This window comes from Ornithorhynchus anatinus, chromosome X3 (assembly GCF_004115215.2).
Source record: "Ornithorhynchus anatinus isolate Pmale09 chromosome X3, mOrnAna1.pri.v4, whole genome shotgun sequence".
NCBI classification, from domain to species: domain Eukaryota; kingdom Metazoa; phylum Chordata; class Mammalia; order Monotremata; family Ornithorhynchidae; genus Ornithorhynchus; species Ornithorhynchus anatinus.
The window spans coordinates 16,635,901-16,707,989 of record NC_041751.1 but is presented as its reverse complement, the minus strand read 5'-3'; the positions used below and the strand labels follow the sequence as shown (position 1 = coordinate 16,707,989).

Sequence of the window (72,089 nt, the reverse complement as noted above, 5' to 3'; positions counted from 1 at the left end):
GTGTCTATCAACTCTGCTACAGTGTACCCTCCCGAGTGCTCAGTACGGTGCTCTGCAACAGTAAGGGCTCAATAAACGCCACTGATGCTTCCCACTGACATAACAGGAGCAGGGTAACATGCTACGTCGAGGTGGGGAATCTATCCCGGTTGGCGTGGAAAGAAACCAGTGCAAATGTCCCCTTCAAAAACCTAAACCAAGTAGAATCCCCCAGCAGCAAAGTGGGTGGAGATGAAAGAAAGTGGATATGGGATGGGGTAGATCTGGATTCTAATCCCGGCTCTGCCCTTTGCCGGCTGTGTGACCCCGGGCAAGTTACTTAGCTTCTCTGGGCCTCAGTGCCCTCATCTGTAAAATGGGGATTAAGAGTGTGAGCCCCATGTGGGACAGGGACTGCGTCCCACCTGATTAACTCGTATCGGCCCCAGCGCTTAGAACGGTGCTCAGAGCATTGTAAGTGCTTAAAAAGTACCATCGTTGAGCTGAGGCAGCAGGCAGAGACACCGAAGATTGTAGAGCATTATGCAGATGGGTCAGAGAGCTAGGCTTCGTTGAGGCTGGGCCCACCTCGATAACGATGACGATAATGACGGTAATTATTCAGTGAAAGCAGTGCCAAGTGCTGCACTAAGCTCTGGGTTCATTCACTCATTCAGTCGCATTTACCGAGTGCTCACGGTGTGCGAAGCGCGGCACTAAGCTTCCGGAAGAGTACGACAGAACGGTAAACGTACGCATTTCCTGCCCACGAAGAGTTTACGGTCTAGAGGGGGAGCTAGGTGTTAATGTAAATAAATTCTAGATAATGTTGGCATCTGTTAAGCGCTTACTACGTGCAGAGCACTGTTCTCAGCACCGGGGTAGATACAGGGTCAGCGGGTCGTCCCACGTGGGGCTCACAGTCCTCATCCCCGTTTTACGGAGGAGGTAACGGAGGCCCAGAGAAGTCACGCGACTTGCCCACAGTCACCCAGCTGACAAGTGGCGGCCCCGGGATTCGAACCCATGACCCCCCGGCTCCCCAGCCCGGGCTCTTTCCACTGAGCCACGACGCTGTGGGACTGGGATGGGGGATGAAGAAAGGGAGCAAGCCAGGGCGATGCAGAAGAGAGTGGGAGAGGAAGAAAGGAGGGTTCAGTCAGGGAAGGCCTCTTGGAGTAGATGATGTGCCTTCAGTGAGGCCTCAGAGCCGGGGGAGACTCATCGTCCGTCGGGTTCGATTCAATTTAATCGGATGGGGCGACAGCGCACTAAAATGGTTTGACTTTGAATAGTTCCGGCTCCGAGTCCAAGCCCCTCACCCTCTCCTTTCCTCAGCAGTGGGGTTTTAGATCCCCCCGATTTTCATCATTCAGCTTTGCGTGCGGGGACCCGGCTGCCTCTGACGTAGATGATGACGGGATCATATACGTATCACAGTATTCCATCGGCACAACTCTCCTACCCCTCTCCTGAAGGAACTCCGCACGCTCCTGACCCTCACTTTTCTCCCCCAAATCCTAGGAAAAGGAATCTGGCACAGTTACAGTGCAGGACGTCGAACAAAAGTCAAGTCCCTGGCTCCCGACAAACTGCGATCTCGTGGCACTCATAGAACAATACAGGGCAATAACGTAGGCCAATGGAGCAGGACATTACGGACCGACGGAGTAGACGGACAAGAAGCTGTTGGCCGATGCGTACGGCAACTTGCTGGCACCCGCGTTTCTTTGTAAATAACGACGATTGCCCCTTGAAGCCCGTTAAATAAAGAGGACGAAGTCGAGGCGATAAGATACCTAAGAGGAGCTCTATTTTTTTGACCCATTAGAGAGAGAAAAATCAAATACAGTTACTTCGGACTGGCGGCGAGAGAAGAATGATTCTGAATGGGGAGCCTGGGTTTCGGCTAAATAGGTTACATGCGTGAGCGGATGTGTATGTGGTTTCTTTCAGCATTTCGATGCCAGATCCTCCAAACAGTTGGGAAAGAGGACGTGATTTCGAGCCCCGCAAAGGAGTAACATTTTATTTTAAAGATGGAAGACCCAGATCGTAAACCTGGGCGTATACGAGCGGCCGAATAGCGTAGCGGATAGAGCGCGGGCCTGGAAGTCAGAAGGTCGTGGCTTCTAACCCCGGCTCCGCCACCTGTCTGCCGTGTGACCCTGGGCAAGTCACTTCACTTCTCGGCGCCTCGATCACCTCATCTGTAAAACGGGGATTAAGGCTGGGAGCCCCGCCTGGGACGGGGACTGCGCCCAACTTGATTTGCTTGTATCCACCCCACTGCTTAGTACGGTGCCTGGAACACAGTAAGCGCTTAAGAAATACCGCCATTATTCGTGGGGCTCAGATCAATCATCATATGGCTTAGATGTGAGCGGCTGCTGTGCAGATCACCGTACTGAGCAGCCGGGAGCGTACAGCGTAACAGAGCTGGCCCACAGGCTCCCACGAAGAGCTCATAGTCTCCGATCTCCTCGGGCATCCAGGAGGACCCTTATAATGCCAGCAGAGCTAACCGTAGCAGGCAGTGAGATGATTAAAGAAAGAATAAATAAACGGTGGGCCTTACCAGCTAGCCCACCGTCGCTTAGCAGGGATATTGGCCACCAGGGCTGTCCCCCACCCGGTTCAGAAGGGGTAGGAGGTGCCAGGCTCAGAGTAGCCGGGGGTACGATGTGCCAGGGCCGTCCATCACCAGGCCCAGAGGGGGTATGATGATGATAACTGTGCCATCTGTTAAGTGCTTTCCATGTGCCCAGGCACTGTACTAAGCACTGGGGTGGATACAAACGAATGGGGGGGGGACACCGTCCCGTTCCCACGTGGGGGATCGCAATCTGAATCCCCGTTTTCCGGGTGAGGTAACGGAGGCCCAGAGAAGCGACCTCCTCAGGGGCGGACAGGCGGTAAAGGCGGGATTAGAACCCGCGACCACCGGACCGCCAGGACCGGGCCTCATCCACTCCGCCGAGCTGCTTCCCGGGGTATGTGATGCCACAGCTGGCCTCCGCCAGGCTCCATCCAAGGAAACGATGCAGAGGGTTACGCTTCCTTGAACGCTCCCCTGTGCACTGTACAACAATTAAGAAAAACCAGCTCCCTGGATCTTTCTACATCCAGTAAGCGGATCTGTAAGTGACTGTAAGTCTGACTGTAAGTCTGTAAGTAGGTTTTCAGTGATGAGTGGGTCTCTGATTCATTATTATACCTGTGCAGAGTTCTTTATCGTTAACAGAGCACCGTACCCTGAACGCCGCAAAAAGACTCTGGGCTCCGACTACAGGTAAGATCACAATCCTTGTTCTGGAGGAGTTTGTTGAGATTTACTAAAGGGTCGAGCCGTCCGTAATCTTTGTCTCTCTAAAGCTACTTCGGAAATCGTTCGACGCACGGTGCAAATTTATCAGCGTGGCTCGGTGGAAAGAGCCCGGGCTTGGGAGTCGGAGGCCATGGGTTCGAATCCCGGGGCCGCCACTTGTCAGCTGGGTGACCGTGGGCAAGTCGCTCGACTTCTCTGGGCCTCCGTTACCTCCTCCGTAAAACGGGGATGAGGACTGTGAGCCCCACGTGGGACGGCCCGACGACCCCGTGTCTACCCCGGCGCTGAGAACAGTGCTCTGCACGTAGTAAGCGTTTAACAGATGCCAACGTTATTATTATCATTATTATTATCTAGATCTGAAAGTTCTCAGGGCAGAATACGGTTGTGTTGTATTTAACTTACTAAAGTATCCAAAAATCGTGTAGGTTATCTAGGATTCACATCATTTCCAATGGGGTAGCGTATCGATTCGGATGGTATTTCGGCTTTGGCGAGGAAAACGTAACGAAATTAGTTTTTGGCTTTGGCAGGGAAAACGTAACGCGAATTAGCTTCGGAGAGATCGCAACCCCCTTTCCCCGCAGCAGCATCACTGGGTTTAGCGGTCCACGGCCCCAGCAAATAACACCGATGAGAATTCTGGCATTTGTCAAATCACTTATCCTACAGACGCTGTGCTAAGTCCTGGGGTGGTTATAAAACACAGTCTCTTTACCTCAGGGGACTCGCCATCTAAGATGAGGAGACGGAGGCACGGTGAAATGACTTCCCAAGATCGTACAGCAGGCAAGGGGCAAAGCTGGGATGAGGACTCAGGTCCCTCTGATAAATGATGATGGGGTTTGTATTGGTTAAGTGATTACTACGTGCCGAGCACTGTTCTAAGCTCTGGGGTGGGTGATGAGATTGCCTCACGTGGGGCTCACGGTCTTAATCCCCATTTTTGATGAGGAAACTAAGGCACGGAAGAGTTAAGTGACTTGCCCAAAGTCACCCAGCTGACAAGTGGAGTCAGGATTAGAACCCATGACCAGTGACTCCCAAGCCCAGGCTCTTGCCACTAAGTCACGCTTCTCACTCCCAGCTGAATCGTTCTGATTTGCTCCCACATTCACCCCCTTCCCAAATGACGCCTGACTCCACGGCACTTATAGTAATAATAATAATGTTCATGATGTTGGTATTTGTTAAGCGCTTACTACGTGCAGAGGGCTGTTCTCAGCGCCGGGGTAGATACGGGGCCATCGGGTCGTCCCGCGTGAGGCTCACAGCCGTCATTACAGATGAGGGAACTGAGGCCCAGAGAAGTGAAGTGACTCGCCCACGGTCACACAGCTGACGAGTGGCAGAGCAGGGATTCGGACCCGTGACCTCTGACTCCCAAGCCCGGGCTCTTTCCACTGAGCCACGCACCTGTAGTTTATTTATTGATGTGAACGTCTGTCTCCGCCTCTAGACTGTAAGCTTGCTCGGGGCAGGAACGGTGTCTGCTGCTGCGTTGTACTCTCCCAAGCACTTAATGCAGTGCTCACAAACAATAAATGCTTAATAAATGCAATTCCTTAAAATAACTGTGAATGCCCTGAAATGACGGCACTGAGCCCTCCACAACCTTATCTGTGTCACCGACGATCCTCATTTTCTCTTCAAATGAAGGGCCAGCATTCAAAAGACAGTTTATGCATTTCGCTTCACACGATGACAAGTGAACGGATGTGACCCGGTGACCTCATATGAACTCTCCGTAATCCCGTTTCTAGCCAAGGAAGACCTGACTTTCACTTGTGAAATGGGAAAAATTCTCGGGAAGCAGTTTAATGTCACAGTTCACCTCAATCATCGACCCCAATTGACCTGAAATGAACCCATGGCCGCTCCGTGACCCCGCGCGTGTCCTCGGATGACCCCGTGAACGCTCCGTGACCCCATTTGTGCCCTCAGATAACCCCACTTTCACTTCTGAAATGGGAAAAATGTTCAGAAAGCAGTTTCATGTGCCATTTCAGCTCAGGTGACCACCCCCCCCCCCATGACCTCGCCGTGACCCCGCCCGTGTCCTCGGATGACCCCGCGAACCCTCCGTGACCCCATTGGCGTCCCCGGATGACCTTTCGAAATCGGGAAATTTTTCGGAAAGCGGTTCAGTGTCCCAATTGACCTCAGATGACCCCATGACCTCGCCGTGACCCCGCGCGTGTCCTCGGATGACCCCGCGAACCCTCCGTGACCCCATTGGCGTCCCCGGATGACCTTTCGAAATGGGGAAAATTTTCGGAAAGCGGTTCAACGTCCCAATTGACCTCAGATGACCCCATGACCTCGCCGTGACCCCGCGCGTGTCCTCGGATGACCCCGCGAACCCTCCGTGACCCGATTGGCGTCCCGGGATGACCTTTCGAAATCGGGAAATTTTTCGGAAAGCGGTTCAGTGTCCCAATTGACCTCAGATGACCCCATGACCTCGCCGTGACCCCGCGCGTGTCCTCGGATGACCCCGCGAACTCTCCGTGACCCGACTTGCGTCCCCGGATGACCTTTCGAAATCGGGAAAATTTTCGGAAAGCGTTTAATGTCCCAATTGACCTCAGATGACCCCATGACCTCGCCGTGACCCCGCCCGTGTCCTCGGATGACCCCGCGAACCCTCCGTGACCCCATTTGCGTCCCCGGATGACCTTTCGAAATCGGGAAATTTTTCGGAAAGCGGTTCAGTGTCCCAATTGACCTCAGATGACCCCATGACCTCGCCGTGACCCCGCGCGTGTCCTCGGATGACCCCGCGAACCCTCCGTGACCCCATTGGCGTCCCCGGATGACCTTTCGAAATGGGGAAAATTTTCGGAAAGCGTTTAATGTCCCAATTGACCTCAGATGACCCCATGACCTCGCCGTGACCCCGCCCGTGTCCTCGGATGACCCCGCGACCTCTCCGTGACCCCATTGGCGTCCCCGGATGACCTTTCGAAGTGGGGAAAATTTTCGGAAAGCCTTTAATGTCCCAATTGACCTCAGATGACCCCATGACCTCGCCGTGACCCCGCCCGTGTCCTCGGATGACCCCGCGAACCCTCCGTGACCCCATTTGCGTCCCCGGATGACCTTTCGAAGTGGGGAAAATTTTCGGAAAGCCTTTAATGTCCCAATTGACCTCAGATGACCCCATGACCTCGCCGTGACCCCGCCCGTGTCCTCGGATGACCCCGCGAACCCTCCGTGACCCCATTTGCGTCCCCGGATGACCTTTCGAAATGGGGAAAATTTTCGGAAAGCGGTTCAATGTCCCAATTGACCTCAGATGACCCCATGACCTCGCCGTGACCCCGCCCGTGTCCTCGGATGACCCCGCGAACTCTCCGTGACCCCATTGGCGTCCCCGGATGACCTTTCGAAATGGGGAAAATTTTCGGAAAGCGTTTAAAATTCCCAATTGACCTCAGATGACCCCATGACCTCGCCGTGACCCCGCGCGTGTCCTCGGATGACCCCGTGAACTCTCCCTGACCCGATTTGCGTCCTCGGATGACCTTTCGAAATCGGGAAAATTTTCGGAAAGCATTTAAAATTCCCAATTGACCTCAGAAGACCCCCATGACCTCGCCGTGACCCCGCACGTGTCCTCGGATGACCCCGTGAACTCTCCGTGACCCCATTTGCGTCCCCGGATGACCTTTCGAAATGGGGAAAATTTTCGGAAAGCGGTTCAATGTCCCAATTGACCTCAGAGGACCCCGCTCGTGTCCTCGGATGACCCCGCGAACCCTCCGTGACCCCATTTGCGTCCCCGGATGACCTTTCGAAATTGGGGAAATTTTCGGAAAGCGTTTAAAATTCCCAATTGACCTCAGATGACCCCATGACCTCGCCGTGACCCCGCGCGTGTCCTCGGATGACCCCGCGAACCCTCCGTGACCCCATTGGCGTCCCCGGATGACCTTTCGAAATGGGGAAAATTTTCGGAAAGCGGTTCAACGTCCCAATTGACCTCAGATGACCCCATGACCTCGCCGTGACCCCGCGCGTGTCCTCGGATGACCCCGCGAACTCTCCGTGACCCCATTGGCGTCCCCGGATGACCTTTCGAAATGGGGAAAATTTTCGGAAAGCGTTTACTGTCCCAATTGACCTCAGATGACCCCATGACCTCGCCGTGACCCCGCGCGTGTCCTCGGATGACCCCGCGAACTCTCCGTGACCCCATTTGCGTCCCCGGATGACCTTTCGAAATCGGGAAAATTTTCGGAAAGCGTTTAATGTCCCAATTGACCTCAGATGACCCCATGACCTCGCCGTGACCCCGCGCGTGTCCTCGGATGACCCCGCGAACCCTCCGTGACCCGATTTGCGTCCCCGGATGACCTTTCGAAATGGGGAAAATTTTCGGAAAGCGTTTAATGTCCCAATTGACCTCAGATGACCCCATGACCTCGCCGTGACCCCGCGCGTGTCCTCGGATGACCCCGCGAACCCTCCGTGACCCCATTTGCGTCCCCGGATGACCTTTCGAAATGGGGAAAATTTTCGGAAAGCGTTTAATGTCCCAATTGACCTCAGATGACCCCATGACCTCGCCGTGACCCCGCCCGTGTCCTCGGATGACCCCGCGAACCCTCCGTGACCCGATTTGCGTCCCCGGATGACCTTTCGAAATGGGGAAAATTTTCGGAAAGCGTTTAATGTCCCAATTGACCTCAGATGACCCCATGACCTCGCCGTGACCCCGCCCGTGTCCTCGGATGACCCCGCGAACCCTCCGTGACCCGATTTGCGTCCCCGGATGACCTTTCGAAATGGGGAAAATTTTCGGAAAGCGTTTAATGTCCCAATTGACCTCAGATGACCCCATGATCTCGCCGTGACCCCGCCCGTGTCCTCGGATGACCCCGCGAACTCTCCGTGACCCGATTTGCGTCCCCGGATGACCTTTCGAAATCGGGAAAATTTTCGGAAAGCGTTTAATGTCCCAATTGACCTCAGATGACCCCATGACCTCGCCGTGACCCCGCCCGTGTCCTCGGATGACCCCGCGAACTCTCCGTGACCCCATTTGCGTCCCCGGATGACCTTTCGAAATGGGGAAAATTTTCGGAAAGCGTTTAATGTCCCAATTGACCTCAGATGACCCCATGACCTCGCCGTGACCCCGCGCGTGTCCTCGGATGACCCCGCGAACTCTCCGTGACCCCATTTGCGTCCCCGGATGACCTTTCGAAATGGGGAAAATTTTCGGAAAGCGTTTAATGTCCCAATTGACCTCAGATGACCCCATGACCTCGCCGTGACCCCGCGCGTGTCCTCGGATGACCCCGCGAACCCTCCGTGACCCCATTTGCGTCCCCGGATGACCTTTCGAAATGGGGAAAATTTTCGGAAAGCGTTTAATGTCCCAATTGACCTCAGATGACCCCATGACCTCGCCGTGACCCCGCGCGTGTCCTCGGATGACCCCGCGAACCCTCCGTGACCCCATTTGCGTCCCCGGATGACCTTTCGAAATGGGGAAAATTTTCGGAAAGCGGTTCAATGTCCCAATTGACCTCAGATGACCCCATGACCTCGCCGTGACCCCGCCCGTGTCCTCGGATGACCCCGCGAACTCTCCGTGACCCCACTGGCGTCCCCGGATGACCTTTCGAAATCGGGAAAATTTTCGGAAAGCGTTTAAAATTCCCAATTGACCTCAGATGACCCCATGACCTCGCCGTGACCCCGCCCGTGTCCTCGGATGGCCCCGCGAACCCTCCGTGACCCCATTGGCGTCCCCGGATGACCTTTCGAAATGGGGAAAATTTTCGGAAAGCGGTTCAACGTCCCAATTGACCTCAGATGACCCCATGACCTCGCCGTGACCCCGCGCGTGTCCTCGGATGACCCCGCGACCTCTCCGTGACCCCATTGGCGTCCCCGGATGACCTTTCGAAATGGGGAAAATTTTCGGAAAGCGGTTCAACGTCCCAATTGACCTCAGATGACCCCATGACCTCGCCGTGACCCCGCGCGTGTCCTCGCATGACCCCGCCACCTCGCCGTGACCCCATTGGCGTCCCCGGATGACCTTTCGAAATGGGGAAAATTTTCAGAAAGCGGTTCAATGTCCCAATTGACCTCGCCGTGACCCCGCGCGTGTCCTCGGATGACCCCCCACGAACTCTCCGTGACCCCCTTTGCGTCCCCGGATGACCTTTCGAAAGGGGGAAAATTTTCGGAAAGCGTTTAACATTCCCAATTCACCTCAGGAAAAAACTTTCAGAAAGCAGTTTAACGTCCCAGTTCACCTTAAAAGACCCCAATTGAGCGGAAATGACCCCGTGAACTCTCCTTGACCCATGAAGTCTCTGCGATCCCATCTGCGTCCTGGGATGACGCCACCGTCACTTTTGTTAATCTCATTTTCAGAAAGCATTTCAATGTCCCATTTCATCTCATAGGACCCCAATCGATCCGAAATGACCCGATAAACTCTCCGCGACCCCACTCGTGTTCTCGGGGGACCCTACTTTTTCTTCTGAAATGAGGGGCCGTTTTTGCAGAGGTGATAATTCCTGCATTTCACCTCAGGTAACTCCAAGAGTGGGAAGTGTCCGCACTGCATGTTCTCAGATCCACCATTCCATTTTATTTGACTCGATCGCATTTATTAAGCACACGATGTGTGCCAGCACTGTGCCGAGCACTTTAAGAGTCGACAGTATCACCGAGTTGGTAGATGTGTGCCCGGCCACAGCAATCTTACATTCGGATGACCCCGCTGCCTTCTGAAGGAAGGGGGCGGGGGGGGGGGGGGGGGGGGGGTCTTGGGAAGCGTGTCTTGAGTTGGACAACGACCCCATCTCCAGAGGTCACAGAGGAATCGTTCCGTCCATTCCACCTTCATTTTCGCTGCAGGACGGTATCGAATTCCGTCCGATCTACGTCCCCTTTCGACTTCCTCGTCCACCTCTATCCCACGGCTCCCTCGCTGTCACGGATTTCAGGGCCAGAGTCAGGCTGTGGGCCGGGCCTGGGACGCCGCTGCCGTCGGGTGATCTGCGCTCCATCCACCGGCGCGTTTGGCTGCTTGGAACCTGCCCGCTTCAAGGAATGAGAGATTTCGCAGCATTTAGACTCTCCCACATCGGTACTGCGAATACCATCGTTTCGATTACTGACTTCACTGAGACACTGGCGCAAGATCCTCATGGGACGAATGAGGATTAGCCATTTCGATAAGGTCAAAGCCCCACACTTCCATTCATTCACTCATTCGGTAGTATTTCTCGAGCGCTCACTATGCGCAGAGCACCGTACTAAGCGCTCGGAACGAACAAGTCGGCAACAGATAGAGACGACGGTCCCCGCCGTCTGACGGGCTCACGGTCTGATCGGGGGAGACGGACGGACGAGAACGACGGCGCTGAACAGAGTCGAGGGGAAGAACGTCTCGTGAGAACGACGGCCACTGAACAGAATCGAGGCGACGCACAATTCATTAACAAAATAAATAGGGTAACGGAAATACATACAGTCGAGCGGACGAGTACGGTGCCGTGGGGATGGGAAGGGAGAGGTGGAGGAGCAGAGGGAAGGGGGGCGGGGGGGGGGAGAGGGTTTAGCTGCGGAGAGGTGAAGGCGGGGGGGGGGCGGCAGAGGGAGTAGAGGGAGAAGGGGAGCTCGGTCCGGGAAGGCCTCTCGGAGGAGGTGAGTTTTAAGTAGGGGTTTCGAAGAGGGGAAGAGAATCAGTTTGGCGGAGGTGGGGAGGGAGGGCGTTCCGGGACCGCGGGAGGACGCGGCCCCGGGGTCGACGGCGGGACGGGCGAGACCGGGGGACGGCGAGGAGGCGGGCGGCGGAGGGGCGGAGCGTGCGGGGTGGGCGGTGGAAAGAGAGACGGGAGGAGAGGTAGGAAGGGGCGAGGTGACGGAGAGCCTCGAAGCCTAGAGTGAGGAGTTTCTGTTTGGAGCGGAGGTCGACGGGCGACCACTGGAGGTGTTTAAGAAGGGGAGTGGACAGGCCCAGATCGTTTCTGCGGGAAGATGAGCCGGGCGGCGGAGTGAAGAATAGGCCGGAGCGGGGCGAGAGAGGAGGAAGGGAGGTCAGGGAGAAGGCCGACACGGTAGTCTAGCCGGGATATAACGAGAGCCTGGAGTGTCTTTCGAGTAGGGGTGGGGTGGGGGGCAAACGGGACGAGATAATTCACACGATGAATGAAGCGCGCACAACGATCCCGCAAACAACAGCGGCGACAAACGCTCGCTCACCGTTCCGCCGTACTTCGACAGTCGCTCCCTGTCGCCTTTCTCCTGAGATTCCCACCTGGCCCGCGGGAGCGGGGACGCTCTGCTTTGCGGTGTAGCGGCACGATGCGGTGGGTAGAGCCCGGGCCCGGGAGGCGGAAGGTCCCGCGGGTTCCAACCCCCTCGCGGCCACGTGTCTGCCGGGTGACCTTGGGCGAGTCACTTCACTTCTCTGGCCCTCAGTTACCTCATCTGGAAAATGAAGATTAAGACCGTGAGACCCACGTGGGCAACCTGATTTGCTTGGATCCACCCCAGCACTTCGTACCGTGTCTGGCACATAGTAAGCGCTGAACAAATACCATATCATCATTATCATTATCACGCCAGAGTTTACCGCGCCCCACAGCTCAGGGCGTCCTCCTCGGCTTCTGCGGCCAGTGACCGTTCACCACTTGACAATAATAATAACCAAAACAACAAGGGTATTTGTTCAGAATTTACGACGTGTCCGGCACTGTTCTGAGCACCAGGGTAGGTGCAAGCCAATCAGGTTGGACACGATCCCTGTCCCATATGAGGCTCACGGACCTAATCCTCGCATTATAGATAAGAGAACGGCGGCACAGAGAATTTAAGTGACGACGGACGAGGGGCAGAGTTGGGATTAGAATCCGGGTCCTTCTGACACTCGGGAACACGAAACGAGCACACGGTCTAGAAGGGGAGACAGACATCAATACAAATGAATACTTGACAATCTGGAACGTGTAGCTCCTAAGTGAGGAGGGGCTGGGGGCGGGTCAAATATCAAACGTTCAGAGGTCACAGAGCCAGATGGGTAGACGACAAAGAAGGGGGAGGGAGGAGGGGAGAAGAGGGCTTAACGGGGGAAGAAAGGACCGTTTCGGGTGATCCGCTTAGTGAATTAAGCCAGCCGGAGCGACTGCCCAGTGAGACCTCCACTCTTCCCAATCGGACAACAGACCACAGGCCTAGAAAACTGGCAGGCTGGTTGGGCGGTCAAGGCTCGAGTCGTCCACCCCTCCATGACCCCCCGACATCCCTGCAGAATCCGAGCCCGTCCGTCTGACTCGATATTCGCTATCCGTGTGAATGTCACGCTGATGACACGATTCCGTGATAAGAAGGGGAATCTGCGATATCGGCCTCGCGGGGAGAACGCGGGCTTGAAAGTCAGAGGATCCGAGTTCTAAACCCGGCTCTGCCACGTGTCTGCTGTGTGATCTCGGGCAAGTCACTTCGCTTCTCCAAGGGGCAGCACGGCTCAGGGGAAAAGAGGCCGGGCCTGCGAGTCGGATGTCATGGGGTCGGATCCCGACTCCGCCACTTGTCGGCTGTGTGACTGTGGGCATGTCGCTTTTCCGTGCCTCAGTTTCCTCATCTGTAAAACGGGGACGAAGACTGTGAGCCTCAGGTGGGACAACCTGATCACCCTGAATCCCCCCCAGCGCTTAGAACAGCGCTCTGCACAGAGTAAGCGCTCAACAGATACCAACAGTATTATTCTCCACGGCTCAGTTCCCTCATCTGCAAAATGGGGATTCAATACCCGTCCTCCCTCCTACTCAGACTGGGAGGCCCATGCAGGACCTGATTATCCTGAATCTACCCGGCACTTTAATACGATGCCTGGCACACAGTAAGGACTCGATACCTACCGTTATCACTGTTGCTATTATTCCTATCGTTATCATTATTAATGTGAGAGGAGCAGCGTGGCACAGAGCACAGGCCTGGGGGTCAGAAGGTCACGGATTCTTGTCCTGGATCCACCGCTCGTCCGCTGTGCGACCTCGGGCAAATCGCTCCGCTTCCCTGCGCCTCAGTTGCCTCATCTGGAAAATGGGAATGGAGACTCTGAGCCCATGGTGGGCAGGGACCGCGTCCACCCCGATCCGCTCGGAGCCACCCCAGCGTTTAATGCAGTGCCCGGCACACGGTAAGCGCTTAACAGATACCACAGTTATCGATCATCATGATTATTACGGAAAGGACTTGGAGGTTTTCGAGAGGTGGGGAGACGTGTCCGCCCCTCCAGTGTACTGTCTGGGTTCCCCATCTCCAACACGTCGCTGTGGGACCTCTGCAGCGCTCACCGCACACGCTGATGTACCCCTGCTGGGTAATTTGGTAAAACGTACCTTTCCGAGGGATGCTGCACGTTTCCGTCCGCTTGGCCTCGTTCGTCCAACGGTGTCTGCCAAAGACAAACCAAGGAGGGAAAACGCATCCCATCTTTGCCGCCTGGCTCAGTCTACGAACGTCTTTAAGGAACGGGAAGATGTTTCCTTGATGTGCCGGTCCATCGATGGTCCTTAGTGACCCTCTACTGTGTGCGGAAGCACGTACTAAGCTCTTGGGGGAGTACAATATAACGGGGTCGGTTATACTGGTCCTTATTCAGTTCTGAAGGACCTATCACCCCGTTCCCGAGCTAAATCGGTGCCCTACGCAGGATCGAGCCGTCACGGGACGCCCCCCCCCCCCCACCCCCAAAGTGCAGACGCAGGTCAACCCGCTCTTACTTGCCGGGAACGCCATTTCTCCCACCTTAACGATTTGGAAGCAGTGCGGCCCACTGCAAAGAGCACGGGCCTGGGAGCCAGAGGACCTGCTAATCGCGGCCCCACCCCTTGCTCGCCGTGTAGTGCGGCTCGGTGGAAAGAACCCGGGCTCGGGAGTCAGGGGTCATGGCTTCGAATCCTGCCTCTGCTACTTGTCAGTCGTGTGACTGTGGGCAAGTCACTTCTCTGTGCCTCAGCGACCTCATCCGTAAAATGGGGATGAAGACTGTGAGCCTCAGGTGGGACAACCTGATCACCCCTTATCTCCCCCAGCGCTTAGAACAGTGCCCTGCACATAGTAAGCGCTTAACAGATACCAACGTCATCATCATCATTATTATTATTATTATCATTACCTCGGACAAGTCACTTAACTGTTCTGTGCCTTAGTTTGCTCCTCTATAAAACGATTCGTTTTCTCCCTCCTACTTAGACTTTGAGCCCCATGGGGGAGAGGGATTGCGTCTCACCTGATTTTCTTGAATCCACCCCAGGGCTTGGCACACAGTAAGCACTTAACGAGCACTGCTGTTATCGTTACCGCCGTCATCATCATCACTATAGCTGTCGTATGCTCTCTGCGTGAAAAGCACGGTGCTCGGTGCCGGGATGGAGACGAGAGAAGGAAACTCCCGGTCTAAGAAGGAGGAGAACCTTAGCCCCCAAATGAAAACCCCAGAGGACATTCCCCAGGGTCACATTCCAGACTTTTCCTCTTCCTGTGTGGGAAGCTGAAAATCTTCACGTTGGAAAGCGACTCTGCCCGTGACCCTTTCCTTTCGGCGGGTGGCCGCTTTCTTCTGGAAAACTCTTAAGGCTCTTTAAGTGGCTGGATTAATAAGAAGGTTAATGGAACCGGAGGAACTTTTTATAAGGCCGACCTCACCTTTTAAGTGAAGAAAGGGTTTTTACTGGAGAATCGTTAGCCGTTCTTCTCCTCTGCCAGCCACTCCCCGGGGGGCCATGAGGTGTTCCGTTCCCATGGAGATCCGTTTTCAGTCCCCGCCCTAGGGGAAACCTGAATCACTATCACACGCAGAGCCACGGCCTGCCAAACCTCCTTTTCTGGCTGTCTTTCAAGGGAGGACGGCCAGCAGAATTCCGTTCACCTTCCGAGCTTTTTAATTTCAACGAGGACACACTGTGATCGGGACTTTCTTCGTTCAGTGTGGGGTGACTGCAAAGTAGAGGGGGTGGAATTTAAGCCAAATGCCTCTGGAAAACCCTCTACGCAATATCTCCCAGTCGCAACTACAGCTGCGGCTCTGATTATGCATTCTCTGTCTGAAAAGAAAATGACGCTTTATACCTTGGATGTAAGCGGACTGTTTTCTAAACTATAAAGTGGGGGGTCTAGGGGGGCGTCGGCGAGTTTGTGCGTCCTAGTGGAAAGAACAGAGTAAAGGGCGTTCCGCCATAACCACGTTTCCACTGCCCCATTTGGATAAGGATCAATGGAGGGCATTTATCGAGCAGTTACCGGGTGTGGAGGACGGCCCTAAGAGCTGGGGAGAGTACAGTTCAACGGAGTTGGGACATGTGATCCCTGCTTACAAGGAGCTTCTAGGGGGAGACACATTAAAATGAATAACAGATGGGGGATGAGGATAAGGATAGGTTCATAAATGCCGTGAGGCTCGCGTAAATAACAAAACTCTTAAGGGATACCCAGCCAAAGGCATAATTCAGTGTGGAGCATAATGGAAGGTTTGGGGCACACTTTCCCCACTGCACAAGTCGGTTCTGAGCATAATACGCTCCACCAGTTGGCACCAGGAGACCGGGAGTCGGAAGAAGTGTTCGCGTGCACGTGCGTGGCGTCGGTCAAGCCCAACGTAACGCTACTCTGTCCAACTCTGTATTTCCGGGTGTTTGGGCTTCCTTTGTGTTTTTGCAACTTTCTACTATTTATACAGTCACATAACCTTAAGTGGGAAGGGGCATAACGATGATACAGGAATCTGAATAAAACCCATGTCAGTTAAGGGGCTATCCTAGAATCGTCTATCTCTTTAATCCGTGCATTCTCTTTAAAGTGATGTCACTCCAGGTCACTTTTCCCGTAAAATAAAACTGTTCAAGAACATAGCTACAACATTTTGGGGGAAATGATTAAACCGCTCTCCTCACATCTGAAGCCCTCCTAACAATCTCACCGATTAATTCCTTTCCAGGACCATAAGCCACAGAAAGCGATCGGTCACCTGTAGCGTCGATGAACTTAGTACGTACACTTACTCACCATTCTGGCGTACACATTTATTCAATTGTACATTCAATTCTTTATCTTTCTTAATACACAGTTTTACAGCTCCCTCCCCATTCAAGTGTCAGCTCCTGGGGGGTCCCCCATGAGACTTATAGTCTTAAACCCCATTTTACAGAAGAGGTGACTGAAGCACAGAGATGTTAAGTGCCCTGCCCACAGAGCAGACAGGTGGCAATGCCGGGATTGGAACACAGGTCCTTCTGATTCCCAGGCCCGTGCCCTGTCCACTAGGCTACACTGCTACTATGACAAAATGAGATGAAGGTGGACGAACGGTTTCGGGAAATATGAAAAGGAGACGTTTAACTGCGAGAAATCCACCAGAACAGGGGCATCTGAAGCCTTTCCCGGTTCGGCTGACTGGAGGATGTAGTGCCCGCGAGCTGACTACTGTTGGGAAGAACTCTGGGGTGGGCCGGTCGTGAGAATCCTTAGAGATGGACTTCCTTCCATTTTGGGGGATGGGGCTGAGTCCTGAGATCTCCCTTTCCCATTTTCCCTCACGTCCGACTCTAAGACCTGACACAGACCCAGCGCTGACCCAGCCCGTCCCACTCTCTAGGGCCCGGAGCGGGGATTTTCAGGTCAACACTGGGGTAACGGGGAGTACGTTAGCCCTTTTGTCTGGATTCCTGTCCTCCCTCTTCCTCTCCCGGGGGTGGAGGTGGGGTTGAGTAGAGGGGTGTGTGTGTGTGTGTGTGTGTGTGTGTGTGTGTGTGCGCATGTGGGCGTGGAGGCGAGGGCCACTCGTTCTATACGTGCCAGAACCTAGCCCGCCCACACCGGTGACAGATTTGGACCTCAGCAGCTCTCAGTAAGTTCCTTTCTTGTGCCAGGGGACTTCCTCAATGGTCAGAGGAGTTGGGCTTACCCCAGATCCACCTCCTGGAGGAGATCTGTGTAGCCGATTCGATTTACTTTTATCTGCCCGTGGAAAGAGATTAAGCGACAGTTCGAAAAACACGTGATTTGCAGCCGTTCGATATACTGGGAGACAGACCAATCTTTTAATTGGAAATCGCCAGCTTTGGCAAGTCTTTCGACTCTGCTTTTGCTTCTTCACTCGACTCTCTGTCTCTCTCTAGCCCCTTTCCTCAAGCTACGGCGAGTCATTAAAACACCACGGAGTGTTTCCCGGGGGGTAATCGGAGCCAGATTCCTGGCCCGTGGTAGGCTTAAGGAAACAGCTGGATGTTAATCTATTCATAAAGACAGTAGAAAGCAAGAGGCCCTAGTAGAGAGATGCTAGCTTGAGATGAATGCTACGTTCTAAAAACAACCGTAATGATGACGATAATATCAATGATAGTATCTGTATTCAGTACTGTTGCAGGATGATCAATTCAGACATAGTCCCTGTCCCACACAGGTCTCCCAGTCGAAGCAGGAGGGAGAACAGCTATTGAACCTCCATTTTACAGATGAGGTAACTGAGGCACGGAGACGTTAAACCCCCAAAGTCCCAACAGACACGTGGCTGAGCGCGGATTGGGACCCGGGTCCTTGACTCCCACGGCAGGGCTCTATCCACCAAGCCGCGCTCCTCCTTCAAAGGAAAGGTCCCAGGACTGGGAGCACTGGGAGGGCCCTGGATTCTAGTCCCACCTGGGCCGCTGGCCTGCTGTGAGACCTTGGGAAAGTCACTTACCCTCTCTGAACCTCATTTTCCTCATCAGTAAGATGGGGACGAGACAGACCGTGAGCCCCGCGAGGGTCAGGAACCACCTCCGGACCCATAAACTCATATCGTCCACAGTGCTTAACACGTAGCCAGGTAATAGATGTCCTAATTCTCTGAAGAGATATATGACTCGTTTGAAGAATGATTTGGATCAAATATTGCCTCCACTTAAACGATGACAATTATGAAATTGTGCTCAACTATGGCAACACCACCCTCAGGTGATTTTTTTTGAGGAGAAGTAGAAGACAAGGAGACCTGCCGAGGACAAGATAAGGACGGTACCATTTTTTTTTTTTTTTTAAATGGTATATGTCAAGTATTTACTATGGGCCGGGCACTGTACTGAGCGCGGGGGTAGATTCAAGCTGATCGGCTTGGACAGAGGCCACGTCTCACACGGGGCGCACAGTCTTAATCCCCATGTTACAAATGAGGGAACCGAGGCACAGAGAAGTGAAGCAACTGAAAGGTCACCGAGCACACAAGCGGCAGAGCTGGGATTAGAACCCGGCTCCTCCTGATTCACAGGCCCGGGCTCTACCCACTAGCCATGATAGTTTTCGTTCTTTCTACTCCTTCCCCTGATATTTTGTTTCCCCCTTCCAGCTGTCCTTCTGCCCATCTCGACTGCAAGCTCACCGTGGGCAGGGGACGTGTTTACCAGCTCTATTTTATTGTTCTTTCCCAAGTGCTTAGTGCAGTGCTCCGCACGCAGCGATCACTCAATGAATGCCATCGATTGATTGATAGGTAGAAGGAAATGGCAGGAAAGTGGACTGCCTCTGAGGTGATGCCCCCCAAACCCAGCCTCGTGTCTTTTCGGTGCTCACTCACTCTCATTTCTTCAGGCCCCGGGATCCCTCCTCCGGGAGTCTCTTGGGCCGTCCTCGCCGCTTTCCCAAATGTCTCTCTGCGTTCCTTCAGGTCTCCCACGTAGGTCTGCTCCTGTATGGGGGAATGAGGAGGGAAGGGTGAATGGAGCCAAGGGAAGCGAAGCAGACGGGACAGCCAGCCAGTCAGTTATGTAGACTGTAAGCTCATTATGGGCAGCAAATTCTCATTCATTCAATCGTATTTACTGAGCGCTTCTTATGTGCAGAGCACTGTACTAAGCACTTGGGAAGTACAATTCGGCAACAGACGGAGACAATCCCTCCCCAGAGACGGGCTCACAGTCTAAACGGGGGAGGCAGACAGGAAAGCAAAACAGAGCAAAAATAGGAAATACAAATGAGCACAGTGCTAAGGGGAGGGGAAGGGGGAACAGAGGGAAAGGGGGGCTGAGTCTGGGAAGGCCTCCTGGAGGAGGTGCAGATGCTCGATAGGAGAAGAACGTATTTCCCCGATGCTGGTATCCGGGCTCTCTACCCGCAGATAGAGCCGCAGATAGAGGAGCATCGCCCAATTCCCCGAAAATGGATTTAGGGGCCGTCTTCGATAGGGGTTGCCGGAGGCTGACAGCGCAGCTTGATGACTGGCCCACCAGGGCACCTCCTTCCAGGAGAGGAGTTGCGCATTGGCACCGTGCCCAGAACGGGATTTACTTGGCAGCATCCACCATCAGCCGTGAAGGGAAAGGAGGAAGGGCAGACCTGGGAGGGCGAGACGGTCCGACCGTGTGAGCAGGGTCACGGGCGCGCACTCAGAGATTCTGGTTTCCCTGGAATTGAACCGGCCTCCTAGGCGATAAAGTCTGGCTCTTTAAGGTTGGAGATGCTTTTATGAAACATCGCTAATCCGCCGCCCGTCTTGTACTCCTCCATCATGGAGTCCGCCGAAGCGCCTTTTCGACAATACTGATCGAATCTGTTGTTCTTCTAGGAGGCTTAACAGATAACGGCTGCAGAGGACCGAGAGAATTCTGATGAGAGGAACTATCCAACAGGAAAATATCGGTGCTGAAATCTTGCCAGTCTTTGTAATCATGCAATCACCTATTCACGGGCACTGCACAATTGGATTTGACTACCCAAGGCCCTGTGATGAGACCTGCTTGTTGAAACTGATTGAACAACTGATCGAGTCTTACCGCTACTGCTGGTTCATCCTGCCCACTATCTAGATTTTTATTCAATCTCCCTTCAGAGCACACCTTTCAAGCCCTGGAAAGGTCAGTCCTAAACCCTCAGAGGATGAAAAAAGATTGGCCCATGTATTAGAGTTCTAGTTCTGGGTCTGCTACCAGTGTGTGACCTTGGGAAAGGCTCTTCTGTTTGTCCATCTGTAAAATGGGGGATAGAAGAATACTCTCCCTCTCTCCCAGGGATGCCGAGCAGCGCAGTGAGATAGGAAAAGAATGAATTCACATTTTGCTCTCCGACAGAAACTAAGTCTCGAGCGGGATGTCATTTCCATTTTTGACAAGTATAGAAGGCAACTTGAGAGGAAGAGGGCTGTATTTTTGAGCTTCTGGGTGGACCGGGGCCAAAGAAAGCTTGGTGGGAGGGGAGTATGCTGTAATGAGAAGAGGCGGGCTTAGACATACGCACAGGCCATGAGCCACTGTGACTAGTTGGCCCCATAGGCTAGGGATCTGAGCCCCCGGAAAGAGAAGCAGTGTGGTCTAGTGGAAAGACCACTAGCCTGGGCGTCAGAGGACTGAGTTCGAATGCCAGCTCTACTTCTTGTCTGCCGTGTGAACTTGGATGAGCCAAAAATTCTCTGTGCCTCAGTTATCTCACCAGTAAAACGGGGATTCAGATCGGGAGTCCCACGTGAGACGTGGACTGTGTAAGTGCTTAGCAAATACCATTAAAAATAGAAAACAAGCAATGGGTGCTGAGAAGTGGAGTCCATCAGGTTGACACTACTGTCCAGACTGGTCACTCTTTCCGCATGACCTCATGACGTGACTGCTTGGATATCCAGTCAGAGTCTCAGAAGAGAAACTCAAACTGGCATATCCATTAATGTATATGCCAATCTACCTTCACCGCTTGCCTTTTCACTTAGTCATATGCTGCCTTTCCAAACTCCTGCTAATTCCAGTTACAGATTTTTTCTACTTCTTCCCGCAGAGGAGACTGGGAGTCAGGAGATTTGAGTTCTAATCTAGCCCTTCTTCCCTACCCTCTGTGTCAACTTGGGCAAGTTATTTAACTCTCTGTGCCTCAATGACCTCACTTACAAAATGAGGAAAAATATACCCCTTCTCCCTTTCCCTTACACTGTGAACCCCCTGTGAGACAGGGACTAGTTCAGTCAGATCTAACTGAATTGCATCTACACCAGTGCTTAATGATAATGATAATAACGTTGGTATTTGTTAAGCGCTTACTATGTGCAGAGCACTGTTCTAAGCGCTGGGGGAGACACAGGGGAAGCAGGTTGTCCCACGTGGGGCTCACAGTCTTAATCCTCATTTTACAGATGAGGTAACTGAGGCACAGAGAAGTGACTTGTCCACAGTTTGACACAGCTGACAAGTGGCAGAGCGGGATTCAAACCCATGACCTCTGACTCCAAAGCCCGGGCTCTTCCCACTGAGCCACGCTGCTTAGAACGGTGCTTGGACTATAGTGTAACTATATGTAACAACTATCACCATCATTGTTACTCTTAAATCATTTGTACCTACCCGTTTCCCTCATGAGATTGTAAACGCCTCAAGAGCTGGTAAAATATCTTTCGCTTTCACTGTACTCTCCCATGGACCTGTGTCCTGCCCTCGGGTTTGAGGCAGGGTAGAGCTGTTTGGACACTATAAAGGATTCTTTGCTGACCCCACAAGGAAAAGGAAGAAACAGCAGAGTAGAAAGAGCAGGGAAAATGGAAAGATTTAATCGGGAAGCACTGTGCATCTGAAACACTTAGCACAGCTCCCTGTCTGTCTCTGAGTTTGAGGGCGGCGGGGGTCAGCTCTTTGACAAGCAGCCATCTGGACACCAGAAATCCACACTCTGCCAGGAAGCTCCGGGCGACAGTGACGGGCCAGCTGAGCCAGAGGGCGGGGAGCCAGCGGAGTGGTGGAAGATATAGCTTTGGAAAGAAAGTGACACCGAGGGAGAAGCCCAAGGGATTGTGGGGGGAGGATGTGACCGGGCCCCATGGGAAAGTTTCGCCTGAACGCTTTGAGGAAGATATCATTGCCTATGGAATGGCTTCTGGCCCTCGCTTCAGTCCACAGATTCTTTAAAAAAAAAAAAAAAAAAAGATATCTTTTCTCTAGCACTTTCTTCTTCAGACCATCAACCCCAAAACAGCTGTGTGTGTGTGTGTGTGTGTGTGTGTGTATTTGTGTTTAGATGGGGAGAGGGTCTGAAGGTAATATCACCATTCCAGCTCGAAATCCCAGGCTATCCTCTTGCTAAGAGATCCATCTGCACAAAATGGTGGCCATCTTTCTCGGCTATTCCCACGGAGTCGGGACCGCCACCTGACAAACCACTGGGAGAAGGCCCTTTTTTGTAAACGGGCACCTAGCCTGTAAGCCCCTAATGGGTACGGAACATATCTGCTAATTCCATTCCATTGTACTCTCCCAAGTGCTCAGTGCGGCGTTCTGCACACGATAAGTGTCCAATAAATACCAGTGACTGATTGCTCCTCCTGAAGGTACTTCAGTGTAAGCTTGTCTCTAGACTGTAAGGTCTTCTGGGAATTTGTCTATCGTTATTCCGTACCCAATGCTAAGTACAGCGTTTCGCACACAGTTAGTTTCTTAATAAATACGACCGAACGAATGAATACATGAAAAGCAGCAGCAGGACACTATAATTCACATCTCCATCTCCTGACCTCCAACACGAAAATGGGAGTAATCTGATCCAATAAGGAAAGCACACATCCTCCAGTGCTTAGCGCAGTGGCTGTCACACGGAAGGCACGTAACAAATACCACACGTACTATTACCGGCCACTTGTCAGCCGTGTGACTGGGGCAAGTCGCTTCACTTCTCTGTGCCTCGGTTCCCTCATCTGTAAAATGGGGATTAGGACTGTGAGCCCCACGTGGGACAACCTGATTCCCCCTGTGTCTACCCCAGCGCTTCCAACAGTGCTCTGCACATAGTAAGCGCTTAACAAATACCAACGTTGTTATTATTATTACGATGGCCTTCTGAGCCCATGTCATTGGAAGGAGAACCCAACAGATCAACTGCTTTCTCAGGAGAGAATGTACCAGCTGCCCACAGTTACCGATTGGCTCGTCTATGAAACGTGGGAGAAAAATATTGAAGATTAATCGGCAGCGGGACTCAGGGGGCTGAGGTGGGGTCCCTTCGGCAGCTGCGGAGCCCCACGCACCGTGGAACTGCGTCTTCAGGAAGTCCGCAGCTAAGGACCAATGCACGGCTTCACCGCAGCCCGGGCAGAGAGAATGTGGGCGGGCCAGGAGGTGGACACAGTAGCAAGAATCCAGTGAAGAAGTCCACATTCAAGGCAGCAACCGAACAGGAAACTGACAAGCTGAGGTCAGATGCGGGCTCTGAATATCCTGAAGACAAAAGCTAGATCGACTCTGACCATTTCCTTTCACACGGAGAAGCAGCGCGGCTCAGTGGAAAGAGCCCGGGCTTGGGAGTCAGAGGTCGCGGGTTCGAATCCCAGCTCCGCCACGTGTCAGCTGGGTGACTGTGGGCAAGTCACTTAACTTCTCGGTGCCTCAGTTACCTCATCTGTAAAATGGGGATGAAGACTGTGAGCCCCACGTGGGATAACCTGATTACCCTGTATCGACGCCAGCGCTTAGAACAGTGCTCTGAACGTAGTAAGCGCTTAACAAATACCAACATTATCAGTATTATTATAGCCCGGCACAGCCTGCCTAACGGCAAAGGTACCCTCTGAGACGGAGAACGGCAACCCAGGATGTAGTCTGTAAATTACACTTTTGGAGAGAGTGACGGAAAGAGAGAGGCAAAGAGACCGGTGACTTTAAATTTTCTCCCTAACGTATGAGTGCTTCCTTTTGCAGAACTGTAATCTAGATATGATGCTGTCAACTTAATCGGGGGGTTTTAGTGACTGCGGAGCGAGCACAGATATATCAAAAGGGGTAAGTCACAACCCTTCCCAAATAGAGATAGCACGTCAAGCTTTTATCATCGATCCCAAATGCTCTCCTCTATCGTATCTCCCATCGTGACGGCTGTTTGCATCAAGAGGAAGAGGGTGGACTCTGGAGATGCTGTGAATAAAGAGCTGCCTGAATTTGCCGGCTGAAAGAGAGGAGTCAAGGATAATGCTGAAGTTGATAGTGGTTAACGGTGTTGGGAAGGTTATGGGGATGAGATAACTGGATGAGGAAGATGAAGATTACGGAAGGGATACCCAGTCTCGGTCACCTCCCCTTCCAGGCGGAGCCACGTAAAGTTAAATAGGTTCTGCTCAGACAGGCTTGGTGTTCAGAAAATGTGCTCCAGCCTCTACACGGACCATCTGACGTGAGATCCGGCCACCTGAATGCCAGAAAGCACGACAGGATGCGTCTCATTGTCGGCAGGCTACTCACTGGAGTTGTTTAGCTTAGAAGCGTTGATGGCTCGCTTAAAACCATCCACAATCTCGCCTTTGGTTTACCAGTCCCTTCTCAAGACCCCTTTTCCTAGTCCCAAAGGCATGGTTGAAGGCCCTAAGCCTGCACGCACATATTCACACAGTCCCTCTACGACACCCCGCCCGCCACACAGCACACCCTGAAAACATACCAAGCAATAACAAGACAAGATTCAGAACACCGTCCTACCACAGAGTGCGTAAGGGTGTTTCAGTTCAGTGAGAGAACCACTGGAATAGGCAACTGACTGCACTTCTCCTAACGAACCTTTCCCCGAGAAGGAGAGGTCAGAGATGTGGGGTTGGTAGAATGAACTTCGGTTTAAAAAGCCAGCAGTTAAAAACTTACACAACAGGTTTGCGGGTCACTGAAACAGAAAGAAGCCGGATTCGGGAAAATTCGCAGAAAAGTAGAGGCTCCTCGCCCTTAGGATACCTTATCGTAATTGAGGAAAGCCATCTGAAATCTATAATCTCCTGACAAAAAAGAAATGACCGCAATCGAACCCAATGACGAAAACAGAGTCAATAAAAATATAACGCTCGCTGCTTACATAACACTTTTCATCTTCAAAGTTCTTCGCAAACATTTATCCTCTCAAAGTCTGGCAGGGTAGAGCCCGTGCTATTATCCGAAGTCGGCACTTGGCTAATCCTAGTGGAACGGCACTCGGCTTTGGCGAGTCTCAGAAGTGCAGCCATTAATGGGACACTCCGCACCCAATGCACCGGAGTTTCGTGAGACCGAAGACAGACACAGACACACGCTGTCTTAAGAACAGCTTAAGAAACATGCTTAAGAAACTTTACCGTCACAGAAACAGACGTTCTGGGAAGTCATCAACGGTAAAGACGATTCCGGGCTCTAGCGGAGGGAATGACTCAAGCTTTTCCGGTCTAGCCCTAACTTCCCCGACTAGGCCCTCTCCTCTCTGTCTCGACTGGGCACTTGGCTTTGTCCTCCCTTAAGCATTTCGATACACCCCAGCCCCACGGTACTTATGTAAATATCCTTACACTCTACTATATTAATAATGTTGGTCTCTGTTAAGCGCTCACTATGCGCAGAGCCCTGTTCTAAGCGCTGCTGGGGCAGACACAGGGGAGTCAGACTGTCCCACGTGGGGCTCACAGTCTTAATCCCCCTTTGACAGATGAGGGAACTGAGGCACAGAGAAGTGAAGTGACTTGCCCACAGTCACACAACTGACAAGAGGCAGAGGCGGGATTCGAACCCATGACCTCGGACTCCAAAGCCCGTGCAATTTCCCACTGAGCCACGCCGCTTCTCATCTGCTGCTTCTATTTTCCCACCTGTATCTATGTTTGTCTCCCTGTAGGCCGTAAACTCCATCAGGGCCGAGAGTATGCCTACCAGCTCGACTGTACTGTACTTTTCCAAACATTAAATGCGGTAGCCTGCGCCGAGTAAGCGCTCACCAAATACCAGCGACTGACTGACGGATCAGTTTCTAAATCAGCGCCAACAGACTATGTGGTCTGGTTCTTGAATTCCGCAAGACTGTTCCCATTCTCAGGTTCATGGAACTTCCGTTTCCCATCAGTTAAGCATCTCATATTTACTAATCAATCATCTGGTGGCATTTAGCGAGTGCCTTCTCAATTCTAAGCGCTGTATGGAAGCTCTAGGGAGCACTATATCAGAAACAAGACATAGGTTGCCTGCCGGGAAGGAGCTTTCAATCTAGTGGGGGTGGCCCATTTCAAAATGATTCATTAATACAGGGAGGAGATGAACAGCGATACCGTAGGGGTTAGTACAAATAAAGTTAAATATAGAGAACGGCTATGCCTGACTTATTTTTTTTGGTCTGGTTTCAACAGTCCTCAGCAGCGGTGTGGCCTAGTGGAAAGAGCAGGGGACTGGAAATCGAGTACTAGGCCCAGCTCCACCCCTGGCCTGCTGTGTGACCTCAGGTGAAGCGCAACCTCTCTGGGCTCAGTTTCCTCATCCGTACACTGGGGATAAGATACCCGATCTGCCTCCGTCTTAGGTTGTTGAGCACTCTGTGTTTCCAATCTGACCATTCGGTATCTATCCCAGGGCTGAGCAGAGTGCTTGGCACCTAGTAGCTCCAGTTATCTGCTGTGTGACCCCGGGCAAATCACTTCGCTTGTCTGGGCCTCAGTTACTTCATTTGTAAAATGGGAATTGAGACCCCGAGCTTGCATCCGCTCCAGGGCTCAGTATGACGCTCGGCACATAGAAAGCGCTTAACAGATGCCACAGTTATTGGTAAGTGCCTAATAAATACCAGCATTATTATTATTATTTCCCAAGCCGTTGCTAGTGTTTCACGTCATGTTTTAAAAAAAGGTTGATCTCTATGTTTGGTCTGGCAGGAAAGAAGGGAAAAGGGACACGTCGATGGGACACCTGGCATCGGCCAATCGAAACATTTCCAAACACAGTGTCACTGTAGACACCCCTCAGGGCACTCACCCGGGCTAACCGACACCCGTACGGAGCTCCAGGCAAAGGTGAGACTTTCATGTCCATGGTTCATCCTCCGGGCCTCTGAAAGCATTCTGGCCCGCCAAGGGAAAACCACTGAAGCCACCTGGAAATGCCGGCGCAAAATGGTTTTGTAACTGTATCTTTAGGCACGCGGCAAAATTCACTGCGGAGAAATTAATGGCTCCCAGAACATTAAATTTTGTAGCGTTTATTAATTTTGAGAGAGGTTTTTAAACACGATAAAATGGCAAACGGCATACCACATCACTTGACACTAAAATGGCCCTGAATAGAAAATGATTCCATAAAATCTGGTGCTTAAGAACGAAAAAAAAAAAAGCGCCACATAATTTTCCTAGCGAGGTGTACTTTTATTGCTCAGGCCCTCGCTTTCTCTATTTCTGTCTCTTTTTTCTCAATCTCGATAGCTCTGGCTTGCTAAATTCCATCTCTGGTGGGTTTCTGACTGCTTGTCCACCTCTTTGTGTCGTGGCATTGTGTGGCTGGGTGACCTGCTGTTGCTGCTTTCTCTGAAAGTCGGTCAACCCAGGAGGCTGGCTGTTGTTTTTTTGTTCCGCTGATGGCTGGTCTGCCTGGGACAGATCACTGCAGTCACAATTCTTCCCGCTAGGCCACAAGAAGCCTAGCGTGGCCTAGTGGAAATGATTCGGTTCCGGAAATCAGGAGACCTGGGTTCTGATCCCAGTTCTGCCATTTGCCTGCTGGTTGATCTTGGGCAAGTCACTTCACATTTCTCAGCCTCAGTTTCCTTATCTGTATAGTGGGGATTCGATGCCTGTCGTCCTGCATAATCTCCCTAAAATCTCCCCCGCTCCTCTTGTCCCTCCCTCTTCCTGGCCCTTCTTTTACTCTCCAATTCTTCCCAGCAGTGTCTCAAGAAGAGATCTCCCACCTTCTCTCAAAATCCATCTCCTGCGACTGGGCATCCAACCCGCTCCCTTCACATTTTAGCAAAACACTTGTCCCCTCCCTGGCCACCATCTTCAACTGTCCGTGCTCCAGTGGCTTCTACCCCACTGCTTTCAAGCAGCCTAAAAATATCCTCCCTATATCCCATGGCTCCCTCCAGTTATCACTCCATCTCCCTATCATTCCTCTCCAATCTCCTTAACCGAGTTTTCTACACCCCGGTATCTCAAGTTCCTCTCTTCCCACTGTCTGCTTGACCTACTCCAATCTGGTTTCCTTCCCCTTCATTCCACAGAAACTCCCCTCTCAAAGGTCACAAAGGTCCTTTTTTCCCAAGCTAAAGGCCTCTATTCCACCCAGCACTTAGAACAGCGCTTGGCACATAGAAGCCCTTAACAAATACCATAATCATCACCCTTATCCTCCTCGACCTCTCAGCTGCCTTCGGCACTGTTGACCGCCCTCTTCTCCCGGAAATATCATCCAACCTCGGCTTCATGGGCACCGTCCTCCCGGTTCTCCTCCTATGTCTCTGGCTGCAAATGATCAGTCTCCTTCATGGGCTCCTCCTCTGCCTTCCACCCCTCAAGGTTCAGTTCTGGGTCCCCTTCTATTCTTCATTTTCACCCGCTGCCTTGGAGAACTCATTCGCTCCTGTGGCTTCAACTACTACTTCTATGTGGATGATTCCCAGAGCGACATCTCCAGCTCTGATCTCTCTCCCTGGCTGCAGTCTTGCATTTCCTCGTACCTTCAAGATATCTCTACGTGGATGTCCCACTGTCGCTTCAAATTTAACATGTCTAAAACGGGATTCCTTATCTTCCCACCCAAACCCTGTCCTCCGCCTGACTTTCCCATCACCGTAGATGGCACCACCATCCTTCCTGTCTCACAAGCCCGTAACCTCAGTGTTCTCCTTGACGCCTCTCTCTCATTTAACCCACACGTTCAATCCATCACTAAATCCTGTCAGTTCAACCTTCACGGCATCACTAAAACCCGCCCTCTGCTTTCCATCCAAACTGCTACCATGTTAATCCAATCACATAGCCTATCCGGCCTTGATTACTCTATCAACTCCCTGCTGACCTGCCAGCCTCCTGTCTCTCCCTCCTCCAGTCCACCCTTCACTGTTACGCTGTCATGTTGGACTCTCCCAAGTGCTCAGTACAGTGCCGTCCACACAGTAAGCACTCAATAAACAGTATTGATTAGACTGTGAGTCCCATGTGGGACAGGGACTCTGTCCTCACTGATGATCCTGCACCACATCCCAACCTTTGGTACGGTGCTGGGCATATAGTAAGTGTGAAATAAGTACCACAGAAATAATAATGATCGTTTTCACTTGCCCTCCGAACGTGTGTGCGGTCTCTTCAGAGGCAATCCTCCGGTATCCTCCGGGGGGCCCAAGGGTGGGCATGGTTAGTAATAATGATTATAATAATGATAATAAGCCACCCTGTGCACAGTGAGCACTTTAAAGGGAAGGGGGAGCATAGTCTGAGGGAACAGTGTGCGGGGACTTGCTGTGGGAACTTGGGCAGTTATTTACCCTCCTGGGCCTCAGTCTTTTCAACTATAAAATGGGGATAAGACCGATTGTGAGCTCCCTGTGGGATAGGGACAGTGTGCAGTCTCAAAATATTGTACCAACCCCAGCACTAAGCACACAGTGATTAATAAATACCATAACTACCTCAAAAACAAGGTCCACGGCAATTTGTTAACAGAAATCTGCTGCTCTGGGTTAAAAAAAAAAAACAAAAACCCATTTTGATAGAAAATGGTAATATTCAGGACATTTTATAGGAAGGGTTTTAGTTGAAACTACCCGGTATATGAGATACTAAATTGTGTTTGAATGAGTGCTATGAGCTGGAGGAGATAAATGGAATGAAGATACTTTAAAGCAATAAAGTATTTTTTTCTGTATTGTGGCTAATTTCTGATTAGTTATTTTTGAAAAAAATCAGTGTGGCTAATGAGGTATTCTTTATTAATGATTATAATTTCCTAAGGAGAGAAATGTAACGTTCACATGCAAATGGCTTGACTAGTTAATGAATAAAGCCAGAATATCAATCGCCCTTGCAAAGGCAAAAAATGATGAGTTGGAGATGGATTCTTTCATGCCTCCCTCTGTCCTCTAATTGCCGAAAATAGTCGATCCATTAATATCGGACTATTGTCCTCTAAAATACGAATTTGACTGCAGTACCCCAGATATCAGATATTAAGTGACCAAAAATAAACCTTAAGATGTATAAAGCATCCCTCACACCTGAGGCCAATGAAAAAAACAGAGACATTTCAGTATCAGTCTTAAAGATGCATCAAGGTAGAAAACCACACTCCGTGGTTTGGGGAATCCTCCAAAAAAGGAAAATCCAGAATTTCTCTGGGGATTGATTCCAGCAATTAGTTACTCTCTTACTATAGAAATCCAGGAATATCTACCAAGGTGAGCAATCATACTGCCATAACCCACAGGCTAAATTAGGATTTACGAGCTGGATACAGTTGAGCGGGACAACACAGTCGGGTAGGGCACTGAGGTCAATCTTTCTTAGTGACACCGACTGGTCCCGGCAGATAACCCGTGTCGAGCAAGAAATCCAGTACTAATATGGCACAAGGGACCAAACTCTACTCTTCTCTTTCTCTTCCGTCCGACTCTCTCTCTCTCTCTCTCTCTCTCTCTCTTTCTCTCTTATGAGCCACTGGAGAATGCTTCAGGATAGAAAATGTGAATACCCTGCTCAGCCCCTCTTTCTGTTCCATATTTACAAAAGCAACACTCAAAGCCACAGTAACGGTGGACAGTTAAAGCAAATCCTAACACCGCTACACCCAGGTTGGCCTCTTTCTTAATTCTGTGAAAAAATTAAGCAAAAGCACACTCAAAGGGAAAGCATCTAACTGCATTAATGTAATCCTACTATCTAAATTACCGACCAAAATAAAATACTCACTTTAAAAACTGTGATACAGAAGATAATGGTTATGTGATCCATTAGCAATGTAAAAATGGTCCAAAAAATTAGATCTGATTCTAAAGTTTGTCTTATTTGTACATACTCAAATTTTTAAAAGGGTGATTTTTTTTTTTTTCAACAAACACCTAACGATCACACTAAGAATCTGTCTTTGACTGGGCTAAATAGATCCGTCATTATGTACTGCTAAACTGAAATGGGCTATTCCTCTGACAGGGCCTTGGTGGGGTGAGACAAAAGGAGAGACTGAGAGTCCACAGCCTGGGATCCTTTCAACTTTTCTTGGAGAACAACGTCCATACCCAAAATAAATTGTCCATTTATTTCTGCAAATGTAAAAGAGTGGTCCAATAAGCTGATTCTGCTCCTTCTTATTTCTCTCTTGGGTTCGATGTGGTGGTTACCAATACTGACGTGACGGTGGCCCCTGAAGCCCTGATAACATCACAGCCCACCCTCTCTGGCCAATTCAGGGCCATTACATCAAACCAGTATGTCCCGGAAAGGGTTTCTCCACTTGCCTCTGGTTGGGCTGAACAATTGGGCAATGGGGAGGAGGCACAAAGGCTGAAATTGGGGCGCATCTTCCTCATCCCCACCCCTACAGTAGTAGTATCCCTTGGCTCACCCTTCAGATTTAGCGAGTTAACGGATCTCACCGCAACTGCCTCACAGTAAATCGTGCCGCCTGTTCTATTTAAAAATGCCATATAAGAAGCCAGTTAGTTGACGATAAAGTTAAAAAAAAACAACAGTTCCTTCCATATTTAAAGTGTTCAAAATAAACGATTTTGAAATTCTCCTCTTAGCTTGTAACGTTATTGTCTGAAGCTAATTTGAGACTTCCGTTGCTAAGGAAATTAAACCATTTTGTCTGGGGACATTCTTCAGTGAGTTTACACAGGAAATGATAACAATACTACAATACAACTTGGAATTTTGTAGAGCACTTTTTCCAAGTGCTCTCTCGTTACTAATGACACTCTCTTCTCCCAATCTTCCTGTGACATAGGGGAAATGCAGGCATCTCCTATCTACCTGGATGTGCTGCTGAAACCTCGAACTAAACATGTCCAGAACGGAACTCCTCAACTTCTCACCCCAACTCTGCCTCCCTTTGTCTTTCCCATCACTACAGACGGCACTACCATGCTCCATGTTTCACAAGCCCGCCAACCTCTTGGCATTATCCATAACTCATCTCTCTGATTCAACCCACAGATTCAGTCTGTCACCAATTCCTGTCCAATCTTCCTTCAAAACACTGCTAAAATCTGCCCTTTCCTCTCCATCCGAACTGCTTCTCTGCTGATCCAAGCACTTATGTCCTGCCTCGACTGCTGCTTCTGCCTTCTCGTTGACCTTCTTGCCTCCTGTCTCTACCTACTCCAGTCCATATTTCGATATGCTGAGCGGATCGGTTTTCTAAAAAAAAAAGTTCAGTTCACCTCTCCCAACTCCTCAAGAACTGCCAGCCCCTGGCAACCGTCCACCTCCGCATCAAACAGAACCTCCTTACTCTTGACTTTGAAGGCCTCAATCAGTTTGCCCCTTCCTACCTCACCTCGCTGATCTACTAGAGTCCAGCCTGCACATTTCACTCCTGTAGCACAGGCTTGCTCACAGCCCCGGATGCATCTATCTCACCGCTGACCCCCTTCCCACATTCTCCCTCTGACCCGGAACTTCCTCCCTACCAGATACGACAGACCAACGTTTCCCACCTTCAAAGGCTTATTAAAACCTCATCTCCTTCAAGAGGCCTTCCCTAAGTCCTTTTTTCCTCTCCTCACTCTCCTCACCTTTTATCTGTTCCCATTTAAGCCCTTGATATTCACCCATCCTTAGCCCCACGGCACATATGTACATATCCATAATTCATTTATTTCTATTAATGTCTATCTCCAGTAGAAGGACCGTAGGGCTGGGAGTCAGGATACCCTGGTTCGAGCTTCGGGTAAGTTACATCCTGCCCCGTAGCCTCAGACAAGCCACTTAAAGTCTCTGGCACTCAGTTTCCTCATCTGTAAAATGAGGATAATGATCTGCCAATTATATTTATTGAGCACTTAGTGTGCACAGAGCACTGTACTAGGTGCTTGGGGGAAAAGAGATGGTGGACACATTCCCTGCCCACAAGGAGCTTACAGTCCAGTGGGGGAAGCAGACTTACCGTCAGACAAGACAACTGGACTTCCTGCGAGCATAAAGAGAAATCGAGGGCCACAGCTACCCATCACCGTCTAGAGAAATCCACAAGATATCCCTTTCCTGACTCATTATGCATGTCTCAGTCTTGTGCCCTGAGCAAAACCCAAGGCCTTGGGAGCCTCGGTTAAAGACAGAAAAGGCAGCTTGAATTCAATTCAAGGCAAAGACTGACTTACAACAACTAAGTAACTACCTCTCAGCCTCATTCAAGAGACTGTTTGTGGCTTAGGAGACCTCAGGCTAGGCTTATGGGGAAGAAGCCCAGTGGACTTTGGAATTTCCTGGGATTTTTAAAGGAATTTTAGGGCTTCGGATAAAGCCAAGCCAAAGTAAATTCAGTATTGCATATCAGACGAATGGATCTAGTCAACTGTATTTATCGAGTGCTCGCCGGGTGCGATGCACTGTACTGACTGCTTGGGAGGATACAGTATAACGGAGCTGGTATAGACACGTTCCCTGCCCATAATGAGCTTACAGTCTAGACTTTGCAGTCTAGATTCTAGCCTGGTGTTGTGTCCAGGGTAGTGCTTCGAACGGGCCTTACCAGCTTAGAGTGCATCTCAAGTTTGCAACTCGAACCCCCAAAAGAGTTTCAGTAAAAGCTGAGATCAGTTCCTGCGCTCCATTCTTTACCAACTCCTAAAGATGAGCTTCTGAGATCCTTTTACTTCTGGGGTATCCTTCCAAGCACTTCAAATGCCTCACACCTAGTAGTTGTTCAGTAAATACTACTGAGTTACCGATAAGGAATAGACGGTGAGAGACAATTAGGCTGTTCACTCGCCTTGTATTTGAGGGGATGATTAAAGAGATTTAGTCCGTCATCAAATTTTCTTCTCCTTCGGGTCCTGGAATTTTCATCATCAAGAACAGAAAGATGACAGAAGACTCGGCAAACAATATTTCATATCACAAGGAGCAGAGGGGCCTAGCGGAAAGAGCCCGTGCTTAGGAGTCCGAAGATATGGGTTCTAATCCCTGCTCCTGCCGGCTGTATGACCTTGGGCAGGTCACTAAACTTCTCCGTGCCTCACCTTCCTCATCTGTAAAATGGGGATTCAATACCTGTTCTCCCTCCGACTTAGACTGTGAGCTCCATGTGGGACGGGGTCTGTGTCTGACCTGATTAACCTGTATCTACCCCCAGCTCTTAAAACCTGATACACAGTAAGCACTTAACAAATACAATATAATACTACTACTACTACTACTACTACTACTTAATATTTTTTACAGAATGAATGGGAAAAGACTAAAATGGAAACACCATGCTCTTTCAGGGAAGAGCGAGCTTTTTGAATTTGACCAACCCTCATCACTGAGGTTTTCTCCCCGCTACACATTTCCCTCCCGTTGCCCATTTAGTCAGGGCACAGGATTCGCCTCAAGCCCTGAACTTGGGATGACCTGTGTTCTTGTTTAGTCTTTTGTGAAATATTTAATAAGGCAGCAGTTGTGTAAAGACATCTTCCTCTGTCTTTCTACTTGGTTCCCACCTATCGATTTCCGGGTAGGAATTATCCACGTAAATTTTGTTCTCAGAAGTAGGTCACCCCGACTTTCAGTGACTTTAAAAAATCACTTTTACTTCAGGAGATACAAATCTCAATGAAGGGATCCCCAAATCCCTTACCCTTTCCCATCGGTGCACTACTGGTTTATCAGTTCATTATCCCCCTAATTTTCCCATTTATAAATCTCAAAAAATCTGATTAACTCTCGGGCTCGCCCGGTGGCATTGTCGGTGTGTGCCGTTGGCATCATTTTACTGGATTCAGGGAATACTACCAATGTGCTCGCTGCTCTGTTGGAGAGAAAAGACGATAAAATACAACCAACGAACCCTGAAGACGATAAAATACCGCCATCACTCCCCTGGTTCTCCTTCCTGCTAAGAAGTAAATTATCAGTAATCTGATTTCCGTTTTTCATTTATAGTTGCTTGAGTCAAATCACTAAGGCACTGACATTCGTTCTCGTGCATATAAAGGGCAAGCTTTGCAAGCACCTCACCCCACCTTCTGTGAAGCGCTTCCCGTTCGTGAGTCGTAGCTCGAAGTTGAAGCGGTTAATGACGAGGAGGGATCAGCTGACTCTTTCAACCATCGGTTCTAACTCCTTTTCATCTGCTTAAACTCCTTACCACTGGCTTTAAAAGCACTCACTCAACTTGACCCCTCAAATCTTACCTCGCTGATTTCCTACTACATCCCGACCTGCACACTTCACGCTTCCAACGCCAACCTTGATCTCACTGATCGCACCGCCGATCCCTCGCCCATATCCTCCTTCTGACCTGAAACTCCCTCCCCCTCCGTATGTGATAGACCACTGCTCACCCCACCTTAGTTAAACCTTATTAAAATCATCTCTTCTCCAAGAGGCCTTCCCCGGTTAAGCTACAGTAATAATAATGATGGTGATGATGATGAATAATATCTGTTAATTGCCTACGAGGTGTCAAGCACTGTACTAAGAGCTGGGGTTGATAGAAAATAATTAGCCACAGAGGGCTCACATTCTAAATAGGAGAGAGAAGAGCGACTGCATCCCCTTTTGGCAGATGAGGGAACGGAGGCAGAGAGAAGTTAAGTGACTTGCCCAAGATCACACAACGGACAAGCAGGAGAGCCAGGATCAGAACCCAGGGCCTTTCACTCCAGGCTCGTACTCTTTCCGCTAGGCCATGCTACTCTTCTTTTCCCCTACTCTTCTCTCCCTTCCGCATCGTCTATATACTTAGAGCCCTTATACTCACCCGACCCTCAGCCATACAGCACTGCTACACATATCTGTAATTCATTTCTATTCATATGTGACTCTCCCCCTAGACTGAAAGCTCCTTGTGGGGGGTGGGACGTAGTTACCAACTCAGTTGCACTGTACATTCTGGAGACGCAGCATGGCTCAGTGGAAAGAGCAGCACGGGCTTTGGAGTGAATCCCAGCTCTGCCACTTGTCAGCTGTGTGACCGTGGGCAGGCCACTTAACTTCTCTGGGCCTCAGTTCCCTCGTCTGTAAAATGGGGATTGAGACCGTGAGCCCCACGTGGGGACAACCTGATTCCCCTGTGTCTACCCCAGCGCTTAGAACAGTGCTCGGCACATAGTAAGCGCTTAACAAATACCAACATTATTACATTCTCAAACGCTTAGTACAGTGATCTGCAAACAGTAAGAGATCAATACCTACCATCGACTGATTGATTGTTGGCTCTGATCCTGTCTTGTGAAATGTGGTGGATGAAGAGAAGTAAAGATCACGGTAGGCCAATCAAACAAGAGTGCGAGACCACTCCCAGCCTTTACTTCTCATAAGGATGAGAGCTCTAACGTCATGCACTGGTGGAGTAACTCTGAAAATAACACCCTAAGTGAAATGGCAAAGCTTTGACTAGCTTTTACAGCAGAGCTGTGTGGGAAACAGTGGGGCCTGGTGGATAGAGCAGAGACCTGGGAGCCAGGGGACCTGGATTCTAATCCTGCCTCTGCCACTTGCCTGCTGGGTGACCTTGGGCAAGTCACTTAACGTCTCTGTGTCTCAGTTCTCACAACTGCAAAATGGGGATTCGGTGCCTGTTCTCTCTTCTGCTTAGGCTGTGAACCTCAGGTGGGACAGAGACTGTGTCCGTCCTGATTAACATATCTACCCCAGTGTTGAGCACAGTGCTTGAACCCAATAAGAGCTTGACAAATACCACGAAAAAAGCGTGGACCTCCCCAACAACCCAGAAAAGACAGAGCAAACAACCAACCATTGCATTTACCGAGGACCTACGGTGGGCAGACCGCTGTTCTGCGTGCTTGGGAGACTCCGCCGGAAGCAGAGGTTGTGGTCACTACCTTCAGTGGGTTTACAATCTAATTGGGGGGAAGGGCCGGAGGACAAAGTATTTACTAATATTGGGAGCCTTTGGGAGAATAAGGATATAACGAGGATGGAATAGCTAAAATAAATAATGGAATGTATACTTTTACATTCCTAAGTACTGGAGAGGGATATGAATACCCGGGTGCTGAGGTTGGCCGTTGGCTGGGGACGATATGGGCTTCAGGGAATTAATCAGGGACGGGTTCCCGGAGGAAGTAGGATTTAGGAGGTCTTGAAGATTTGTACTGTGAGCAAGGGGGTCAAAGACAGGAAAACAGAGTAGGGTTCAGTGAGATGATCAGTTTTGCAGTAGCAATGGTATTTATTGAGAACCTAATAAATTAAGTGCAAGGCACTGTGTTAGGCACTCTGAAAGCACAATACAGAGAGAACTGGGGAGAGAGCTGGAGGGGGAGAAAAACAGCTGACACAATACAGAAATCTTTTGGAGAACCTGTGAGACAAACATCGATGTCTTCCCGCTGAAGAGACAGCCGGGGACATTCCACGCTAGAGCCTTAACTGTCCCCTAAACCCTCTCCAGCCATGATCCAGTGGTGACTTTGCTCCCTGGGCAATTAGGGTGAGACAATGTGGAGGATTCAACATAATCCATCACCACTGATGGGAAAACAACTCAAGAGCATGTCCTGCTGATAATGGATAAACGATGCAAGAAGGAGGCGGAGTTGTCCGCCGCTTAATCACCGAAGGGGCATCGGCACTGTGAAGTATCCGCTTGGGAATCTGGGAATGTTGCTCTGGAGGGTCAGAAAAAGGCATCCCTTCAACTGTCTGTTTCATTCTACCCCAACTAGGTCCTCCAGAGGGTTTGGGTCATGAGACAAAGGGACTCTCTAGGCAACAAGAAGCAAGGCGCTGGATACTCTGAGAACAGAGCAGCTGACTTCTGTGTGAGAAGCAGCGTGGCCTAGCCTAGCGGCAAGAGCCTGGACCTGGAACCCATAAGGACGCGGGTCTAATCCCAGCCACGTCACATCCGCTGTGTAACCTTGGGCGGGTCATTTTTCTTCTCTGGGCCTCAGTTACCTTACCCGTAAAATGGGAATCCAGACTGTGTGTGCCCCATGTGGGACATGGACTGTGTCCAACCTCGCATCCACCTTAGTGCTTAGTAGTGTGCCTGGGACAGAGTAAGTGCTTAACAGATACCACTAAAAAACAAACCAAAAAAAGACATGGAATACTCATCTTTCCTGGACAGAAGTATCTGAATTAAAGGGTCACGAGCACAGGCCTCAGAATCATATGCCAAATCAGACTTCCAGAGATGTCGGTGAGTTTCTCCTGACCTTATACCGAGATACGATACAGGCTCGGTGCCACGATCCTCCATGCATCATCCCCTTGTAATGACGTACGACGCGGAGGAGATCGACCTAAGGTCCTCCTCTAGTCTGTAAGCTACTTGAGGGCAGGGACTTTCTCTACCAATTATGTTACAGGGTACTCGCTCAAGAGTTTAGCACAGTGCCCTGCACACAGGAAGCACTCAAAAAATACAACCGATTGATCATCACGCCTCACTTCATATCCGCTCAGCCGATTCTCAGGAGGGATTTCAGTGGCTTAGCGAGGCAAAACTGTCAAGGAAAGTCATCCAACACCATGGGATCGGTAGGTTGAGCAGCAATGAGCCATCTCTTCTCCGTGGATCTGCTAAGCATCACCTGGTACCGGCCGACATAGAAATCTTTTGCTTACTGAATGAGACGAAGACATCTTGGCTGCACCCAAGAGTTAAGCGGTGGTACCTGATCGATTGTATTGCCATCCACCGGCAAAATCTAGAGACTGCGCTCATCACTGTGTTCCCGAGCGATGGAGGGGTCATCGTCATCTGACGGGCCAGGAGGTTCCGCTATCAATAAGGTCAATGGATTTTGGAGTGGTATCCACAGTGGCCTGCGGCTCAGTGACGACACTTGGAGAGTGAAGGAACAGGCAACGCTGTGGGTAGCCAACAAAACTGTGCTGTGATGGCAACCTCCCCATACCTTCCAGAGAAGCGGCGTGGCTCAGTGGAAAGAGCCCGGGCTCAGGAGTCAGTGGTCATGGGTTCTAATCCCGGCTCCGCCACCTGTCCGCTGGGTGACTTTGGGCAAGTCACTTAACTCCTCGATGCCTCAGTTACCTCATCTGTAAAATGGGGATTAAGACTGTGAGCCCCCACGCGAGACAACCTGATTCCCTTGCGTCTACGCCAGCTCTTAGCACAGTGCTCTGCACATAGTAAGGCGCTTAACAAACACCAACATTATTATTATTATTATTCTTCTTCTTCTTCCAGGTGTAAGGGATATTAGATATGCCATTGCATGGGATGAAAACCTCACCACTAGTACATGCATGTACTCGCACCTGGAGAGTTTCCAGTTCTCTACCAGTCTCGGCTACGGGAGTCAAGCAGAGACCTACCCCTTCCATTCCTAGCTTAGGCAGTGGCTAGCAAGTGGAAGACAATCTGCTACCAGTCAAAACTCACCCATGTCGGCCAGCAGCGGCACGGACGAGAGGAGAGGGCGGAGACTCAAGTTTACTGTGTGGAAGGAGGCAACGGGAAACAACGTCTGTATTTTTTACCAAGAAAACTCTATTGCTACACTACCAGAAAGATTGCAGATGGAGAGCGGGGCTTTCTGGGAGAGATGTGTCTGTGGTGTCGCTATGGGCTGGAGACGACTCGACGGCATAAAACAAGTCAAGTACAAGCATTTCATTATCTGCCGAGACTAGCAAGATATAGATCTACAAAACTAGGTTGTATCTATCCATTAGGTTCAAACATGATTCATACCTAAATGGGTGTACCTGCATGGTATTTCATATATAATGTTCTTTTTATTATCATTAGGGTGTCCATTAAGCACTTTCTATGTGTCAAGAGCTGTTCTAAGCCCTGGGGTAGGAAAAGCAATCAGTTTGGACACGGTCCCTGTCCCACATGGGGTTCCCAGTCTACATAGGAGAGAAAATAGGTATTGAATCCCCAATTTACAGTTCAGAAAACTGAGACACAGAGAGGTAAAGTGACTTGTCCAAGGTTACAGAGCAAGCAGTTGGCGGAGCCGGGACTAGAACACAGGTCCTCTGACTCAAAGGCCCGTTTTCTTTCCATTAGGCCATGACGCTTCTATATACGTAGTCTATTGGTCTCTACATACACATAGTCTATTAAAATTATTGTCTTGACTATTCGGTGAAAAAGGTTAGAATTTTGGCCAACACTGCCACTACTCCAGCATGAATAATTGTTTTAAATGTCACTTTTATGTTTGAGGAAAAGCACTAGTTAAAAATGCATAAATAATACGTGGGCATAATTTGTGCTCCAATTACTTAAAATAAAATTTTCCTGACTGATACCTAATGCACTCCTAATGCATTTATGGTCAATAGTGCTTAAGGAGATGGCTTTATAATTTTATTTTATTTTTGGAAGGTCATATTTCCATCTTGCCTTCTTTCCATATTTACTAATGAAAAGAATGAGGAGTTATTAAGTAATGTTGACAGGCTGCCTCCAAATATTTTGTATTAAAATGTCCGTGACCAAAATTGATCTAAAATGAATTTTAAGCAGGGATTTGAGTTCATTTATTTTAAACCAGATGTTCAAACAAAGCTAATTTGATTTTGTAGATTGATGTGGAATGACTCCCGGGGCCTGGGACCCGTGGATTTCAGAGGATCCTGGAGTAGGTTAGATATCAACTAGCTTTTCCCAAAGGGATAATCCTTCTGTGTCCACCTATTTCTGATGATAGAAGCCATCTCGCTAACAAGTGAAAGCCAAGGGACAGACGGGCTTCTCTCACCTCTACGGTAGTCGTATCGTCCTCTCCCGAGCACTCAGTTCAGTGCCCTGCACACAGTAAGCGCTCAGGAAATACAGTTGAATGAATGAATGACAGGAAGAATCTGTTCATTTCCGGGTAATCTTAATCAGTGGAGACAAAATGATTTGAAATGGAATGAAGCAATTCCTGATTACATCAAGAGGGAGAACGAGGGCAATCAACAGGAATCTCATAGGTGTCAAGGTCTTGCCAGGGAAAATCTGAGGAAAAGTGAATAGTAACCTCTGCGCCTCAGTTTCTGCTGCCTGATGACAAGGTAATCCATATAATATAGTATAAGGTACCTCCGCTTAGGTCTTGGGTGCAACCAAGATGTCTTTCTCTCATTCGCTGATTGAGTTTAGACTGGGGAGACAGCCATTAACATTAACAACATAAACAATTACAGATCTGCACATCAGGGAGGGTGGGTGACAATCAAGTACTTGAAGTGCTTGCTATTCGCATGACTTTCGCTCTGTTTTTAATTCGTTCTTGTGGCTACATTTACTGAGTGGCATTTAGCTTCACAAAGTACACACAGGTTCAGAGGGGGTGAGCTTGGTCTCACAAGAAAACACATGTCCAAGGCCAGAATGCAGGTCAGAGACTTTGGCTTCTTTCTGGAGCCGGGGCAAGTAGGAGGTGAAAATGACGGTATTGGTTAAGCGCTTACTATGTGTCAAGCAATGTTCTAAGTGCTGGGGTAGATACAGGGTAATCAGATAATCAGGTTGGACACGGTCCCTGTCCCGCCCGGGCCTCACAGTCTCTATCCCCATTTTATACATGAGGGAACTGAGGCACGGGGGAAGTTAAGTGACTTGCCCAAGGTCACGCGGCAGACAAGTGACCAAACTGGGATTAGAGCCCACCTTCTGCAACTCCCAATCCCCTGCTTTTGCGACTAGGCCACGCTGATTCACCGGTGCTTAATCAGTCAATCAGTGGTATTTAGTGAGTGCTTTCTGTGTGCAGGGCACAGTACTGAGCACTTATAAGATAAAGGCTCTCTGAATAAAACACCTGCCTGTACTCTGATACTCTCCATGCACTATAGTTTATCATAATAGCACAGAAACATGCTGAGACACAGACACACATGTGGAGAGAATGGAAGGGGGTCTACAGAGAGAATGCTCCATTTCGTCTCATTTCAGGAAAAAAGGGGGCAATTAGCATATTTAGCACCACTGAGAAGACTATAATCCAATATATTTAAGATGCGAAAACTGCACCGCCGAAAGGGGCGTAAAGATTTGCTTTAGTTGATTGGCTAAGGCGATTAAACAAGTGAGCTCTGGTTAGGAGAACCGGCAAAGTCAATTTCCTTTTTAACTAGTACCTGGTATTTTGGAAGGAAGGAAGGAGGGGGGAGCAGCATAGCCTAGTAGAATAAGCATGGCCCTGGGAGTCAAGGGACTTTAGTTCCAATCCTGGCTCTCCCACTTGCCTGCTGGGTGACCCGAGGCAAGTCACGTAACTTCTCTGTGCCCCAGTTTCCTCATCTGTAAAATGTGGTTCAATACCTGGTTTCCCTCCCTCTTCAACTGTGAGCCCCATGTGGGACAGGAACGGTGTCTGACCTGCTTTTATTGTGTCTGCATCCTAGCACTCAGTAAGGACTAAGTGGGTAACAAACACCATTATTATTAAGGAGGAAAAGTGCTTTCTCATCGAGCAACGTCAGCTGTCTCCGAGTGAGAGTCAGGTGATTCCTCCCCCACCTTCTTAAACCATGATTAACTATACACATAGTTTCTAACTACCTCACTTCCCGGGGATTTTACTTAGGCAGTGATAAAAACTTTGTAAGAGAAGTCTTTTACGACCCGAACACTGAATTGTTCGAGAGGCTGAACAGCATGTCACAGAAGTGTCAATTCAGGGCAGAGCTCAAGAGAATCAAAATCACTTGCAATAGTGGGCTGATCTGAGCCATCTAGACTATGAGAACAGTGTCATCCACTGCATAAAGTTTCAGTCCTGCACTTTCGTAACTTTAATTTGCTCTTATTACAGTCAGAAACTCAACGGTATAAAATACATTATTATCTGTAAAAGATTACATCAAATTGGCTCAGTTTCCCTGCTCCGGTGGGCTTAGCAGATCTAGTGTTTCAAAGATGTGCTCTGAAGTCTCAGCTTTCTGCATTCGTTTCTTGAGCAAATTAAATTGCTGAAAGAGGATATTAGAAATGCTTTGGGTTTCTCCTTAGTGCATTCTTCCTTGACTTGTTACAATTATGCTTGTCTCTCCCTCGTTCTATTACTGTCTTGCCTACAAACGAAACGCTGCAGTTGTTTTAAGGGCTAAAAAATAAAGAAGAAATTTTATTTCATTTTATTTGCTTTTGGCTCAGTATGACTTATAGGATGGGAGATTTATAGGATGGTCCATAATTTGGGGAAGGATATCAAAAAGCATGCATCTGGGCCTTTCCCTAGAAATATCTGAATATTTATTAAGTCTTTGAAGGTCCACAATTTGAGTGATTCTGCTGCAAGTTACATTGAAAGAGTCATAGAATTATTAAAAATGTAAAAAAAAAAAATACTATCCCACTTTGATATTTAACTATCAGGTGTTTACGTATCTAGTCTGGTTAAAAAAAAACAAAAACAAAAACCAACAGTGCTTGAGCACAGACTGTGCACTGTACTAAGTGTTTGGGAGAGTAAAACGGAGTGTAAGGGCACAAACTCTATCCGCAAGGAGCTTACCCATAGGAACGGTGTAGTAAATAAGGATCGGTTCTTTAGTAAAGAGGCTACCTCCGCATATTGCCACTGAGTCAAGAGGGATTCCATGATCAGCACCCATTTTTTTTGTCTAAATGGTATTTTGTCAAGTCCTTACTACGTGGCAGGCACCGAACTAAGTGCTGGGGTAGGGATAAACTAATCAGGTCGGACAAGTCTATGTCTCACTTGGGGCTCCCGGTCTTAATCCCCATTTTAACAGATGTTGTAACTGAAGCCCAGAGAGGTGAAGTGACTTGCCCAAGGTCACCCAGCAGACACGGGACGGAGGCGGGATTAGAACCCACCCCCTTCGCGGCGGCAGGCAAGTGTGAGTTGGGGTGACGGACTCGCCCCGCTCTTTTCCAGCCTGCTCCTCCTGGCTCACGATGAGCCATCTGTGGCGCTTAACCTCCTGGGAACTCCCTTCTCCATCCACTGGCAGAAAAACCCCGTGCCACTCAGAGGATTCCCTCAGCTATAGGGCAGGGAAGGTTTGAAGCCTTATTTAACTGTCAGCTTGACTGCCCAAGAGTATAGGTGAAAGAGCATAAGTAAAGGACTTAGGTGGGGGTGAGATTTTATGCTTTCATTCCACATTCACTGCGTTTCCCTCGAGTCCAGGCCAGGAGGAAATGCAGGTCCTCTAACACCTTAGTCTGGACACTGCTAAGAGGGACTTCCTGAGTACCGGAAAAGCAGCGTGGCCTAGTGGAAAGAGCATGGCCTGGAATCCGGCTCTGCCACTTGTCCGCTGCGTGACCTTGGGCGAGTCACTTAACTTCCCCAGATCGCAGTTTCCTCATGTGTAAAGTGGAGAGTCAGTAACATCTGTTCGCCCTGTGAGCCCCACGTGGGACAAGGAATGTGTCCGACTTGGGCATCTCTTACCTACCCCGCAGCTTAATACAATACTCGGCACAGAGTAAGCACTTGGAAAATACCATTATCAGCATCACAATTCCATCAAGCTCCTCTGAGGAGTCGGGGACCACAGTGTAGTCTCCCAAGCGCTCAGTACAGAGCTCTGCACACAAAAGTTCTCGATTGATATTCCTGATCGACTGAGTTTCCTACGTGACCGCATGGTCTAGCTTCACACTTCCTTTGATGACATTTCCTCGGGAAAAGTATGTCATCACGGGAGAGTTTCGCTTTACTCCAAGCCATATGAGGGAAATAAAACCTTAAGAGTCTCTACATCAAATCCTGAAATGCAACAAAAAGTTAAAATGAAATATCACTACATTCCTCCCAAGTTACTGTCCTAGGGATATGGTGTCTAACGATATCAGACAGGATTATAAATCGTGGCACAGCGATTAATAAAGGTTCACCAATCATTCACCGCTTTAGAACATTTGCTTGCTTGTGGATAAGATCCTCGAAGTACCGAGACTTACTGGAATGTACGGATGGGAAGGCTGCATTAGGTAAGGTAGATGTAAACTGTTATACATAATGACATTAATGCTGCAAAATCCATATCAGCCTAGCACGTATCTAAAACTCCATTACTGTATTATTGATTAATCACTCCAACTTTAAATTCACTTGAGGACTTGAATGATTTGCCAACTTTATCCATTTATTCAAAAATATCCTCCCTGCCAAAGTGAAGACATCTGATAGTTTTTTTGTTTTTCGAGTGGTGGGAAAAAAACTTGTTTGTTTTTTTTCCCCGAGTTGACCTTGAAAACACCAGGATATGCAAATCGAAGTCTCGTTCCCCTAATGAAAGGGAAGTCACTGACATTAAAGCTCGCAGCCAATTTGCAAGAACAAAGCATGTCATCGAGAGGCAGTGTGCCCCAGTAGAAAGGGCAAGGTTCTGGGAGACGGGAAATCCAGGTCCCAGGTCCAGCTGTGAGATCAGTCTGCTGATCTCAGGAGAAGAGCAATGAGAGGACGAGAAACCTTCCCTGGGAGGAGAGAGTGCAAAGACCGGGACCTTTCAGTCTGGAAAGAAAAAGGTGGATATGGAACACGACTGAATTTTAAAAACACATCACAGAAAGTGTGAACAGGGTGACCGGTGGCATTGTTGGTGGACAGTCATCCCGGCTCACCAGATTCTCCATTTTAGGAGAATCTTAGGGGCAAAGGTGGGAGGTAGAAAGAGTTTGTAGCCAACACGAGGAGGGGGGGGGGGGGGGGAACCAACACAAAACGAGTGGCAAGCATACAACAGCCCTCGAATCAGGAAGTGGCGTAGCAGAAAATAAGAATGGCTCAAGAAGGATTTCGATAAACTCACAGAGGAGAGGCAGATGGGTTTTTGTTCATTAAGGCTGTTACAATATTTGAGAAGGGTGAATTGGATTAAGGCATTCGTGGGGAAGGGATGTGGTAGGAAAAGTTGGCAATGCTAGCTTGGGGACAGTCTTTAACACTCAGCCCTCCTATTAAAAATGTCCAAACAGGCTGCTACCGAAATGAAACCCTGGTCAAATGTTTCGGGATCAAATGGATTTTCCTCTGATGATACCGTGGAATTAAAGACACAAGGAGTAGCAATGGAGAGTACTAAGGATAAAACATGATGGGAAATAGGAAAGAGTCACTTGTTTGGCTAATTATGTAAAAACAAATTGGATTTTTGATTGCTTAGATCTACCAAGCTGAGGTTAAAATAACAGTCTAAAAGAAAAAAAAATGGGATTTTTAAGGTAAAATTCCAGGTGTCTGGATGTTATAAATGGAAAACCATCAATATGAAAATACATATGCGAAATAAAAAGTTTACAGCAGAATAAACAGAGGATAAATCAATATTATATTTATGCACCACAGAGAGTCTAATTCCGGCCCTCAAGTTCATTGTAATTCAGAGCATTGGATCCTAGCAAAGCCTAGTTTCAATCCGTGAAGTCGGAGAGAAATTTATGCTTGCTTGATGCAACTCTGGGGTTCAGCAGATTTTGAATTTTGTGCAAAAACAATCAGAGGTGAGTTTCAGTGACTCCCACAATACTTCTTTAGGGGGTATTCCTCTCAAAAAGGCTGATGATCAATAAAAGGAGGACTTTACTGTATAAGGTCCTGGAGGGCAGGGATCAGATTGACTTAAACCATCCTACTCTTCTAAGTGCTTAGTACAGTGCTCTGCACAGAGTAGGCACTTAATAAATACCACTGCTGGATTGAGACAGAGGACTATATATGGTCTACATAGCGGTGAGAGTTCAGTCCATTGGCCACTGAACCACTACTACTGTCATTGCCATTTGAATACCATCATCATCATCATCATCATCCTCCTCACATCGATATTTATGAAGTGCTTACTATGTGTCAAGCTCTGTACTAAGCTCTGGGGCAGATACACCTTCATCGGGTCCCACATGAGGCTCACGGTCTAAGTAGGAGGGAGAACAAGCATGGCAACCCCATTTTGCAGTAGAGGGAGTCGAGGCAGTGACTTGCCCAAGGTCACACAGCGGGCACATGGCCGAGAGGGAATTAGAAACCAGGTCCCCTGACTTCCAGGCCCTTGCTCTTTCCATTAGACCACGCTGCTGATCACGTAACTACATTTGGTTCCAAGAAAGGAGCAGCTCTCTTTATCTTAAGGCTTGAGAGAGGAGTACACAAATGTGAAAATGTCAGGCACTCCAAAAATCCAACATGACAGCATATACTCACTGTATTCTTAATCACTGTTTCATACACATTTACATTGCATTGGCTCATTTTTTTTCTGTCTTGAGAATGCGTAATGCACCTTACCTCATTTCTCTCGGGAAACTAAACTCTGTTCAGTACTCTCTGGCTTCCACTATTTTCATGGAGCCAAGAGAGAATATGGTTGGTGTTCCAATTAGACTTAGCTTAGCTCCAACAAGCCTAACTCCACTACATCCAGCCTTGCTCAAATCTCCAACCAGTATCGGGTTGGGAGTGGCGAAAGAACGGTCAAGTTGTTGGTGATTTCACAGTCCCGCGAGAGGGTAAGATGCTAGCTACGGACCTTAATTCTGAAATCTTGGTGAATGAGTTCTGCTGCTTGGTACCTGAACAAGCTTCTGTCCGCTGCTGTTCTGAAAAGAAGCAGCAGCTGCACCACAGCTTATTCCTGAAAGATCTGGACATGATCTATCTGGGTTGGTGATATTTAGACAGCACCAATCTTCATCAATTTGTATTGTGACATACCCCGTATTGGATGGTCATTAATAATAATAATGACGGCATTTGTTAAGCGCTATGACTCTCTTAAGGTGACCAAATGCCTCGTCATCTAATTAGTGACATGAACGAATGGATGAACAAAATTCCCACTGTCCCTACCTACTATCTAGCGAAACCACAGCCAAGGGAATGGGTTTGGTGGAATGGGTGGGGAAAGAATACCCTGTTGAGCTTAACTCTAGTCTGTCACGGTGAAGAGACATGAGAGGTGTGGAATCAGTGGGAGGCCTCCGGGGTCCCCTGTTCCCCCTCCCCCCCCCCCCCCCCCCCCCCCCCCGCCAACTCCCTTCCGTGAGGTGGGGTGGTGGGGCGGGGTGGGGGTTGGTAGACATGTTCTCTGCCCACGAGGAGCTTACAGACTATATTAGTACAGTGTTCCGCCCTTAGCAAGCCCTCAAAAAATACAACTGATTATTGATTCATTACATATGGAGGATTGATGCTTCAGCTATTTTCACACTTCAGGTCAGCAACAGGTCACATTACAGCAGATCTGGTTGTATACTTCTGTTCGACAGGCAGCATGTGGAGGCAACTGGCTTGCCCCGATGCTGAATGGCATCATCGCTCCAATTGGGGGCAGGAAGTGTGACCTACCTGATGATGCACTCCAACTGAGATCTCCAGCTAAGGTGGGTAGGTGATGATTAGTCTGAACACAGGTTCTTTCTTAGACGGAATCCTGAAGAAATGTCAAGGGATTTCACCACCTTCAAGAGAAAAGGAGAAAGTAGACTGGGAAATCCCCATGGAAGTTCCCTGCACTGCTGGTAACACCTGTAGCCAATACAACAAATGATACTGTAACTAAAGCAAGCGTGTAACCATCATGGTTAACCCCAGATAGCCCTCTGTCCTGGAACCCAGGAGGTCACTAAGAAGAAAGGAGTTTCCTGAGAAAGGAAGCTAACGATTTGGTAGAGAGAAGTTTAGCTAGCCTTATATCAATACCAGAAGAGACAGAATGAAACAGGGGAACAAGCTTAAACCACGTGACAGACGGGCAAGACTCCAGGAATGATCTTGTTTACTAGGGTTAGCTCTCTCAGGCAAATCCTGTTTGCAGAGGAAGCTATTGGTAGCACCCCAACTCCCAACATGGATGTTAATTAGCAAGGAGTGGCAACCATTTAATAATACTAATAATGTTGGTATTTGTTAAGCGCTTACTATGTGCCGAGCACTGTTCTGAGCGCTGGGGTGGATACAGGGTCATCAGATTGTCCCACGTGAGGCTCACAGTTAATCCCCATTTGACAGACGAGGTGACTGAGGCACAGAGAAGGTAAGTTACTTCACCTGAAGTATCAAGGGAAGAGCCAATCAGAGAATGGCTTGGGGAGGAAGCGGCGTGTGTAAACTAAGGGGAAGAAGCGGCTTAGCCAAGTCCTTAAAGAAGAGAATGGGGTGGTGATTTTCAGTCAGATAAGTAGGAGTGGGATCTGTTGTTGCTACTCCTGAGGGTGATCCAGTGGGCTGGTTGGAGGTACTAGACACTGCCGGTGATGCTACGGGGATACTATTCCAGAAGAGACCGTGTAAGGGCAGTATCTTGGTCTGCAAGAAGAAAAAGAGAATGGCGACTTCGGAATTGTCTGGCCTTGGTACTGATGTAGGCTATCCTTAACTACTCTCTGCTCAAGAAGTGTTCTATGTTGAGTTTACTACGTGAGGAAAGGGTGAATCAATCAGTATTTACTGAGGGCTTACTATGTGCAGAGCACTGTACAAAGTGCTCGGGAGAATACCACGTAACAGAACTGATAGTCACCTTTCCTGCTCTGACTCCTCTGAAATGGTGATGACTTAGCTCTCTAGAAACCGAATCACTGTCAGCACAATGACAGCGTGACAACGGTGTGGTAATGAAATCAAGCGGTGGAGGAAACTGAGGGGTAGTATTGGGAGTGTGTCTTAAGAAGGGACACCTTCAGTTGTTGGAACCTTCTTTCCAGGTACTCTAGAAACTCTTTCATCGGGAGAAGGGAGAGGACCCCAAAGACCTCACTACTACAAAAGAACTGCATTTTTTTTTTTTTTTATGTCTTTAGTTGACTCGCCATCTGCTTCACTGAGTTGAATAAAGTACATTCCTATTGCCTGTTCATGACCTGGTTCCTCTTGAAATGTAACCAAAGTCTGCCTAAATCCATTTCTGAAGCTGTAATAGTGCTAAACTGGCTTCAGGCTAATCTTTGACTCCTGAGGTTTCAAAAAAAAAAAAAAAAGCAAGGCATCCGTTGCTGTAAAACTAGATGGAAAACATTATAAATATATCCACCCCGGATCTTCTCCTCTCGTCTGCTACACGAATGGAAGCTCTGGGGCCAAGAGGAGCTCCAGAAAGGCGTCAACTCTGTGAACTAGTTGGCCATTCCTGGAAATGACAGATAATGGTGGATATTAAGTAGCAACTGTGGAATGAACACCAGGGAGGAAAACAGTGCATGAGCCATAGTCTCCTTGGGACTCCTAATGTTAAGTACGAGGGAGGGAGAACGAGTGACACACACTGGGTCAGTGATTTGTAAAGCGAACATAAAGGGTAATAGGACAGTGTAACCACAGGAGCAGAGTTCTAGGCTCCTCGGGGCCCAGAATCCAGCAGACTCAGTAACTGTTCCTCCTCTAGCAGTCCCGATGGTCTTCTAAAGAGTCTCAATTTTTGTGGAGGCTGCCGTTTTTCCACCCTACCGGGCCTGAGCAGGTTGAGAAGGGTCCAGATGCAAATTGCAGGTAGGGTACTATGGACTTGGACAGGGCCTCGGGCAAGGCTGAGAGAAGGGTAAGTCAGCTGTGGCAGAACAGCACCGCACACTGCAATCAAGAAAAGCGGGGCTTGGTTGGAACCAGATGGAGGTCCAGCAGTCTAAATCATCACATAGGAAATACCTTAACTCCAAACTTTCTCCATCAAGGAAAACCACACAATGGTCTTGAAACTGTAAGCTCGTTATGGGCGGGGAACGTGTCTGCTAATTTTGTTGTACTGTAGTCTCCCAAGCGCTCAGTACGGTGTTCTCTACATAATACGCACTCAATAAATACCACTGATTGTTTAAAGAAGGACACATATGACCCATGAAAACCCATACATGCAACACTGTCTCAGGTAGATATTGCCTACAATACCAGGAAATGCAGTTGTGAACACTTAGGGATCTTACTTTTAAAATCCCTGCCATTCCTTGCTGGACTGGACAAATCCCGCAAGTTACAACGATGGTTATGTGTCTCCTAAAAGCACCAGATGTGCCGTGGTCGGCAATTTGAAAATGTTTATGCTTAGCTGTTGAGCTGACAGTGATAAGATCTCTTTTTTATCCATCTTGTTCTGCCATTGGTTGGCGCTCTGAAAGGGCTCCGGGAGTTGGATGGAGCTTGTACAGCAGATTCTGGCCTCATGGCCATAATAATAATGTAATGTAATTAAGGGCCTCATGTGCCAGGCAAGTGTTGGGGTGGATAAAGCGAGTCAGATTAGACACAGTCCCTGTCCCACATGGGGCTTACAGCCTTCATCTCCATCTGACAGACGACAGTTGAGACAAATTGAAATGACTTGTCCAAGGTCACACAGCAGACAAATGATGGAGAGGAGATGTAGAATCCAGGTCCTTCTGACTCCCAGGCTCATGCTCTAACTGGTCACCAGAAGGTTTGTAAACTTTCAACTTAATGTGAAGATTGATATCCTGTTTAAGTCAGCCCAAAGCCATGCTGGTCTACTGGGGGCCGGGAGGTGGGGGGGGGGGGGGGTGGGGAACTCTCACTGGATCACCGAAGAATTATCATCCTGGATAGCAGACTGCAATGGCTGCTTCAAGTTCTGTCAATGAATGGGTAGTACTCATAGAACCAGTAGGTCGTAACCGATTCTTCCTTTAATATTTAATGAACTCTAGAAAAGGCAGCTAATGTAATCAAGCGCAAGGCCAAAGAGAAGGAAGCACTTAGGAAGCACTTTTTTTTCCTTTAATCTCAGTGGTTATCTGATTTGATTGCACTATTTTTATACCCGCTATCCTTAGATGCCATTTGAACAGAAAAATCCCATTGTCACTGCGCAGCTGCACAGTAAGCACTCAATGGAGCCAGCTCTACTGCACTGACCAAGTTGAAAGGCCCATCATAAATACGCCCCAGGTCACTGAACTCTTTGAAGAGGTCACACCCCCAGATATCACAAACCTGAAATGAGATTTCTCACACCTCTAGTTCCAGTGGTAAATGTGTTGAATTAATAATTAGATCCTCCTGTAGTTCCATCCCCTTGACCCATCTGCTCCATCTCACTCACTCATATATATATATATATATATATATATACACGCGCAGACACACACACACACACACACACACACACCGCATTAAAGTAAGGACATAGATTCTTTTCAAGTAAAATGCTTATTATCTTTTTTTCTGGGCTTTAAGGCAAAAGAACTCAGCAGACAAACACCCTGCTAAAGAAAACTCTCCGGGGCATAGGGGAACCCAAAGATTAATAGGATAGAAAGGCTCGACTCTGCTACTGATACTGTGGAAAAATCTCTTCCAAAGGCTGAAGTCTAGGGGAGGAAAACCAAAGCCCAATCTCAAATTCTCTTGTTTCCTAATGGTGCTGACATCGTATAACATGTTTCCCAACTACATCAGACTGAAATTGGGTGATTTTTGTTTCTGATGACATACTTCTCAGTTGGTTGCAACCCAGGGCTTTTTTTAGCCATATAAACTAGGCTCTTTGCCCCTCGCTCCGAGATTACCTGGCTTCTAATTGGCCCAGAAGCCAACCCCACTGACTCTTCATGTCTCTCACTCAAACTCCAAAGGCTCGTTTTGCTATTTTATACTAAACAGCACTGTAACTACCTTATTACACGTGAGACTCTACATCCAAATGTATTAGCAGGATGAAGTAATCTCCCACGGAACAGATGAGCCTCAGCCCTGAGAGTTCAGGACCAAGGACTGTGTGAAGAAATGGGCCATATGATGGTAGCTTGGGGCTTCACGGACCAACGAATTTTAGCGTAAAGCAGAGATGAAGGGAAAACGTAATTTTTCACCATCCAAGTAGTTTAGGTGTTTTTCAAATTGCCTGTTCACCCAACTCAGTGTGCCGAACAAACTGAATGAAGCCACACCTGGGACTATTGGCTCCATATTTTGGAAGCCTGGGAGAAAGGTGGGGTGGAGGTGTTGGCGGGGGAGGGGATTTGGAGGGCAGGAAAAACTGAAAAGGAGGAGAGCAACCCAAAATGAGTGCTTTGGACAAGGTAGAAATGAGTGAAGGTATTCTTTAACCCAATAGGCTCACCAACACTCAGGGAAAGGTTAGGCGGGGTGGGGAAGCACATCCCCTGGGGTACCAACTTTCCATCAAGCAACAACACAGTGAGGAAAAAAAGCTGGGTGTGGATGCATAAGTCCTCAGTCACAAGAGAACATTCAACACAAAAGTATGGCCTCCACAGCTAAAGAGAGTTAGGCCACTGCAAGGTGAATGTGGTTCATGGAGATGGCCGTTTCAGGCGGTAATACTTGGGGTGACAGCAAGTGGCTTCAATTAGCTGTCAATCTCCTGGTTCTGGATTAAGTGTTGCCATGGGTCGCCAAAGACCATGTAGAGATCTATCTTCCTTCTCTGTAGAATAATTCACTTGTTTATTCTGATCCTGACTGCCAGTGAGACATGGCCTTCAGCTCAAAAGCCCATCCGATCTTAGGATTCCTCACTGCAGAAAAATTTCTCTCTCCACCTGAAGCATGCGTGGGGCTGTTCCGCACCAGAATCCCAAACTATTTTCAGCTCGACCTGGTCAGGGCTCTGGAATAAATAGCCTTCTATTGGCTAAATTAAGCAGCAGCACAAAGGCAATAATCTCCACAGAAAATTTAGATCACTGGAGTGAAATATCCAGTGTGAGGCTTGATCCCCACTGCAAATGTGTGTCCATAATCCACAATGATTTCTCACTAGTGTCACTCAGATCCTGTCAAACCAGGGATCATAGATTAATAAATCACTGCAACACACAGGGGGCAGGAAATGATGTTAAATTCTCTGGAATCTGGGCTCTTGAAGAACTTGTCTCGTGTGTGTGTGCGCGTGTGTGTGTGTGAGACTGCCTTCTACACATCACTATTCTTTCCTCTGAGTGTCACTGCGGCGATTCTCTAAATTAGCAATGATGTGGAGTACCAAATTTCCCACTTCCTAGTGATTTTTACCCCTTTTCCTCATCAATCAGTATCCATTGTAGACCTATGTGTTCAAAGCGCTATACTCAGCACTTTAGATGCAGAAAGTTCAGTTCTGTAAGACATGATCCCTGCCTTCAAGGAATCTACATTTTAACGTGGGGAAGACGTATAGAAAAATAATTCACAGACGAGAAGGTATATATAAATTCCTGCCTGAGTCCGTAGATAGGAGCCTACAAGCTGAGGGAGAAGAAATCCGGCTACCTAATCTGCAGCCCTGGAGAATCTGTTGACGGCACCACTGAACTGATCAGCTGTAAGGTAAGAGCCTGACCTCAGTGTTCGACATGAAAAATAGGAGAGCTGGTACATAAACAGGATCATGTTGGAAAGCGACAACTGCTTTGGGACAAGTGACACACTAGAATGTCACAAAACAACTCACGGAACCATGCCCACCCTATTTCTGATCCGGCATAAAGGAGGCCTGCCCATTTTTAATGTTTTCATTTCTATATGTTCATGCTATACCTCAATGCTGTCTCAACTCTTCCATCAATATGCCCCCCCCCAAAACACACGAGGTCATCTGAAGACTGTAGCCCAGGATCACGAGACTGGTTCCTGCCTTCACTCGAGACTGTAACCTCCTTCTGGACAGGGAATGTATTTACCGACTCTATTATGGTGTACTCTACCAAGTGCTTAGTACAACATAGGGGAAGCAGCCCGGCCTAGGGGAAAGAGCAGGGGTTTCGGAGTCGGAAGACCGGGGTTCTAAACCCGGTTCTGTCACATACGTGCTATGAGACTTTGGGCAAGTCACTTCTCCGTGTCTGTTTCTTCATGTGCAAAATGGGGATTGAAGATCTGTTCTCCTCCTTACACTGTGAGCCCCATGGGGAACTTCATTATCTTGTAAATTACCCCATTGTATGGCACAGAGGGCGTCTGCAACAGCAAGGAAACTGGTGTCCATTCGATGTGATAGTGTTACAACTGTAGAGGGCCAAAATATAAAAAGGCTACTTAGCCTGCCTTTAGATTGAAAACGGAAATGAGAACCAATCATCCACAGAGCATGGGCCTGGGAGTCAGAGGTTCCTGGGTTTTAATCCCAACTCTGCCACTTGGCTGCTGTGTGACCTTGGGCAAATCATTTCACTTCTCTGTGCCTCAGTTCTCTCATCTGCAAAATGGGGATTGAGACTGTGAGCCCCATGTGAGACAGGGACTATGTCCAAGCCGATTTCCTTGCATCTACTCCAGTGCTTAGAACGGTGCTTGTAATAATGATAATTGTTACTAATGTCATGAATTACCTACAAACCCCAAAGTAGCACCGCGACACTTAATAATTGCCCTAATCCCCTGTTGAACACACTTGGGCTTTTAAAGTCTCTGAAAAGTTGAAGAACAAAGTGGAAAGCACTGTGTGCCATGTGGAGGTTTAATTCAATGTCTTCATTCATCTCTGGCCATGCTGTCACTTTGTGAGATCAACTCCTTCCCTTCATGTCCTGAGTGAAATCTGGGTAATGGATCTCTGCAGAGGCCTGCTTCAATTTGTGGGCAATAATTTATGGCAGCTCGATGCCACTGGTGTTCCTTCCCAAGGCTCCGCAAAAGCACTTAGGAAAATTAAACTAGAGCTTGGCTCTGTGCTGCCCTGCCTCTATCTTACTGTAAAAGGGGACCTTTCAAATGCAATCATTTTCTTTTGTGGCCATTAGGAATCGAATGAATCAAAATAGATGGACATGCCCAATTGAGAAGAGGGGTAAAGGGGTGCTTAAAACAGATATTTCCCCTAGGTGACTGGGGGAATGACACAAAACATTCATCACAGCTTTATCCTACATAAAATGACATAGTAGAGGTGCCTATGATTAACAATCTGATTCTTATCTGTGGCTGCCTTTAGTTTATCAGACGGGTAGCGAGGCAGACCAAACTGAGATACTTAACTTTTTTATAACCGGGAATTAACCAAAAATCTGAAGCGATCCCAGAAGTCGTGCATTCCAGATCTCTCTGGGACATCTCTGGGAGTATTAGGGTGGGGTTGTGGGTACACAAGAAAATGTTCCTCCACAGTGTTGGCTCTAAAGGCAAATCCTGGGGGGACGACTGATGGTAGCAGACTCCCTTTCACTAATTTACATAGACACAGCCACCCTTAGCACATAACTAGATTTTCAGTACTCACTTATCCAAGTATCATTCACTTTTACAGATCTGTTTTTCCTCCTGCTCCCAGTCAAAAATAGAGGTTGTCTTCACATTGGGCTACAGAGTCCCTGAGGAAAGAGATGGCTTACTTTTAACCCTGTGTTCAATTGACACTTTCTCCCTCACCAAAGATGCTGAAGCACATTTAAAAATGTATTATTTGCAGAATGGAAGCTGTTGTCAGCATTCTTGAATTTCCCCTTCAACCAACACTTGCATTGCCAAAACCCAGGAGTACCGTAATATGGCTCAATCGCGACGATGAAGCTAGCACAGAAGATCTGTACATTTAGATTAAGAAAACTCTCCACTCAAAAAAGGCATTCGTCTGAAAGCCGGCTGTGGCAGATGAACTTAGCATTAGTGAGATTATTACAGTATCCACCTGGACACAAAATAACACCTGCAGCGTTCGCTTGAACTGAGTTTGACTAAACAGGAGACTGACCAAGAGGTAAAATTAAGGAAATCATTTCCTACTCCTCTCATAAGATTTTTTTCATATGAAAAGAAGGTGGCAAAAGCTGTAACATTCCTCTTGATGTTCCAAACTCAGCTCTAGACCTTTCAGAGAGAGACTACTAGACCAGCCTACTTGCTAGTCATCTCTGTTGGGTCCACACTTTCCAACAGAGGTACGGCCTATCCTCTTGGGTGTGTTTTAGAGCAAACTTATCGACTGTCAATATTCTCCACTGGCTTTCCACATTCCTCCAACTCAAAGGCCATGTCACTCTCAAAGCTCTTAACCAACTCTCACTGTAATCACAGCTACTCTTTTCTCCTGGTACTGTCTGTATTATGCTCTTCATTCTTTTTGTGAATATAACCGTACCTTGTTCTTGCCCAAACTTTACTCCCTCATCCACCACAAATCCAAGACTACAGTGCTTCCCTTAGTCAAAGAATCCTAAAATCCTGCCTACTCCAATAAACAGTTCCTTCCTGGTGAGCAACATCCCAGATCATGCAAAAACAGCAACAAGCTCCATCAATTCCTTTGATTACTTTATTTGTAAATATTTTAATGTCTATTTGGGCCTGGTTTTCATGTGCCTACCAACCACTTTGTACAGTCCATTGTACTCAGTTGGGTGCTCAGATGCTATTAATACCAAAAAACCATTCCATGAGCCCAGACACTTGTCCAAGAAGTTGCTCACAAACTAAACCAAATGATATCACATTGTTATTTTTAGTGACTGAGAGCATCTATTAATGATACAGTAATCATTTCAAAGAGCATTGTTTCGATAAAATGGTGGCCAACTGCTAAAAAAAAACTCCACATATTTGAATTGCTTGGGCTCAAAAGTTATTTTCCTAATTAAAACTGGGAGAAAATGTAAACCTCTCATAAGGTTCTCATAATGAGAACCCTGACAGTCCTTTAAGGATAGAATGGTGCTGTAACAGTATTATTTTGAATAATCATGATGAGTTTGGCATAGAGAGGGAAGGAACTGTGACTAAATCAACATATTTCTACCGACTGAATTCACTGCCAGCTACTTAAACCATACATAAGGAACTTATTTTGTCAAACAACATCTTGATATATTTAGCCAGAAAAACACATTTTGTCACAAAAATAATCATAATCAATCATGAAATATATATTGCCAAAATCCTGTTCTGCTCAGCTGACAAAACTGTCGCCGAATTCACCGAGTTCCAGTCAACGAACCTGATTATCTGGAGTGCCCGGATTTTGTGAAAAGATGCATCCGCTGGCTGGCAGGCCTTCATGCTTATTAATTGACAAGGGTATGGTGTTCAGGTGTGTTCAACTGTCCGAGCTGTAAAAGACATTATACCAGCATGGCTTACTGCTAACGGAGGCAATTTAAGATATTTCAAATGTTTGTACCACTGAATTTTAAATGTGGAATGTTAAATGTGGAAGCGAAAAGAAAATGGGAGAAGCTAATGATGCTGCCAAGTGCCCACACTGGTAGGTAATTCTTCTGCATTCATTGAACACAATCATAAATACACACACACACGACTACACCCATTTGACCAACTGTGAAAACACATTCCACCCCACTGTTTGGGGCAGGTGATGAGAAGGCTGCGATCACTTGAAAAGATGGAAAATGCTCAGAGAAGGGTAATCTGGGGCCAGAAGAGCGAACAGCTGAAGGTGTCTGAGTCACTGTGGGAAGACTCATTCATTCTTTCATTCAATCGTACTTACTGAGGGCTCACTGTGTGCAGAGCACTGTACTAAGCACTTGGAAAGTACAATTCGGCAACAGATGGAGACAATCCCTACCCAACAACGGGGTCACAGTCTTAAATCCCCATTTTCCAGATGAGGTAACCGCGGCCCAAGGAAGTGAAGTGGCTTGCCCAAGGTCACACAACGGACATGTGGCAGAGCTGGGATTAGAACCCAGGTCTTTATGACTCCTAGGCCTGTGCTCTATCCACTTGGACCCACTGCTCCTACTGATATACTCTCAAGCCTTTTGGACCCCGATAGCACAGGATATGGGAGCACTCAAGCTTATTCTGTTTCTCCTCAAAGCTACAACTCTCGATAAAAAAGTTCCTCGGAGGAAATATCAAGCACGGCGAGGGGGTCTCAATGCAAGGGTTTTTAGTGTAGTTTCACACGGCTAACGGTTGCAGACCGCTCCTATGTTTCCCCAGAGAAGCAGTGTAATTGTCCCACTGTTTCCTCAGACTCATCAGAGCACCGGCTGTCTGACGTGATTACAGCTGCGGCTGGGTTGGGGCCGCGCGTCCGCTGTTCCAGCTTCCTCTCCTCCCTCGGGGACGGCCCCGGCCACGAGCGAGGCCGACGCTGGCTCATCGTGTCCAAAGCACAGCACCCATCCCACCCATCCTCCGCAGGACTCCTTCTCCAACCCGACCGCGGACATTTCGGAGGACGACCGGGCTCGCCACCCGCCCGGACCGGATGTGGGTGAGGGGCACGTCGCAAGGCGACGTGGGCGGCTACGGCCTCGGACTGCGTTTCATTTCCATTCATGAATTCTAATGGGGAGACAGTGGCACCCTGTGGAGCGAGCACAGAACGGGGAGTGCGGAGATCTAGGTTTGAATGCCAGCTCTGCCGGTGCCCTCCCGTGTGACCGCGGCCAAGCCGCTTAACATCTCTGGCCCTCCGTTTCCTCATCTGGGAAAGGGGGATAATCGACTGTATCTACAGGGCGCTCAGGTGTGCAGAGCACTGTCCTAAGCACTTGAGAGAGGCAGGGTTGGCAGACACGTCCCCTGTCCACAAAGAGCTTACAGTCTAGAGGGCTTCAAGCCTGGGCTTCCCCCAGGCCAGCCCCCAGATGGCCCCGAGAAGCCGGACGGAGCCAGACCCTTTAGGCCTGGGTCACACGGGTGACGTCACGCTGCACCTGGGCCTTTTGCACCTCCAGGGAGTCATCCAGGCCTAATGATAATGACAATAATTTGGGTATGTGTTAAGTGGTTACTAGATGCCAGGCATTGTGCCTCAGTTACCTCGTCTGTAAAATGCGGACGAAGACCGTGAGCCTCACGGGGGACAACGTGATCACCCTGTATCTAGCCCAGTGCTCAGAACAGTGCTCTGCACCTAGTAAGCGCTTAACAGATGCCACCATTACCACTACCGAGCACCAGGGCAGATAAAAAGCTGATCGTGTCAGACACCGTCCGGGTTCCACATCGGGGCTCGTGGTCTTACTCCCCATTCTACAGATGAGAAGGGAGGGGATTTGCCCAAGGTCACAACAGCAGACCAGTGGCGGAGCGGGGATTAGAACCCGGGGCCTTCTGACTCCCAGACTCCAGCTGATATCACGAAGAATAATAGTGGTACTTGTTAAGCGCTTACTAGGTAGCAAGCGCTGTTCTGAGCACTGGGATAGACCCAGGTTAATCAGGTTGGACGCAGTCCCCGTTCCCCGTGGGGCTCCCAGTCTCGAGCCCCATTTTATAGATGAGGTAACTGAGGCCCAGAGAAGTCAGGTGACTTGCCCAAGGTCACACAGCAGACGCCCTGAGGGCCCCATCGCAGTTGGGGAACGGGTGCGAGGGGGCCTGGGTTGGTGGTCACCGCTCCTGATCTCACAGCCGCCGGTGGGTTTCTTTCACGCAAAGGCGAGAGACGGAATTGTGATAGCCAGGCTACAGCGTGGCTCCGGGGAAAGAGCCCGGGCTTGGGAGTCGGAGGGCACGGGTTCAAATCCCGGCTCCGCCTCTTGTCAGCTGTGTGACCGTGGGCAAGTCACTTCACTTCTTCTCTGTGCCTCAGTTACCTCATCTGGAAAAATGGGGATTAACCGCGAGCCTCATGTGGGACAACTGATTACCCTGCATCTCCCCCGGCGCTTAGAACAGTGCTCTGCACACAGTAAGCGCTTCACAAATACCACCATCCTTATCATTATTATCCTGCTCAGCAAAACGCCACGAAATGGGGCAGTGATGGCCACCGATTTCTCCACTGGCTTGAGGTGAGATGGGGCAAATCTTTACCCACTGTCTTCTGTCAAGGACTAAGAAGGAACGAGAGAGGTTGGATTTACGGTGTCCAGCTCTGGTAAGGCACAGGTATGGTTCGGCCCCTCCAGCCCGTAGCCCGACGCCTGACACATAGTAAGCCCTCGATAAACACCATCATCATCATCATTCAGGGGACACTGGGAAGCATCATCAAAATAGTGACTGGGGCGTAATGAAGAGGAAGAGCTTAGAACTGGAGAAAGCGTGGCTCCGTGGAAAGAGCCCGGGCTTGCGATTCAGAGGTCACGGGTTCGAATGCCGGCCCCGCCCTCTGTCAGCTGTGTGACCGTGGGCAAGTCACTTCACTTCTCTGCGCCTCAGTTACCCCATCTGTAAAATGGGGATTAAAAAACCGTGAGCCCCACGTGGGACAACCTGATCACCCTGTATCTCCCCCAGCGCTTAGAACAGTGCTCTGCACATAGTAAGCGCTTAACGAATACCGCCATTATTATTATTACTCAGTTATTCTTCTATCCCTGTCTTCTTCGAAACCAGCTGTCTTCCGCTTTGAGGAATTCTTGCCTCTGAACATACACTGTTAACTTTGGATGGAAGACCGCTCAGTGCAACGTGTGATCCTTTCAGAACAGACGAGGTATATTTCATGACAAGGTTGAACCGCAGGTTTTGGATCCTTATTCTTCATTATCTTTGGGGTTAATCTGGGTTCTGATGGAATGCCAGGCAAAGCTGCTTTCTCAGTTGGGACCAGTGATCCGGACCCACTGTCTGTCTACCTGGACCAGAACAGCGACAAATGAAAGCCTGCCTGGAAGGAACAAGAAATGGAGGAGACCTGCCGAGCTAGAATTACTAGCACTGTTGGGCAGACAGTTGATGGTAGGCTAACCCTCTCTCCTCTACAAATAGACTCTCCCCACACACTATATTCTGGCTTCTCCTCGCCTCTCCTCCATAGTTAAACCTTTCACGGTGACTCCCTCTCAGCTTTCACGGTGACTCCCTCTCACCTCTCTCCCCCCCCCCCCCCCCCCCCCCCCCCGGCCCCAACCCCCTGCCGGGGGCTCCGACTCCCCTTTCTATGCAGTTAGCCACAATTGCCTGATATGTTTATCCCCATTTTGCAGATGGGCAAACTAAGGCCCAGAGGTTTCAGTGACTTGCCCACGGTCACGGAGCCAGTCAGTGGCAGAGCTGGGACTAGAACCAGCTCCTCCGAATTACCGAACTCTGGTCTTTCCACTAGACTCGAGCTGGCTGTTGGGAGAAAATTAGCTAAGCAGATGACGTGGATTTCACTCTCCTCTGAGACGACGGGGTCCTTAATGAATGTGATTAGAAAGCGCACTGAATGAAGGCATCTGGTTACTACCCTAACAAATCATCGGTAATTGAACTTTTCAAAAATGAAATACTGTATAAATGCCAAAGGTATTTTCGACGCTCAATGTCATCCGTAAATATGAACGGGACAGTGGCTGGGCAGATGGACGGCATTGTAAATGTTCACTCTCTTTGCGCTTCAGCAGTGTGAATTGTATAAAAGCTTCAACGTGCCCTTTATTGCCTTCAATCTCGAGACGTAGCCCTCTCATTTCAGGCCAGCCACTCTTGAATGTTGTCTAAGACGATATCCTTTCTTTCACTTGCCCTTGGGTTTATCCGAAGAGGAGATGAGAAACCTACCTGAGCCTCGGACAAAACTTAAATGGAATACATCCTATCCTACCTGAGCCTCAGAAAAAAGCCTTGGACGGAATACATCCTATGCTACCTGAGCCTCACACAAAAAACTCAAATGGAATACATCCTATCGGCTCGTCATTAAGTAAAAGGAAAAATAGCATGGCCAAGTGCTCTAAACCCAATACACGCTCAGTAAATTCCACTGACGGATTGATCTTCCATCCCCAGCGTTTTTTTCTTCATCACTGAAAGGTCCGCAGAGCGGTTCAACTTGAGGAGCAGCACAGCTTTGGGGAGGCGCAGCGTAGCCTAGCGGGAACAGCACAGGCCTGGGAGTCAGAGGATCTGGGTTCCAACCCTGGCGTTTCCAGTTGCCTGCTGTGTGACCTTGGGCAAGTCACTTTTACTTCTGGTTCCCTCCGGGGATTCGGCGTTCGTTCGCCCTCCTACTTAGGCCGTGAGCCTCATGAGGGACAGAGACTGTGTCCGATCCGATTAACCTGTATCTTCCCCAGTGCTCAGGTCTGTGCTCGGCACATAACGCTTAACAAATGAAATACGGATAATAACGATTCATTCAATAGTATTTATTGAGCGCTTACTACGTGCAGAGCACTGAACTAAGCGCTTGGAATGAACAAGGCGGCAACGATGATGAAGGAGCAATATGATGATGATGATGAAGGAGCAATATTCTCTTAATAATCACTTAGGAAATAACCCAGTTATTACGTGCCAAATACCATGCTCAGTTCTGTGGTAGATGTAACACAAGCTCATCAGACAAAGTGCCAGGCCCGCGTGGGGCTCACCGTCGAAGTGGGAGGGCGTGCACGTACGTGATCCCCATTTTGCAGCGGAGGGGACCAGGGCCTACGGAGGTCAAGTGACTCGCCCAAAGTCACAGAGCAGGCAAGTGGCAGAGCCAGGATCAGAACCCAAGTTTCCTGACTCCCAGGCCCGTGCTCCTCCTAATAGGCCAAGCTTTAGAATGAACAGAGCTCCGGTCCTTTTAGGAATTTTAGGATTCCCCGGGGAACCACGCCGATTAATCCAACCATGCATTCGAGACCATACGGAGTGCAGAGCACTGGAGGGAGTGAAATAGAGATCACGTGACTTCCACGTGCCCCTGTTTCCTCAGCTGCGAGACGGGGATCGCTCGCCAGCTGCGTGGCTTTGGGAAAGTCACTTTAACTTCTCGGTGCCTCAGTTACCTCACCTGTAAAATGGGCATCAAGATTGTGGGACAACCTGATCACCTTGTTGTCCTCCCTAGTGCTCTGCACATAGTAAGCGCTTAACAGATGCCATTATCACTATTATTATTACCGTCATACCTGTATGTTCTCCCATTTCCATGACGAGCCCCAGGTGGGCCTGAGACTTTGCCCGATGAGCTGGTATCACATCTACCGCAGAACTCGGCACAGCGTTTCGCACATAATAACTGGGTTATTCCCCAAGTGATTTCCATACTATTAATGGCTTCCCCCTCCCTAACTCTCCTTTAAAAGAGCTTACAATCTATCGGAGGAGTGTGCAAGGACCTGTTAGCGTCACATTTCTCCATCACGAACTGGGCTGAGGTTCTGTCAGGGTGGTTGAGGACTCCGACCCTGTATCATTCCATCCGCGTGACCGAGTGACTGAATTGCACAAACCCCTAGTGGGATTTTATAAAGACGGGCTGGAAGTCAGATGGGGGCCTTCAGCCGACACAGCGCGCTCACCTTCAGTGACGTCGCAAAAGCAAAATTAGAAATGCGTCGATTCTCAGATGGGACACGGCCTGTCTTTCTTCCAGACGCGTCCGAGTATGTTTTTAAGGATACATTTGCATTCCATGCCTGTTTCCACAATATAATTTCATCGTAGCCACGTTGGATTCCAAATAGAGTATAGAATAGTTGGTATCTTGGGGCAAGTACGAACCTCTTTAATTTAGTTGAATTAATAGAATTTAGCATAATAAATCTAAAATATGCATACTGTGCAATGGGCGATTCTGAGCGAAATACAAACGCAATCGGAAATAAATCTGTTATCCGTTTCAGTTCCGTTGTATGTGGGTACCCTTTGGAAATCACATCTCCTCCAGGAGGCCTTCCCGGGGGAATCTCTGTCATCCCCCAACCCTCACTCCCCCGACGGTTGCCAGTTCTACATTCTCCCCTAAACACCTGGGTGACCGTCCATCACTTCTCCCTACGGTAGGTAGCACTGACAGTCTACTCCCCGCCCCGTCTTGCCCTGTGCCGTCGAGTTGCCTCAGACCCGTAGCGACGCCACGGACGAATCTCTCCAGGACACCCCAACTCCACCGGCAGTCATTCTGGGAGTGGATCCGTAGAGTTTCCTCGGTAAAAATCCAGAAGTGGATTACCTTCGCCTCCTTCCGCGCAGTACACTCGAGTCTCCGCCTCTGACTCTCTCCCAGGCCCCTGCTGCCCGGCACCGGTGAGTTTGAATAATAATAACGTTGGTATTCGTTAAGCGCTTACTATGTGCAGAGCGCTGTTCTAAGCGCTGGGGTAGACACCGGGGAATCGCGTTGCCCCCCCCCGTGGGGCTCACACTCTTTTAATCCCCATTTTACAGATGAGGGAACTGAGGCACAGAGAAGTTAAAGCAGTTTTGACTTGTAACGGTTCGCCTTCCACTTGCCAGCCACTGGCCAAGCTAGGAAGGGAACGCGTAGGCCTCTGCTTGAATCTTCCTCCCGTAGTCGAGTCCGGTAGAATCCTGGAAAGACTCCAGCTGTGAACCTGAGAGGGGCTACTCTCCGCTACCTGTACTTTATTTTAGCGTCACTCTCCTCAAATAGGTTCTGAGGTCCTTGAGGGCAGAGACTCTGTTTACTCCCTTCATTACACGCACTTTATTACACTCTCCAAGTGCTTATTACAGTTCTCCGCATACTTCAGATTATCAACTCCTGCAGGGTGGTGCTCATATCTACTCAAATATTCTTTACCCATTCCCCTGCTCTGTACAGAGGAGCTGCTCTGTCAAGGCTACCGACTGATTGGTAGATCAACTGAAATGGAACTGTGGATTATTACTCAGATGGTGGTGGGGAAAGCCAATCTTCTTTTGATTTCACAAACCACTGGGAGAGATATGGGAGAATGCTACATGAGAAGCAGCACGGCAAAATAGCCGGAGCACAGGCCTGGGAGTCAGAAGGTCACAGGTTCCAATCCCAGCTCCTCTACTCGTCCGCTGGGACACGTCAATTTACTGCTCTGTGGCTCAGTTCCCTCACCTGTAAAATAGGGATTGAGACTGGAAGCACCGCACAGGGCAGGGATTGTCTCCAAACCGACTGGCTTGTATCCAATCCAGCGCTCAGTACAGTGCCTGGCACATAGCAAGCGCTTAGCAAATGTCACAGTTGCTATCATTACATAGGCGCACACACACGCGTGCATCCAAGCACCCTCTCGTCCTCTGTGTTCCAAGAAGACACTACTGATGTGAAGTTCGCCAGGGGGACTTGTGTGTCCTTTCCTGGCGTTTAATAATGTTGGTACTTGTTAAGCGCTCACTATGTGCCCAGCACTGTTCTAGGCGCTGGGGTAGACCCGGGGGAATCAGGTTGTCCCACGTGGGGCTTCACAGTCTTAATCCCCATTTTACAGATGAGGTAACCGAGGCACCGAGAAGTGAAGTGACTTGCCCAAAGTCACACAGCTGACAAGTGGCGGAGCCGGGGCTCGAACCCATGACCTCCGACTCCAAAGCCCGTGCTCTTTTCCACTGAGTCCCGCTGTTTAGTACAGGACTCCGCATACAGGACGCACTTAATAAGCATTACTACTTATTGCTACTACTATGTGCGGCTATAAAGACGGCATTTCAGGATGCCCAGTCCCAACCCCACTGTGTATAAAAAAATGTCATGTCGTGTTGAATATCTGCAATGCCTAGTGCTGTTTTCTTTGTTTCCTTCTTGCCTCTCTTTCCTTATGCAGCTTTTGCCTGAAAAGAGGGAGTGATGAGTGATCACATTGGTTAAGGGCTACGGGTCGAGCACTGTTTTAAGCAGTGGGGTAGAGACAGGTTGATCGGGTTGGACACAGTCCCAGTCCCTGTCCCACGTAGGGCTCACGGTCTAAATCCCCATTTTGCAGCTGAGGTAACTGAGGCTCGGAGAAGTGAAGTGACTTGTCCAAGGTCACAGAGCGGACAGGTGGCAGAGCCAGGATTAGAACTCCTATCCCTCTGACTGCCAGGCCCGTGCTTTAACCGCTAGGCCACGCTGCTTCTCAAAGAACCACTCCTTTCCTCTTAGCAGTATGCCGTCCCGCTCTACAGAGAAGCAGCGCGGCTCAGGGGATAGAACACGGGCTCGGGGGTCGGAGGTCAAGGGTTCCAATCCCGGGTCTGTCACTTGTCAGCTCTGTGACTGTGGGCAAGTCACTTAACTTCTCTGTGCCTCAGCTCCCTCACCTGTCAAACGGGGAGGAAGACTGTGAGCCTCACGTGGGACAAGCTGCTGACCCTGTATCTGCCCCAGCGCTTAGAACAGTGCTCTGCACATTGTAAGGGCTTAACAAAATACCAACATTATTATTATCTGACACACGCCCAGCTACACATACACAGATAAACATATACACCCCCTACACGCACACATCACTATTCCCAGTGAGTGCTACTGAAAGGGACATCTCCTGGACTCTGTTTACAGCAACACCGACCGGTGACAGGAACATCGGGAGGTTGAAAAGTCCAAATCTGATCAATAAAACACTGGACCCCCCCCGCCCCCTCCCCACCCCCCCCCCCCCGCCCGGGCCAGCAGGAATCGATCTTTGCCATGTGGCTGTGTTCACCACCTGCCATCCCTGATGTTTCTTTTGAATCCACCTCAACTCCCTGCGGGTCTTCCAAGGATCAGCTTTCTGGGCACTGAGAAAGAATCCGTAGGCCACACGTGAGCTCCACTTCATGATAAAAAAAAGTCTCAAAGACCAGTAACGAGGAAAGAAAACACTTCTTCTTTTGCACAATAAGCCCCAAATTAAGGAGAACAAATGTTTTAACCTTAAGGGATGGGCCAGACAGAGCCGGGACTAAGTAAAACTCTGAGATGAGGTGAAAGGTTCGGGAGAACGAAACTAGTAGAATCAAGTTCAGTTGCGTTGACAAGGGGTTGACAGACAATCTGTTTCCAGTAGTTTCATTTTTTCCACTAGCGGGAGGCAGGGGTCTGGACCGCTTAACCTCAAGGACTCTACGATTCGGCCATTCTGAGATTCTCTTCTAGTTCTCGGCTCAAGAAATGGAATGAAAAGTGTCAACAGGCCCCGTTAGGATTTAAAGGGAAAATGTTGCTTCCCTCTTCTCTTTAACATCTTTATTGGTGTTAATTTTGAAATTAACCCCCTAGAAACTAAAATGAATGCCTGAATGACCCAGGATTTCAGTGTGTTCCTGGGTGTCTCCTTGTACACTCAGCTTGGCCACAGTGTCTGTTTTCACTGCCCTTGTGGGCAGAACCATGTCGGGGACTCGGGAGATGTTCTTCTGACAGCAGGAGCCCGTCTGGCTGCAGTCTGCCAAGGTGTGGGAAGGGACAGTTTGGGTGCATATGAAGTGTATGTCGTTGTACACAGCGAATGCTGCACCAAGTATTTCTGGAATGCATTTCCTTGAGAAAATACTGGAGATGTGTGGATGTTCAGTAGCTGAGCTGAAGCCAACGTACCACAAGATGGCAGATCAAGGCCACTGATGGATATTTCTTCCACTATTCTGGTTCAACCCGATGTCACTTTTATCCCAAGGCTTTCTCACAGAATGCAGGATTGGCTCGGGCCCATTCTTCTGGGTTGGAGGGTGAGGCTCGGGGCAGGGACTGTCTCTCTCTGTGGCTGAACTGTACTTTCCAAGTGCTTAGTACAGTGCTCTGCACACAGTAAGTGCTCCATAAATATGAATGAATGAATGAATGAACGATTAACATGCTGGGCCACGGACTCCCAACAAACCTCCGTTAGGCGATGGGAGGTAAGACAACAAGGTAGGAAGGTGTATAGGGCAAGGCAAATCTAAAGACTGAATTGTCACGATAATCATTTTCCTGAATCCAAAACATCTCATCTTATGCGTATTGAGGTATGCATATTTACCTATCTATGAAAGTGTAGGTATATAGATGAATAGGGACTGTATCTGTTGCCGATCTGTACATTCCAAGCGCTCAGTACAGTGCTCTGCGCATAGTAAGCGCTCACTAAACACTAGTGCATGAAGACAGACATGTAGCTATATCTATGTGTGTCATTATCTACGGCAGTGCCTAGATATCTAATACCTATACACAAATGTACAAGTATTCACTGTGGTCCACGCATTCACACACGTAGATGTATACGCATGTATGTCTATAAGTCTACATACAGAAGTGTGACATTTTATAGGTGTGTCGGGCGGATCGGAGAATGTCAATGTTTTACCATTCGGAGTTCAGATTTCTTCCTAAAAGATGTCTTCCTAACTGAAACGATGAGGTTTAAGTGTTCACTGAGGAATGGCTTACACATGATTAGAATGCGTTAGTGTAATTTCACATAAGAATAGCTACTTGCCTGGGAAAGACTATTCAAAATTTTGGAATTGGTTCATCACATAAAATCAGAGAGTGAAGAAGCAGTTGATGAAATCTGATCAGTCAAACCAGCCAATCTGGATATTTTATGAAAAAACAAACATACGGTTTTTTCGGGGGGGGGGGGGGGGGGGGGGCGGTTTCACTTCCTAGAAAAGCGGATGGACAGAAGATCAGATGATTGTTTTAAGTATCTACTCCACTTTGACAGGGAAGATGCAGCCTGAGTGAATGGACGTTTCCCTTTATAATCCAACGTTCTGCTACAAAAAATATCCAAAGTCTCCGAGTTGGCCATTTACGGTAAGCCTAAAATCCAGTGAAGCTTAGTCCCAGAGAGCAATTGGGTGTAGGTACCATAAGCCCAAATTACCCTTTCAGCTTGACTAGAGCCCTCCTCTCTGGTGTCAATGAAGCCTGACCTGGGATTAATGAGATCCTCTAGCCGGACAGCTCGGAAAATCTCAGGTTGGCAGTGAAGAACCATTACAGGAAATACCAAGAAGAAGAATGGAACTGAAGCCCTTGGTCCAAGCAGGAAAATGCAGATCAAATTTAACTGAATTCCCAGAATAAGGAAAATGCATTAATTAAGATGCTAAGAGATGCATTTTAAAGCAGGGAATGAAGCCATCATAGATCCCTCATTATACTGGACACAAGGACTGAAGTAGAATGATTGAAGTAGGGGAGCGGGATGGTCTAGTGGCAAGAACTTGGGCCTGGTAGTCAGAGGCTCTGGGTTCTAATCCCAGCTCTGCAGCATTCCTGCTGTGTGACCCTGGGCAAATCACTTCACTTCCCTGGGCCTCAGATTTTTCCACCGTAAAATGGGGATCCAATACTCATTCTCCCTTACCTACCTCCCCTCCCTTCTCTCTTTCCACCGCCCACCCCGCACGCTCCGCCCCTCCGCCGCCCACCTCCTCGCCATCCCTCCGTCTCGCCCGTCCCGCCGTCGACCCCCGGGGCCGCGTCCTCCCGCGGTCCCGGAACGCCCTCCCTCCTCACCTGCGCCAAACTCATTCTCTTCCCCTCTTCCAAACCCTACTTAAAACTCACCTCCTCCGAGAGGCCTTCCCGGACCGAGCTCCCCTTCTCCCTCTACTCCCTCTACCGCGCCCCCCCCCCCCCCTTCACCTCTCCGCAGCTTAACCCTCTTTTCCCCCCATTTCCCTCTGCTCCTCCCCCTCTCCCTTCCCATCCCCTCAACACCGTACTCGTCCGCTCGACCGTATATATTTTCATCGCCCTATTTATTTTGTTAATGAAATGTACATCGCCTCGATTCTGTTCAGTGGCCGTCGTTCTCACGAGACGTTCTTCCCCTCGACTCTGTTCATCGCCGTCGTTCTCGTCCGTCCGTCTCCCCCGATCAGACCGTGAGCCCGTCAAAGGGCGGGGACCGTCTCTATCTGTTGCCGACTTGGTCATTCCAAGCGCTTAGTACGGTGCTCTGCACCTAGTAAGCGCTCAATAAATACTATTGAATGAATGAATCAGATTTAAACCATGAGCCCCACGTGGGACAGGGCCTGTGTCTGACTTGATCGACTTGTATCTATCCCAGCGCCTGACACACAGTAAGCCCTTAACAGACACCCTTAAAAAAACTGTAATGTGTGAGATTTAAAAAGATTTAAAACTGTGCTCACGCAGTGCGAATAGGATGAGTTTAAAGTGTTAGATTCCGATGGGCAAAATTTCGATTGAAATACTGACGCTAGGCCAGCCTAAGTTTTAATATCTTTAAGTAATCTATGCTTCTGTTATTAAATGATAGGAATGAAATTAGGAAAGGACAGGTAAGCTCCGACGTAGGGCGTTTACGATTTTGGTATTATTACGGTATTTGTTGAGTGCTTACTATGTGCCAGGCACCGTACTAAGCATCGGGATATGAGACGATCGAGTCGATCGCAGTTCCAGTCCCAGGTAAGGCCCACAGTCTTAATCCCCATTTTCTAGATGCGGGAACTGAGGCGCAGAGAAGTTAAGTGACTTGCTCAAGGTCACACAGCAGACAAGTGGCGGAGTCTGGATAGTGTCCACTCGCTTCCTGGCCTTCGATCGCTATAACCCATCAGCATTAGAGCAGCGGTCTCAGCAGTGCAGCTGTCTTTGGTAGAGAATTCATTCATTCAATCGTATTCGTTGAGCGCTTCCTGTTTGCAGAGCCCTCTACTAAGTGCTTGGAAAGTACAATTGGGCGACAAAGAGAGACGACCCATCCCCGACAACGGCATGGGAGGACAGCGGACCACGACAGGATACCCAAGCAGCGGCCCGATGTAGGGGAAACTAGAAGGGAGCCTACGCAGCCCAGAGGCAGAATAAATGACAGAGTGGAGGATGGTCTCATACCCTGCGACGGAGCAGCGGCTCGCCGGCAGACCGCTGCAGCGGATCGGCCGGCCTAGGAGGCAGCGACTGGCGGAGTTTGCGTTCCCACATTTGCCTAAATATGGGTAGCCTTCCGTTTAGATCAGGAGGTGACGCCTCTGGGAACCTGCGTCTCCTTCCGGCTCTGCCCCCGGAGGGTAGCTTTCAGTTGCCACCTTCGTTGTGGGGGGAATGTGACGCCAAAGAAAGACTTAATATTGACTTCCAGCTGCTTCGCATCTTGGAACATCTGGAAAGTCTGACTCGCCCTAAAGATACTGTCAACCAACTTCACGTACTAGAGAGCGGAACCTGCCCGGATTCTCCATCCCATCATCTCCCTATGGAGTCGCTGAAGCCTTTTCCTTTATCCAAATGATTCTTCTCCAGTTTTATATCTACCGTACGCCGATTTGAAATTTCTCCCCCAATTCCGGCTTCCCCATTTCCGGCAAATTTTAGTGGCAATCGTATTCTCTCCAACTCGGTGAGATGTTCAGAAGGCTTGTCCAGCATTTGCTTCTCTACTGTAACCTACCTGTCCCTGTCCTTCAGATCGTAAGCTCCTTGAGAACAGCGACCGGGTCTACACGATCTTCTTGTACTTTCCCTGGCAGTCAGTCACTCGATCGATCGACGGCA

At 49.0% G+C, this 72,089-nt stretch overlaps 1 long non-coding RNA gene across 1 annotated transcript; it reads right to left on the bottom strand.

The window, feature by feature from the left end:
* Positions 1-13,347: 13,347 nt before the first annotated feature.
* On the bottom strand, positions 13,348-48,548 carry LOC114807675. Its single transcript, XR_005659623.1, has 4 exons — positions 48,443-48,548; positions 18,894-19,004; positions 13,684-13,739; positions 13,348-13,377 (listed from the first exon to the last, which is right to left on the bottom strand). It is a non-coding gene; the product is annotated as an uncharacterized LOC114807675 (long non-coding RNA).
* Between the last annotated feature and the right edge of the window lie 23,541 nt (positions 48,549-72,089).